This window comes from Choloepus didactylus, chromosome 9 (genome assembly GCF_015220235.1).
Source record: "Choloepus didactylus isolate mChoDid1 chromosome 9, mChoDid1.pri, whole genome shotgun sequence".
NCBI lineage: Eukaryota > Metazoa > Chordata > Mammalia > Pilosa > Megalonychidae > Choloepus > Choloepus didactylus.
This window is the reverse complement of record NC_051315.1, coordinates 79,911,738-79,972,685: the sequence shown is the minus strand read 5'-3', so window position 1 is coordinate 79,972,685 and position 60,948 is coordinate 79,911,738. Positions and strand designations below refer to the sequence as shown.

General features: G+C 37.3%; 1 pseudogene; it reads left to right on the top strand.

Annotated features, from left to right (window-relative positions):
* The first annotated feature begins 9,278 nt into the window (after positions 1 to 9,278).
* Positions 9,279 to 35,277, top strand: LOC119543778 (annotated as a pseudogene).
* Positions 35,278 to 60,948: the final 25,671 nt, after the last annotated feature.

Genomic DNA, 60,948 nt, shown 5'->3' with positions numbered 1-60,948 from the left:
GTCAATCCTGTTGAACATTCTGTAGTCTTTCAGCATCAAATGCTTGATCTTCATCCTGTTTCTATCTCCTGATAACCTGTGTACTCAACTCTAACTCTCAAAGTTCACTCATTAATGTTAGTTCATGTTAGTGAGACTATACAATGTTTTCCCTTTTGTTTCTAACTAATTTCACTCAACACAATGTGTGCTGTGTACCATTTTGTCTTTGGATTTTATATGTCATATTTTTATTTTTTTCTCTCTCTTTTTACCCTTACTGATAGTTTTCATTTGTATACTCATCTCCAAACCTCTCTCTCCTGTCTTTTCCTATCTGCCTGTAGTGCTCCCTTTAATATTTCTTGTAGAGCAGGTCTCTTGTTCACAAACTCTCTCAATGTCTGTTTGTCTGAAAATATTTTAAGCCATCCCTCATTTTTGAAGGACAGTTTTGCCAAATATAGAATTCTTGGTTGGCAGTTTTTCTCTTTCATTATCTTAAATGTATCATACCACTACCTTCTTACCTCCATGGTTTCTACTTAGAAATCCATATATAGTCTTATCGAGCTTCCCTTGTATGTGATGGTTTGCTTTTCTCTTGCTGCTTTCAGAATTCTCTCTTTGTCTTTGACATTTGGTAATCTGATGATTAAGTGTCTTGGAGTAGGTCTATTCAGATCTATTCTGTTTCAGGTATGCTGCATTTCTTGAATCTGTAATTTTTTGTCTTTCTTACAAGATGGGAAATTATCATTGATTATTTCCTCCATTATTCTTTCTGCCCTTTTTCCCTTCTCTTCCTCTTCTGGGACACCCATGACACATATATTAATGTGCTTCATGTTGTCATTCAGTTCCCTGAGATGCTGCTCATATTTTTCCATTCTTTGTCCTCTTTTGTGTGTGTGTGTGTGTGTGTGTGTGTGTGTGTGTCTGTAGGATTTCAGATGTTTTGTCCTCTAGTTTGGTAATCCTTTCTTCTGCCTCTTCAAATCTGCTATTGTATGTCTCCATTGTGTTTTTCATGTCTTCTATTGTGCCTTTCACTCCCATAAATTCTGTCAATTGTTTTTTTCAAACTTTTGAGTTCTTCCTCATGTTGGCCCAGTGTTTTCTTTATATCCTTCATCTCTTTTGCCATATCTTCCATTACTCATTGATTTGATTTTTGAATTGATTTACCATATTCGTTTGAGCATATTTAATTAGTTGTTTATGTTCCTGTATTCCATTTGAAGTTTAAGTTTGTTTCTGTGACTGGGCCATGTCTTTGTTTTTCTTAGTGTGGCTTGTAATTTTTTGTTGTCTAGGTATCTGGTTTCCTTGATTACTCCAATCAGATTTTCCCAGACCAGATGGGCCCAGGATTCAGGAGGAGGGTGTGATCACTGTCAAGTTTCCTAAGGATAAAACCTAGAAGATTCTGAGACTTTCCTGTGAGACCTCTAGACTCTGTGCTTTTCCTATGCTACCCAGCATATTGTGCTTGTCAGCCTGCAGTTCCCTACTGGCATAAAGAGGTGCCTTTAATTCTCAGGAGACCTTGTCCCTGCTAGGGACCAAGAGTGAGTCAGAAGCCAAACTTAAGCTGTTTCTATGACCCTGGGCCCTGGGGTTTGAATTTGCTGAGGGAGGGCCACCACTTGAGCTTGGCCCCACCCCTCACCCCCTTTTCATAGGTATGATATGTCCTTTGGGAATTATCTCCTTCACTTCTAACTTTTTCTCTCTGACTATCCTAACTCCACCCTTGCCTGGGTCAATGCTGGCAATTGAAAATGCCTGAGGCTTTCTCTACTGAGCTACTTAGAATGAGAGAAAAAAAAAAAAAGAAAAATTGTTTCAGAGCCAGTCCCTAGCCTCCCAGTTTTGCCAGTCAAGAACTGGGATTGGTGCCTGGTCTATGTGCCCCTTTTCTGGTACTCAGCCCTTTTCCAGTATTCTGAGTTCAGCCAATTCCAAAAGCCTCTGTTTTTATTTATTATTTTTCTTTTTTCCATCAGCTCTGTCTCCTCCTTCCCAGGAGAGACCTCAAGGTTCCCTTTCTGCTTGCTCTGGGTTTATCTGTGCTCATAGCTTATATTCAGTAGCCCAAATTTGTTAATTAAAACCACAGTTGGAGCTTGGTTGAGCTACCTTCTCTTGCTTGTAGTAAAGACTGCTTCTTTTACCTAAAGGGAAGTGTTCCAACTCAGCCTGCTGTGTCAGTGGGTGAGGGTCGCCAGCCATATAGGGGTTTTACTTAAAGTTCTTATGCTAAGATCTCAGCCATTCCACCCATTCCAGACTTGTGTACGATGTGTGTCTGGTCAGGATGTCCCCCAAACAGTTGTTCCAGACTCTTTATTAGTTCTTCCTGGCTATTTATTAGTTGTTCTAAAGGAACTCATTTTAACTTTTAATATAAGAATTATCTTTGTTCAAAGGATCATGAAGGTATGAAAAAATCTACAATGATGTTAGAAAGTTTGTGAGAAAGTGTGACAATTTGTCAGAATCATGTACATTTTTAAAAAAATAGTCTTTCATTCTTTATTTAAATTAAATTATTTTGTAGCATCATCTGTAAATAATTTATTGAATGAATTTTTTAGATAATTATGCTTACAGTAACTTAGACATTTTTCTGATATCTTTCTATCTAAAAAGTTTTGTGGGAGCTTTGATAATGAGCTTTGTATTTTAAGGAAATAACATAAATTCTGAAGTTGCTATAAACTATCTCATGAAAAGATAAATCTAAAATAAATGACTAAAATAAAGGGTATAGTTCAAGACTAGTTTTTGCTCAATCTAGTTTAGAGACTTTTTGTTGACAGATACTAGATGAACAAAATGTGACTATCAGGGACAAGACGGATTTTTAATTGGTGAGCTTTATCTCCATTTATTGCACATGGTGTTCCTATTCTGTCTTGCCTCTCAAACTTTGTGTCTTTATCAGCCTTTAGAGGAGAAATAGATTCTACAAGTCCCTGACTTTGTCATGTGATTAATTTGCTGAGTTAACCCTTCCAAGAGTATTCATGTTTTAAAAGGGAATTGTTTTATTAGACTCTTCCTGATATTCTCTATTCATATCGTGTGATTTTGTCTCATGGCACATTACCTACTCCAACCAATTAACAATCAACCTTATCCAGGAACAACTTAACTTTTCTGCTAGAGGGGTAGACCTCTGAAAAGAGCTTACAATAATGACTAGTAAGGAATTGAGCAATTGTACAGGATTGGCTGTTATGGAAACTTCCGATTAGGAGGCGTGTCCAAGGTGAAGTCTGATTGAGTTTCTGATTAGTAAAGTTGAATGGAGGGAAATAGCCCAGAAATGATGGACAGCATAAAAAAATTGTGGCTGAGCGGAATAAAAATTAAGTGGGCAGAGAGTCTTTTAAGATAGGAAGTACAGGCAGGCAGTTGAGTGCTAGTATTGTGGTGAAAGTCCTGCATTAGGACTTCTTGTCATTATAATTGGGAAATATTGAGGGAATTTTGGCAAAAAGTAAAGGCACTTACTAGTTCCTTTTTTTTTTTTTTTTTCATTCTGGGAATAGCAGACCAAAGAGAAGCTACAAGAATGAGGGCTAAGAATCAGGTATTGAAAGATCCAGTTTTCACTTTATGACAGATCTTTCTTTGTAAATTAGGAAAGAGTTTGTGTCACTGTTGTCCAGGGGACTCAAATGTAAATCTTCCTGTTGTAACAGCATTCCTCAAATCATGAACCCATCCCATCAACTGTCAGACATTTTACAGATACTACTTTAAAAGGAACTCACCTGCTCTTGGTAGAAATGGAGTCTCATACAATTTTGAAGTAGAGATGTTAGTTAGACTGTAGAAAGACAAATCTCTATTTCTAGCTAGTATTTGAGCTGATAAAATATTAGAAAATAAATTAATGGGAATGTGTAAAAGCTATTGAAGTATGAAGTTTTCCAGCTATCACAAAATGGTACATAGTCCAATCCCATTTAGTAATTAGTTTTCTTTCATGTTACAGTTTTTTTTGAAAGTGTTGGTCTAAAGGATAAACATAAATGTTGCCAGACCAAAGACTGGAAAATCACAGTACTTTTAGACATATGGAATAAAGACACAGCCGGAATCAACTACCTTTTGTGTTTTTCTGTAAAAAGGATTTGAAGATTTCAAAAAAACTGGGAGACTGAGTTTCGGGGACACACATATGATGCTAAATTAGCATTGCTAATTAGGAGCAAGTTGGCAAAGAATGCATTTTATTTTATTTGTTCCTAAGGCAAAGTTTTTATTACTGGCTAGAGTTCTGTGAGAAAGCAAGAGTAATGAGACATGAATGTAAGGGCAACTTAGATATAACTAGCACTGAAGGCTTTTTCTCTTACAGATAGACGAGGCATCTCTTAAATTGATTCCCCTTGCCTGTTGACAATTCCCTCAGGGTAGATCCTTAAACGGCCCGTTTCATTGGATAATTCATCACTAGGCTAAATCCAAAGAGAGGATGCTTAATAAGACAACTTCCAGGCAGTGTTAGAAAATAGATGGTCCTTCAAATGATTGCCTATACCTTGGGCCACGTGATGAGTGTGATTTACTGTACCTATCATTCCTATTATACCACTGCAGTGAATTCTTACCCCATCTTTATTCTCCATCCCCCTCCACCCACTTCAAGGCTGGGTTTGATCTGTAAATGTAAATTCTGGGAGTGACAGAGGAGAGTAGGAATGGGGATAAGTAGAATGATGTGCTTCTTTAGCTCAGGGAATGTGGATGCACATTTATGCTATAAAGTGGGAGGAAGAAGTAAGGGACACTCTTTTATTCCTAAAGGTAGGGAAATATAAACTCTGATTTTGTTTTAAGAGTTAAGGAAAACAGACAGATAATCATTTAATATAAGTCTGAAAGATTGGGCAATCAGGAACCCAGGAGGACTTAACTGCCCCTGTAGAGGATGAGGTCAAAGTCAGTATGACATTTTTGAGAGAGCATTTCCTGGGTGTTGTACACATATTTCCATTTCTGGTTGAATCCAAGATCTATTAACAAACCTGTAAAGATAACTGTTCTTAGGACTTCACTGGCAGTTTTTCATATCTCCAAAGTGTTCTTTTGGGGTTTATGTGGAGCTGTAAGTGGTGGAGTCAAGCCCAACAGTTCAAGCTTTTCAGATATTTTATAACTTGATTCATAAAGATAAAAATATTTATGTATCTTCCAATATTAGAATTATTCAAATTATTTTATTTTTATTAATAGTGGGAATAAAGAAATATACCCAAAAAGTGAAATCGGAGTCACAAACAGCTACTTGTACACTAATGTTCATAACAGCATTATTCACAATAGCTAAAAGCTGAAAACAACCCAAATGTCCATCAACAAAGGAATGGGTAAACAAAATGTGGTGCATACACATGATGGAATATTATTTGTCCATAAGAAAAACAAAGTTATGAGACATGCTGCAACATGGAAGAACCAAAACATTATCCTCAGTGAAATAAGCAAGACACATAAGGGCAAAAATTGTATATCACTTAGATGACTAGAAATAGCAAATTTGTAGAGATAGCGGAGTAGAGGTTATGGGGGACAGAGCTGGGGGAAAGAGAAGGGAGAAGTGTTTGCTTGTTTAAAAGAAATCCTATTGGCATACCTTCACAGGTTCTTACATAAGGAAATAAATAATGTAATATCCCTTCCCCCTGCCCTGCCCAAATAAGATATTGGGAAGCATCTGTGGCTAGGAGGATAGAGAGCCAAGTCATATGCCCAGCTGGAGATGAGGGGTTCTATCACTAGTAAAGAAGGGGGAAAGTGAGGTTTTGGGACTTAATGACAATCATTAAGCATTAAAGAAAAAAATAAATATTATCATGTTTTAACATGGCAAAGAAATGTTTTAATAAAAGAATTAATATTTCAGCAGAGCATTAATAACTTGTATAGACTATTAATAGAAACACCATTTCAATATGATGTCAAATATTATTGAGATGTGCAATTAATATAATGAAACGTATTCATTTAAAGAGTAATTAACAACTATTGGCAGTTAATATCAACAACAAAAATTAAATAGCTTTAGTATGTAGAGGGGGCTAAGTGTGGCCTACATATTTTTTTTACAAGTTTTAATATTCCTCTTTTTTATATTCCCAAAACAAGAAAGAAGACAGTTTAAAAGTGGACCTAAAAAGACCTTAAGAATTCATGTTTACAGAATGAATGACCCTGTTTCTTATACTAGTGGGAGAAATCAGGTGGATATCTGCTGAGAACAGTATATTTAACATATCAGATAGTTTCTATTCCTGAAAGGGAATCCAGGGTAAATTACAGGTAGCACATCACTAGTTGCTCTTTTGTTCATAAATCACCTCATATAGATCCACACCCCTGGTTCTCCTCTTCGGGGGACCCAAATAATCAGCTCCTTGTCAAAGGAGCTAGTAAATTAATTTCTTTTATTTAATGGAAACAATAGGTTCTCATTTTAAGTTTGTCAGCATTAGTAGAAAGATAGCCACCGATCATAGATGTTTTTGTAATTCCTGCTACAGTATAGTCTAGGAGCCTAGGAAGTCCAAATATTAAACTGAGGTCCCAATGTAGCATGTCTGTCAGATGCTGCACATGGAACACAGAGGTGGGAGACATCCTACCATCCTATCTTCATTTCACATCTGAACCTCAAATGCCCTTTTAAAGGATCCAGCCAAATTTGGATCTTAGAGTATGTGTTTCTTTCAAAGTAGTTATTTCTTTGTATACATTTCAAAATAAGTATTAAAAAATCTTTGAAAACAGAAATCACCAACTTCTGTAATGACTTACCTTTTAAGCCAACTTTAATAAATCTACATTTAATCTAAACAAACCTTGATGACTAAATGTAAGATATTATTATTTTAAGAAATTAGCTTCTGTTATTATAGTTAGCATCTCACCCCAAGGTGACAGTTTCAGAGTATGAAAATAGTTCAATGCACTATTTAGATTTTTTTTTATATTTTATTTTGAAATAAATTCAAAGTTATAGGAACAGTTGCAAAAACAATACAAACCCCATACACAGAACTCCAGCATACCCTGACCCCCCTCCCCCAATACCCCCATCCACCAACTTTAACATGCTGTCACACTGCTATTTCTTTCCCTCCCTATCTATCATCCATCATCTATTGCTCTGTCTTCTGAACATATGAGAGCTAGCTGCACACATCCTTGAACAAACACTATAATTCACATATACAATTCCCATGAACAAGAACATTCTTTTATGCAATCCCATTAAATGCATTCAATGCACTATTAAATGAACTATTAATGAATTCTAAAATAAACTACTGGTGCCTTACTATTTTGTTATAAACTGCTCAATATGCTAAATAAACCAGGAAAATGGCTGTTAAGTACTGACTACCTATCCTTACTTTCAGCCTTTTATCTTCTTGTGTTCAGTGATACTGTAACATGAAGTCTGCAGATGGGAACTGATTAGTAATGTCATTAAACAACATTGGGACATAGGGAGCCTACTCATCCCACATGTTCTTGTGACCTTCAAGGACAGGGTAGCCTTTGTGTTTGGATATCCTCTTATCCCAACTTTTCTGCTCAGTTTTTCTCTATCTGTAGTTCTTACCTTATAACCTCATTTCTCTCCTCCTATCATCCCAATTCTAATGAACCGTTTTTGCTAGGCAGCAGCAGCAGCCATGTTTGCCTTGATTCTGATTAATTCTAACTTGGCTTCTGTTCCATTCTTTTGGAGCCTTTCTCTCCATTGGGAAGTGTGAGCAGTAAAGTTTACCTTTGCTCTTTGTTTCTGAAGAAATCTTGCTAAAGTTTGGGGTTTCAATCATCATGGCAGATTTATTAGACCTTTTTGGCTTCATAAATGTTTTGGGTAGCTCTAAAATCATAACACATAGGTATGTTCTTCTGCGACTGCATATCTTGGCTTGACGGACCAAACCATCTGGGTGTATGCTGTTGTGGTTTGTGCTGGTGAGCTCCTGGAGCCTGGGGTTGCTCAGATGATGGGTCTGTAGTTAGACACACAATCATCCTCTAGGGCCTCATTTTACAGCATTCCGCCCTATTTTGGCAGTCTTTTAGGCTAGGCCTGCCAGATTTGGGGCAGTCTCCAGAGATCCAAAATGTCCACAGGAATTTGTGTCTGTTCCAGGGCTCAGTCATCTTATTCATTAGAATGATATACCAATGTGTCTCCACTGACTAATGTGTTTTCACAATTCCAAATGCTTCACAGTCTTTCCAGATTTTATGAAATTTAGCGAGAGACAAAATGTGTTGATGGAGTCTAGCCTCTTCATGCAATAATATCTTCCTTCGAGTCTTCAGATATGTTTAGATTTACTACCAATTCATTGATTCTCATAGGTCATTAAGCACTGACATTCTCCATTGTAGTGAATTCATTTTAGATTGAAATAGTATTTGTTTTCCCATAATTAAAGTAATGCTCATGATATGTTATGTGGTTGAGGTGTGGGGATTAGGAACTCTAACTATAGTTGATCATATTTTCTTCTATTGAGAACACAATGGGAATAAACAATATCACAGCCTCTTTACAAATTTCAGATTATTCCTATGGTTGTAAAGCCAACTTGTTTTTTTCCAACATCAAATTTATGTAGTGACTTTATAGTATGGATTGACTGGTCTGGTTTGCTAATGCTTCCATTATGCAAAATACCAGAAATGGATTGGCTTTTATAAAGGGGGTTTATTAAGTTACAAGATTACAGTCCTAAGGTCATAAAAATGTCTAAGCTAAGGCATCAACAATAGGATACCTTTACTGAAGAATGGCCGATGGCATCTGGAACACCTCTGTTAGCTGGGAAAGCACGTGGCTGGTGTGTCTCCCAGGTTGTGTTTCAGCTCCTGTGTGTCCTTAGCTTAGCATCTGCAAACATCTCCAAGCATCTGCTTTCAATGGCCATCTCCAAAATGTCTCTCTCAGTTCCTCTTGGGGCATTCTGTCCTCTCTTAGCTTCTCTGGAGCAAACTCTGGGCCAGCATTTCTTAGCTGAGCATTTGGGTTTTGGCTTAGCATATACCGGAGCATTTTTCATCTCTCTGCTCTCTGTGCAAGCTCCCTTTAAAGGACTCCAGTAAACTAACCACGACCTACACTGAATGGAAACATCCAGTCAAGAGGTCACACCCTATTCAAAAAGATTAATCAATCTGTCTCCACAAGATTGCATTAAAGAATATGGCTTTTTCTGGGGGACATAATATATACAACCCGGCACACTGACAGCATGGATTTGGGCATCCTCAAGACACTAGGTCAGGTAAGTTCTCCAAAGAAGAAGGTAAAAAAGAAAGTCCTTGGAAAAAATTTCTAGTGTCTTTGCCCTTTGTCCATGATTTTATTAAAATGTTTTTTAAGCATAGTGAATGAAATGTGCCCACATATTTGTGTCTCCATATTTCTCTTTGAACATTATTTCCTAAAGTAATTTCTTAAGAATTCCTAAATTTAAAAAAAAAACATAGAGCCATCATGGAATCATAGATTATTAGAACCAGAAAGTATCTGATTTATAATATTTGATTACAACTAATCTATATGGCTGAGATATGTTAGAAACCCATCAGTGGTTCTTCCATTAGCATTTCCTCAGACCAAGAGAACTGCCTGAAGTCCTGGGATAATCTTATGCTCTGCTTATTAATATCGGTGTCTAGAACATAAAAGGTGCTTAATAAATATTTCCAGAATGAATGAGAGAATGAATGGATGGAAGAGAAGAAACATATAGGATGGACTGAAGTGCTACTCTCTGATCAGCATTACTATTACTTAATGTTATGAAAACGAAGGAGCATAATGCCCTTTTAGTTTGTGAATGCAATAGGCCTCTAGTTTATAACTTTATTTCTCTTCCCCTTTTAACTCTGTATGCCTGCTATCTATATTTTACACAGCAATGATCTTTATTTTCTTGTTTTAATGCAATTTTATTGAGATATATTCACACACCATATAATCTATCCAAAATATACAATCAGTGGCCCACAGTATCATCATATAGTTGTGCAATCATTGCTACAATTTTAGAACATTTTCATTACTCCAAAAAAAAGACAAAAATAAGAATAAAAACACCCCAAACATCCCATTCCCATTATTTCCCCAATTATTTATTATTATTTTTTTGTCTGTATTTATTTACTCATCTGCCCATACACTGGATGAAAGGAGTGCCAGTCACAAGGTTTTCACAATCACACAGTCACATGGTAAAAGCTTTATAGTTACAGGATCATTATCAAGAATCAAGTCTACTGGATTACAGTTCAACAGTTTCAGGTATTTCCTTCTGTCTGTTCTACAACACTTGAAACTAAAAAGAATATCTGTATAATGCATAAGAATCATCTCCAGAATGACCTCTCAACTCTGTTTGAAGTATCTTAGCAACTGAAACATTATTATTATTATTTTTTTAATCTTCATTTTATTGAGATATATTCACATACCACGCAGTCTTACAAAACAAATCGTACTTTCGATTGTTTACAGTACCATTACATAGTGGTACATTCATCACCCAAATCAATCCCTGACACCTTCATTAGCACACACACAAAAATAACAAGAATAATAATTAGAGTGAAAAAGAGCAATTGAAGTAAAAAAGAACACTGGGTACCTTTGTCTGTTTGTTTCCTTCCCCTATTTTTCTACTCATCCATCCCTAAACTAGACAAAGTGGAGTGTGGTCCTTATGGCTTTCCCAATCCCATTGTCACCCCTCATAAGCTACATTTTTATACAACTGTCTTCGAGATTTATGGGTTCTGGGTTGTAGTTTGATAGTTTCAGGTATCCACCACCAGCTACCCCAATTCTTTAGAACCTAAAAAGGGTTGTCTAAAGTGTGCATAAGAGTGCCCACCAGAGTGACCTCTCGGCTCCTTTTGGAATCTCTCTGCCACTGAAGCTTATTTCATTTCCTTTCACATCCCCCTTTTGGTCAAGAAGATGTTCTCCGTCCCACGATGCCAGGTCTACATTCCTCCCCGGGAGTCATATTCCATGTTGCCAGGGAGATTCACTCCCCTGGGTGTCTGATCCCACGTAGGGGGGAGGGCAGTGATTTCACCTTTCAAGTTGGCTTAGCTAGAGAGACAGGGCCACATCTGAGCAACAAAGAGGCATTCGGGAGGAGGCTCTTAGGCACAACCATAGGGAGGCCTAGCCTTTCCTTTGCAGCAATCGTCTTCCCAAGGGTAAAACCTGTGGTAGAGGGCTCAACCCATCAAACCACCAGTCCCCTATGTCTGTGGTCATGTTAGCAACCATGGAGGTGGGGTAGGCGAATACCCCTGCATTCTCCACAGGCTCCTCAAGGGGGCACTACATCTTTTTTTTTTCCTTGTTTCTCTTTTTTTTTTTTTTTTTTTTTAAATTTACCTTCTTTTTTAAATCAACTGTATGAAAAAAAGTTAAAAAGAAAACAAACATACAATAAAAGAACATTTCAAAGAGACCATAACAAGGGAGTAAGAAAAAGACAACTAACCTAAGATAACTGCTTAACTTCCAACATGTTCCTACTTTACCCCAAGAAAGTTACCTAATTTATCAACATTTCTGTGAACTTGCTCCTACTATATCCATCAGAAATTAACAGACCATAGTCATTCCTGGGCATCCCCAGAACGTTAAATAGCTTATCTGTTCTTCTTGGATTATTGTTCCCCCTTCCTTAATTGCTCTCTATTGCTAGTTCCCCTACATTCTACATTATAAACCATTTGTTTTACATTTTTCAAAGTTCACATTAGTGGTAGCATATAATATTTCTCCTTTTGTGCCTGGCTTATTTCGCTCAGCATTATGTCTTCAAGGTTCATCCATGTTGTCATATGTTTCACGAGATCGTTCCTTCTTACTGCCGCGTAGTATTCCATCGTGTGTATATACCACATTTTATTTATCCACTCATCTGTTGAAGGACATTTGGGTTGTTTCCATCTCTTGGCAATTGTGAATAATGCTGCTATGAACATTGGCGTGCAGATATCTGTTCGTGTCACTGCTTTCCAACCTTCCGGATATATACCGAGAAGTGCAATCGCTGGATCGAATGGTAACTCTATATCTAGTTTTCTAAGGATCTGCCAGACTGACTTCCAGAGTGGCTGAACCATTATACAGTCCCACCAACAATGAATAAGAGTTCCAATTTCTCCACATCCCCTCCAGCATTTGTAGTTTCCTGTTTGTTTAATGGCAGCCATTCTAACCGGTGTTAGATGGTATCTCATTGTGGTCTTAATTTGCATCTCTCTAATAGCTAGTGAAGCTGAACATTTTTTCATGTGTTTCTTGGCCATTTGTATTTCCTCTTCAGAGAACTGTCTTTTCATATCTTTTGCCCATTTTATAATTGGGCCGACTGTACTATTGTCATTGAGTTGTAGGATTTCTTTATATATGCAAGATATCAGTCTTTTGTCAGATACATGGTTTCCAAAAATTTTTTCCCATTGAGTTGGCTGCCTCTTTACCTTTTTGAGAAATTCCTTTGAGGTGCAAAAACTTCTAAGCTTGAGGAGTTCCCATTTATCTATTTTCTCTTTTGTTGCTTGTGCTTTGGGTGTAAAGTCTAGGAAGTGGCCGCCTAATACAAGGTCTTGAAGATGTTTTCCTACATTATCTTCTAGGAGTTTTATGGTACTTTCTTTTATATTGAGATCTTTGGTCCATTTTGAGTTAATTTTTGTGTAGGGGGGTGAGGTAGGGGTCCTCTTTCATTCTTTTGGATATGGATATCCAACTCTCCCAGCCCCATTTGTTGAAAAGACCATTATGACTCAGTTCAGTGACTTTGGGGGCCTTATCAAAGATCAGTCGGCCATAGATCTGAGGGTCTATCTCCGAATTCTCAATTCGATTCCATTGATCTATATGTCTATCTTTGTGCCAGTACCATGCTGTTTTGGCAACTGTGGCTTTATAATAAGCTTCAAAGTCAGGGAGTGTAAGTCCTCCCACTTCGTTTTTCTTTTTTAGAGTGTCTTTAGCAATTCGAGGCATCTTCCCTTTCCAAATAAATTTGATAACTAGCTTTTCCAAGTCTGCAAAGTAGGTTGTTGGAATTTTGATTGGGATTGCATTGAATCTGTAGATGAGTTTGGGTAGAATTGACATCTTAATGACATTTAGCCTTCCTATCCATGAACATGGAATATTTTTCCATCTTTTAAGGTCCCCTTCTATTTCTTTTAGTAGAGTTATGTAGTTTTCTTTGTATAGGTCTTTTACATCTTTGGTTAAGTTTATTCCTAGGTACTTGATTTTTTTAGTTGCTATTGAAAATGGTATCTTTTTCTTGAGTGTCTCTTCAGTTTGTTCATTTCTAGCATATAGAAACATTACTGACTTGTGTGCATTAACCTTGTATCCCGCTACTTTGCTAAATTTGTTTATTAGCTCTAGTGGCTGTATCGTCGATTTCTCAGGGTTTTCTAGATATAAGATCATATCATCTGCAAACAATGACAGTTTTACTTCTTCTTTTCCAATTTGGATGCCTTTTATTTCTTTGTCTTGCCGGATTGCCCTGGCTAGCACTTCCAGCACAATGTTGAATAACAGTGGTGACAGCGGGCATCCTTGTCTTGTTCCTGATCTTAGAGGGAAGGCTTTCAGTCTCTCACCATTGAGTACTATGCTGGCTGTGGGTTTTTCATATATGCTCTTTATCATGTTGAGGAAGTTTCCTTCAATTCCTACCTTTTGAAGTGTTTTTATCAAAAAGGGATGTTGGATTTTGTCAAATGCTTTTTCAGCATCTATTGAGATGATCAATTGATTTTTCCCTTTTGACTTGTTAATGTGTTGTAATACACTGATTGATTTTCTTATGTTGAACCATCCTTGCATGCCTGGAATGAACCCCACTTGGTCATGGTGTATGATTTTTTTAATGTGTCTTTGGATTCGATTTGCAAGTATTTTGTTGAGGATTTTTGCATCTATATTCATTAGGGAGCTGGTCGGTAGTTTTCCTTTTTTGTAGCATCTTTGCCTGGTTTTGGTATTAGATTGATGTTAGCTTCATAAAATGAGTTAGGTAGTGTTCCATTTTCTTCAATGTTTTGAAAGAGTTTGAGCAAGATTGGTGTCAGTTCTTTCTGGAAAGTTTGGTAGAATTCCCCTGTGAAGCCATCTGGCCCTGGGCATTTATTTGTGGGAAGATTTTTGATGACTGATTGGATCTCTTTGCTTGTGATGGGTTGGTTGAGGTCTTCTATTTCTTCTCTGGTCAGTCTAGGTTGTTCATATGTTTCCAGGAAATTGTCCATTTCCTCTACATTATCCAGTTTGTTGCCATACAGTTGTTCATAGTATCCTCTTATAATTTTTTTAATTTCTTCAGGATCTGCAGTTATGTCACCTTTTTCATTCATTATTTTGTTTATATGTGTCTTCTCTCTTTTTGATTTTGTCAGTCTAGCTAGGGGCTTGTCAATCTTATTGATCTTCTCAAAGAACCAACTTTTGGTGATATTTATCCTCGCTATTGTTTTTTTGTTCTCTATGTCATTTATTTCTGCTTTAATCCTTGTTATTTCTTTCCTTCTACTTGGTTTAGGATTGGTTTGCTGTTCATTTTCTAGCTTCTTCAGTTGATCCATTAGTTGTTTGATTTTGGCTCTTTCTTCCTTTTTAATATATGCGTTTAGTGCTATAAATTTCCCCCTTAGCACTGCTTTTGCTGCATCCCATAGGTTTTGGTATGTTGTGTTCTCATTTTCATTCGTCTCTATATATTTAGCAATTTCTCTTGCTATTTCTTCTTTAACCCACTGATTGTTTAGGACTGTGTTGTTTAACCTCCAGGTATTTGTGAATTTTCTAAGTCTCTGTTGGTTATTGACTTCTAATTGTATTCCATTGTGGTCAGAGAATGTGCTTTGAATAATTTCAACCTTTTAAATTTATTGAGGCTTGTTTTATGTCCCAGCATATGATCTATTCTGGAGAAAGTTCTATGAGCACTAGAAAAGTATGTGTATCCTGGTGATTTGGGATGTAATGTCCTGTATATGTCTGTTAAATCTAATTCATTTATCAGATTGTTTAGGTTTTCAATTTCCTTATTGGTCTTCTGTCTGGTTGATCTATCTATAGGAGTGAGTGATGTGTTGAAGTCTCCCACAATTATCGTGGAAACATCAATTGCTTCCTTTAGTTTTGCCAGTGTTTCTCTCATGTATTTTGTGGCACCTTGATTGGGTGCATAGACATTTACGATTGTTATTTCTTCTTGCTGAATTGCCCCTTTTATTAGTATGTATTGGCTTTCTTTGTCTCTCAAAACATCCCTGCATTTGAAGTCTATTTTATCTGAGATTAATATTGCTACACCTGCTTTCTTTTGGCTGTAGCTTGCATGAAATATTTTTTTCCATCCTTTCACTTTCAGTTTCTTTGTGTCCCTGTGTCTAAGATGAGTCTCTTGTATGCAACATATTGATGGTTCATTTTTTTTTGATCCATTCTGCGAATCTGTATCTTTTAATTGGGGAGTTTAATCCATTTACATTCAACGTTATAACCGTGAAGGCATTTCTTGAATCAGCCATCTTATCCTTTGGTTTATGTTTGTCATATTTTTCCCCTCTGTCTATTAATATCCTTTATTGTACCCATACCGAATCTCTTTAGTACTGAACCTTTCTCCAAGTCTCTCTGTCCTTTCTTTGTTTCTCTGTCTGTAGGGCGCCCTTTAGTATCTCTAGTAGGGCAGGTCTCTTGTTAGCATATTCTCTCAGCATTTGTTTGTCTGTGAAAAATTTAAGCTCTCCCTCAAATTTGAAGGAGAGCTTTGCTGGATAAAGTATTCTTGGCTGGAAATTTTTCTCACTCAGAATTTTAAATATATCGTGCCACTGCCTTCTTGCCTCCATGGTGGCTGCTGAGTAGTCACTACTTAGTCTTATGCTGTTTCCTTTGTATGTGGTGAATTGCTTTTCTCTTGCTGCTTTCAGAACTTGCTCCTTCTCTTCTGTGTTTGACAGTGTGATCAGTATATGTCTCAGAGTGGGTTTATTTGGATTTATTCTATTTGGGGTTCACCGAGCATTTATGATTTGTGTATTTATGTTGTTTAGAAGATTTGGGAAGTTTTCCCCAACAATTTCTTTGAATACTCTTCCTAGACCTTCACCCTTTTCTTCCCCTTCTGGGACACCAATGAGTCTTATATTCGGACGTTTCATATTATCTATCATATCCCTGAGGTCCATTTCGATTTTTTCAATTTTTTTCCCCATTGTTTCTTTTATGCTTTCATTTTCCATTCTGTCATCTTCCAGGTCACTGATTCATTGTTCAACTTCCTCTAGTCTTGTACTATGAGTGTCCAGAATCTTTTTAATTTGGTCAACAGTTTCTTTAATTTCCATAAGATCATCCATTTTTTTATTTAGTCTTGCAATGTCTTCTTTATGCTCTTCTAGGGTCCTCTTGATTTCCTTTGTCTCCTGTACTATGGTCTCATTGTTCATCTTTAGTTCTTTGAGTAGCTGCTCTAGGTGCTGTGTCTCTTCTGATCTTTTGATTTGGGTGCGTGGGCTTGGGTTATCCATATCATCTGGTTTTTTCATATGCTTTATAATTTTCTGTTGTTTTTGGCCTCGTGGCATTTGCTGAACTTGATAGGGTTCTTTTAGGATTTGTAGACCAATTGAAGTCCTTATCTCTAATTTATCAGATCTCCAGCTTCGTGGAGTACACTTTCTCTAACTAACCAGCAGGTGGCGTCCACGAGCCACCTGTTCTCCACAAGCCACTTCTCCCCTGCTTAGCCTTTTTTGGTGAGTGGGGGAGTGAGTCTTGTGGGGTCCAATTGGTGTACCAAGCTTGCGTGTGTAGTTGGTGTTGCCTGCCCTGTATATGGGGCGTGTTTCTGGGCAGTCAGGGAGTGGGGGGTGGCTCTAACCATCAAATCTCCCTGGTGATCCTAGAGTTTTAAGGCTGCTGCAATAGTCTAATCCTTCAGTTCAGTCCTGCCACAGTTTGTCTCTGCCACTGACCCACAAGTCGTTGGTATTGGCATATGGCTCCTGAGACTTGCAAGTGGGCCCCTCTTCCAGGCCGTGCACCCTGGGTCCTCTGTTGAGAGATGACTGTGCTATGTCACAGGTGAGTGCCATCCCCCCAGGGCAGTTCTGGGCTGCTGGGTGTGTAGGGAGGCTCCCAGTCTGCTGAAATGATGGCTGAATGGGGCTTTGTTAATTCACACTGCTCTACCTTCCCAAGTCTGGGACAATCAGGTGTGGTTGCAGGGAAGGCTAATGTCCATGCCCAGTTTTGTGGTGTGTGCCTGTTATTTGAAGCACTTCCGTCACGCTGGGTTGTCTGGGGCAGTTCTGGGCTATGGGGCTGGCAATGGGCAGGAGTGTTTCCTGTCCACCAGGATGATGGCTGTGAGCGGACACCCCCCTTTTCTTGGGAAGTTGTGGTGTTTAGTGAATTTTCTCAGCCACTGGATTATTGCGTTTTGTCTCAGAGCTCTCCTAGTTCTGCTCTTGACTTGACCTGCCCAAATTGCAGGTCTTTGAAGCTTTCTGTATTGGGCTTCTTAGAGTAATTGTTTTAGAAAAAGAAAAAAGGATTAAAAAAAAAAACAAAAAAACGGGCCCTCCTCAGAGATCTAATGGGTTATTGAAATGCTAAGAGACAAAGCAACGAGGGCCATTAAGGAAAAGTCCACAGGGCAGAGAGATCAGCTTTTCTTCGGGATTTGCATATGCGCCTCAGGGCCCGAGCTCAGGCCTGAGCTCTGCCCTTCCCCCTTCCACGCTCACCAGAACTCCAAAAATCCTCCGCTTTTATTTTGGAGTTTTTCGTGTTGTTTTTTTTCTATACCTGTCTCCTCTCTGCTGGGCTGGCTGCTCTCAGATTCTCTGGTGTCTGGTCTCAGTCTATCTATGGTTGGAGTTTGGATCAGCAGAATGAGTTTCCGATAAGGGCTGCCACTGCAGTTCTCCCTTCTCCTTCCTGGATCTGACAGCCCCTCCTCCCACGGGACTGAGCCTGGCAGGGAGGGGCGCGGGTCCCCTGGCCGCAAAAACTTACAGATTTCGCTGATCTTAGCAGTTCCACGTTTTCATGAGTGTTGTATGAAGTATGCCCAAAGTCAGATTGCTCTGTGGTGTCCAGTCCACGCAGTTCCTGGCTTTCTACCTCCTTTCCTGGAGGAGTAACTAAAACATACACCTCACCAGTCTGCCATCTTGCCCCGCCTCCTGAAACATTATTTTGTTTAATTTCTTTTCCCCCTTTTGGTCAAGAAGTCATTCTCAATCCAACTATGTGAAGGCCAGGCTCATCCTTGGGAGTCATGTCCCTCATTGCCAGGGAGACTTACACCCTTGGGAGTCATATCCCACATAAGAAGGAGGGTAGTGAGTTTATTTACAGAGTTGGCTTAGAGAGAGTGGCCACATCTGAGTAATAAAAGAGGTTCTCTGGAGGTGACTCTTAGGCATAATTTAAAGTATATTTAGCTGCTTCTTTTCAGGAATAAGTTTCATAAGGGCAAGCCCCAGTGGGCTTGACTTATTAAATTGTGAGTACCTAATGCTTGAGAGACTGTCATGAGTTCCCCAGGTGGGGAAATCTAATACTTCCATATTTTCCCCCAGTCCCTCAAGGGGACCTTGCAAATACTTTTTTATTTTCTGCCCAAATACTCTGGGATGTATTGGGGTATTACATTAACACGTAAAGAATAACAAGATCTCATTCCCTATTCTAGGTTCTGTGCACTTATGTGGTTTAAATAAAGTGACCATGCAGATTAAATTAGATCGTGTGCTACAAAAAATTTAAATTTTCTAACAAAAAAACATATCTTACATAACAGTTAAAACTTAGGAATGAATGTGACTGCTGTTAGAGCTAACAATCTAGGAACGTTTACAATGAGTCTTATTGAACATTCTGTACTCATTCATCATGAATTTCCCCATCTCTGCCCATGTTCTATTCTCTGATAACCTATGCTCTCAAATTCAGTTCTCAGTGTTTACTCATTATAGTTTATATTAGTGTGGCCTTACAATATTTGTCCTTTCATTTCTGGCTTATTTCACTCAACATAATCTCCTTAAGGTTCATTTACCTAGTGTATGCCTCACCCTCACAGCTTCATGCCTTCTTTCAGCTACTCAATATTCTGTTGTATGTATACACCACAGTTCACCCTTACCCATCGATGTACCCTTAGGCCATCTCCATCTATTATAAATCATGAATACTGCTGCCATAAACACCACTGTGCAAATGCCTATTCACGTCCCTGCTTTCAGTTCTTCCAAGTGTATACCAAATAATGTGGTTGCTGGATCATATGGCAACCCTATACTTATCCTACTGTAGAACCAACACACTGCCCTCCAGAGTGGCTGCACCATTCTACCTCCCTACCAACAGTGAGTAGGTATCTCTCCACATCTTTTCCAGCACCGGTGTCTTTCTGTTTATTTTTAAACAGTTTAATCACACATCATACAATCCATACTAATTGAACAATCAATAGCTCCTGGGATAATCATATAGATTATGCTTTTACTACCACAATCTGCAAAAGAATATTTCCATTTTTTTTTCTGCAAAGAAAGAAGAGGAAAAAGTGAAAAAAAAAAAAGAATTAAAAAAAAGGAAAAATAACAACAATAAGATATCCCTGTTTTATATCCTCCTCTTATTTACATTTAGGTTTGGTATATTGCCTTTGTTACAATTAATGAAAGAGTATTACAGTATTACTGTTAAGTATTGTGCCAGTTTGAGACTGTTGTGTACCCCAGGAAACCTGTGTTCTTTTGATCCACTCTAGGGTGCAAATTTATTGTGGATGGGACCTTTTGATTAGGTTGTCTCCTTAGAAATGTGAGCCACCCAATTGAGGGTGGGACCCTTTTGATTAGATTATTTCCATGGAAATAATGACCCTGCCCATTCAAGGTGGGTCATAATTAGTTTACAGGAATCCTTAAGAGAGCTGACACAAAGGGAGACCTGGAGATGGAGACAGAAAGATGTTTGGAGATGCTAAACTAAGAGATGAAGCCCAGAGTAAGTGAGAACCCACAGACACTTAAAGAGAAATCCACTGGAATTAGAGGCTGAAAGCAATGCAACCTGGGAGCAAAGGACCAGCAGATGCCAGCCACATGCCTTTCCATTTGACAGAGGTATTCAAATCACCATTAGCTTTCCTTCAGTGAAGGTATCCTCTTGTTGATGGCTTAGTGTGATGGTTAGGTTCATGTGTCAACTTGGCCAGGTGATGGTACCCAGGTGTCTGGTCAAGCAAGCACTGGCCTAATCATTACTGCAAGGATATTTGTGGCTGGTTAATAAACCAGAAGGCTGGTTTATTAAATCATCAATCAATTGGCTGCAGATGTGACTGATGACATCAACAAAGGTTGTGTCTTCTACAATGAGAGAATGCAATCAGCTGGATTTAATCCAATTAGTTGAAGACTTTTAAGCAAGACAGAGGACCGTCACTTCTTCTTCGGCTAACCAGTGAAGCATTTCCTGAGGAGTTCATTGAAGTTCCAGTTCATTTCCTGAGGAGTTCATTGAAGTTGCCAGTTAGATGCCTGAGGAGTTCATTGAACATCTTCATTGCAGTTGCCAGTTTGCTGCCTGCCCTACAGAATTTGAACTTGTTCATCCCCACAGTTGCCTGAGACAGTTTTATAATCTTATATTTATAGATATCTCTTGTTGATTCTGTTTTCCTAGAGAACCCTAAATAATACACTCAGTTTGGACTCTTTTATGGCCTTAGAACTGTAAATTTGTAACCTAATAAATCCCCTTTATTAAAGTCAATCTATTTCTGATATATTGCATTTCTGATAGCTTTAGCAAACCAGAACCATAGTCCTTAGTTTCCATTTTCAATATCTTGCAATGCTGACATTCATTTGTTCTCCTTCATGTAAAAACTTTCTTAGATTTGTACATTTATTCACCATCATTCACCACTCTAGGTTTTGCTAAGATTTGCAGTCCAGTTTTTATCCTCTTTCCTTCTGGTGTCATTCATGCCCCTAGCCGCCTTCTTTAACCATACTCACACTCAACATTGTTCATTATGCTTACATTATTTTGCTATGATCACCTAATATTGTGCTATCCATTTCTGGATCTACACAATCAATCCTGTTGAACATTCTGTATGCCTTCAGATCAAATGCCCAATCTCTACCCTCTTTCTACCTCCTGATAACCTGTGTTCTTAACTTTAACTCTCGGAGTTTGCTCATTATATTTAGTTCCTATTTGTGAGACCATATAGTATTTGTCCTTTTGTTTCTGGCTAATTTCACTCAACATAGTGTCCTCAAGTTTCATCCATGTTGTTGCAAGTGTTATGACTATTCTGTCTTACAGCTGCATAATATTACATCATATATATATAAATATACATATATATATGTATATCTATCTATCTATCTATCTATCTAATCACCATTTGTTTATCCACTCGTCTTTTGAGGATCTCTTGGCAATCATGAATAATGCTGCTATAAACATCAGTGTACAAATGTCCATTCATGTCCCTCCTTTCAGTTCCTCCAAGTGCATAGCTAGTAATGGGATTGTTGGACCATACAAAAATTCTATAATAAGCTTCCTGAGGAACTGCCAAACTGCCTTCCAGAGTGGTTGCATAATTCTACATTTCCACCAACAATGAATAAGTGTACCTCTTTCTCCACATCCTCTCCAACACTTGTAGTTTTCTGTTCTTTTAATAATGGCCATTCTAATAGGTGTGAGATATCTCATTGTGGTTTTGATTTGCATTTACCTAAGAGTTAGTGAAGTTAAGTATCTTTTCGTATGTTTTTGAGCCATTTGTATTTCCTCTTTGGAAAAGTATCTGTCCATGTCTTTTGTCCTTTTTTTAAACTGGGTTGCTTGTCTTTATGTGGTTGAGTTTTAGGATCTCTTTATATATTCTGGATATTTAACCCTTATCTGATATGTGGTTTCCAAATATTGTCTCCTATTACATAGGCTGTCTTTTTTACTTTACTGACAAAGTCCTTTGATGCACAAAAGCATTCAGTTTTGAGGAGATCCCATTTATCTATTTCTTCTTTCATTGCTCATGCTTTGGGTGTAAGGTCTGGGAAACCACCTCCTATCACCAGATCTTTAAGATATTTCCCTACATTTTCTTCTAAAAGCTTTATTGTCTAAGCACTAATGTTTAGGTCTTTGATCCATTTTGAGTTAATTTTTGTATAAGGTGTGTGATGGGGTCCTCTTTCATTCTTTTGGATATCCAGTTCTTCAAGCACCATTTATTGATGAGGCTACTGTGTCCCAGTTGAGTTGACTTGACTGCCTTATCAAAGATCAATTGTCTGTAGATGAGAGGGTCTATTTCTGAACACTCAATTCAGTTCCTTTGCTCACAAATCTATCTATGTGCAAGTTCCATGCTCTTTTGACCACTGTAGTTTTGTAATATGCTTTAAAGTCAGGTAGTGTGGGATCGCCCACTTCATTTTTCATTCTCAAGATATTTTTAGCTATTCAGGGCATCCTGCCCTTCCAAATAAATTTGATTATTGTTTTTTCTATTTCTGAAAAGTAAGTTGTTGGATTTTAATTGGTATTGCATTGAATCTATAAATCATTTTGGGTAGAATTGATATCTTACCTATATTTAATCTTCAAATCCATGAACATGGTATGTCCTTCCATTTAATTAGGTCTTCCTTGATTTAGCAATTTTTTTTGTAGTTTTCTGTGTATAGGTCTTTTATGTCTTTGTTAAATTTATTTTTTTGGTTGCTCTTGTAAATGGAATTTTTTTCTTGATTTCCTCCACAGATTACTCCTTTCTAGTATATAGAAGCACTGCTGATTTTTGCGTGTCGATCTTGTATCCTGCCACTTTGCTGTATGCATTTATTAGCTGTAGTAACTTTGCTGTAAATTTTTTTTTGGATTTTCTAGACAGAGTGTCATGTCATCTGCAAACAGTGAAAGTTTTACTTCTTCCTTTCCAGTTTGAGTGCCTTTTATTTCTTTTTCTTGCCTAATTGCTCTAGCTGTAATTTCCAGCACAATGTTGAATAACAATGGTGACAGTGGGCATCCTTGTTTTGTTCCTGATCTTAGATGGAAAGCTTTCCATCTTTCACATTGAGTATGATGTTAACTGTGGATTTTTCATATATTTCCTTTACCATGTTGAGGAAATTTCCTTCTATTCCTTTCCTTTGAAGTGTTTTCATCAAGAAATGATGTTGAATTTTGTTGAATGAGTTTTCTCCATCAATTGAGATGATTATGTGTTTTTTCCCCTTGATTTATTGATGTGGTGTATTACATTAACTGATTATCTTGTGTTGAGCCACTCTTGCAAACCTGGAATAAAATCTACTTGGTCGTGATGTATAATTCTTTTAATGTGCTGCTGGATTTGATTTCCAATATTATGTTGAGGATTTCTGCATCTGTCATTAATAAGGACATTGTTCTGTAATTTTCTTTTTTTGTAGTATCTTTGTCTTGCTTTGGTATTAGGGTTATGTTGGCTTCATAGAATAATTTAGATAGCTGTGCTGGTTTGAATCTATTATGTACCCAGAAAGGCCATATTCTTTTAATTCAACCTTGTGGGTGCAGACTTATGTGGGTGAGACCTTTTGATTAGATTATTTCCATGGTGATGTGAGCCCACCCATTCATGATTTTTACTAGTGTCCTCTATGAGAGGATAAAAGGCAGAGCCATTTTTTGGCTTTTTAAATGCAATTTTATTGAGATATATTCACACACCATACAATCATAAAGTGTGTAATCAGCCATTCACAGCATCATCACAGTTGTGAATTCATCACAACAATCAATTTTGAACAGTTTCAATACTCCAAAAAATAAAAATAAGAATATATATAAAAACTAAAGTAAAAAAGAATACCCAAAACATAACGTCCCCCCATCCCTTCCTACTAGTTACTTACTTTTTGTCCCCATTTTTTTTCACTCAACTTTCTGTACATTGGATAAAGGGAGTGTGAACCACAGAGTTTTCACAATCACATGGTCACACTGTATAAGCTTCATAGTCATAAAGTCATCTTCAAGAATCAAGGCTACTGGATTGCCATTTAACAGTTTCAGGTATTTCCTTCTAGCTGTTGTAATATACCAAAACTAAAAAGAGATATTTATAAAATGTTTACGAATAACCTCCAGAATGACCTCTCAACTCCATTTGAAATCTCTCAGCCACTGAGGCTTTATTTTGTTTTATTTCTCTTCCCCCTTTTGGTCAATCCCATGATGCTGGGCTCAGACTCATCCCTGGGAGCCATGTCCCATGTCCCCAGGGAGATTTACAAACCTAGGTGTCATGTCCCACATTGGGGGGAGGGCAGTGAATCCACCTGCCAAGCTGGTTTAGAGAGAGAGAGACAGAGAGAGGCCACATCTGAGAAACAAAAGAGGTTCTCTGTGGGTGACATTTAGGCCAATTATAAGTAGACTTAGCCTCTCCTTTGCAGTAACAGGATTTATGAGGGCAAGCCCCAAGATTGAGGGCCCAGACTTCCAATTGGTAGTCCCCAATGCTTGCAAGAATATAAGGAATTCAAAGTTTAATATTTCTACATTTTTCTCCAGTCCCTCAAGGGGGGCTTTTCAAATACTTTTTTTATTCTCTTTCCAAATTTCTATGGGATATATCAGGGCTTTACACTAACCTGTACAATCTAGCCAGATCTCACTCCTTATTCAAGTTTCCATGTAATTCTGATGTTTGGTTAAACTGACCATACAAGTTAAATCATATAGTATGCTACAGAAAATACAGATTTTGCACCAAATAAACTTCTCTTCCTTTGGTCTCACACAGAAGCTGAAGTTTTAAAACATAGTCAAAATTATCCTTTACCCTCTAGTCTGATTTACCTTAGTCCTAACCAAGTCCATTTTGTTAATATCTCTAATTGAAATCTGATCTGTTTTCAGCTTCTTTAACAGTTTATGAATGGGATAATCCTGACATTCATAGCTGCTGAACTCTGGCTTTGAGTCTCAAGTGTCAAAAATATACCTGAAGTTCCAGGGACCAACCAGGTTATACACAAAGAGCTCATCATTTCAGAATTTAGTTATAACCACTACAAATCAGGAAGTTGTCCATTTTGCCAGTTTTCTAGTTGTCTAGTTTTCTAAATTGTATAGTTTGTTAGCATATAGTTGCTCATAGTATCCTTTCATTATCTCCTTTATTTCTTTGGGGTCAGTAGTTATATTCCCCATCCCATTTCTAATTTTATTTATTTACACCCTCTCTCCTGTTTTCTTTGTCAGCCAAGCTAAGGGTCCATTGATTTTATTGATTTGTTCTCAAAGAACCCACTTCTGATTGTGTTCTCTCTATTGTTTTCACTTTCTCAATTTCATTAATTTCTATTCTAATCTGTGTTACTTCTTTCCTTCTTTTTGCTTTTGAGTTAGTTTGCTGTTCTTTCTCTAGTTCCTCCAGGTGCACAGTTAATTACTTGATTTTTCTCTTTATTCTTTTTTAATACAGGCATTTAGAGCAATAAATTCCCCTCTCAGCACAGCCTTTGCTGCATCCCGTAAGTTTTGATATGTTGTATTCTCATTTTCATTTGCCTTGAGATATTTACTGATTTCTCTTGTAATTTCCTCCTTGACACACTGGTTGAATATGTTGTTTAGCATCTAAATGTTTGGAATTTTCCAGCCTTACACCTATTGTTAATTTCCAACTTTATTCTCTTTTGATCTGAGAATGCATTTTGTAAAATTTCAATCTTTTTAATTTATAGAGACTTGCTTTGTGATCCAACTTGTGGTCTCTCCTGGAGAATAACCCAGGAGAACTTGAGAAAAATGTGTATCCTGCTGTTGTGGGGTGCAATATTCCATAAATGTCTGTTAAACCTAGTTTCTTGATCATACTATTAAAAATCTCTGTTCACTTTTTCTGTCTCAATGTTCTATCCATTGATGAGAATGCTGTATGAAATCTACCGCTATTATTGTAGAGGTGTCTACTTCTCCCTTCAGTGTTGTCAGTATTTTCCTCATCTATATAGGGGCACTGTAGCTCAGTGCATAAATATTTTATGATTGTTATGTTTTCTTGATGAATTTTCCTTTTTATTAGTACATAGTGTCCTTCTGTTTCTTTTTATTGTTTTACATTTGAAGTCCAATTTGTCTGATAGCTACCCCTGCTCTTTTCTGCTTGTTGTTTGGTGAAATATCTTTTTGCAGCCTTTCATTTTCAACCTATTTTTGTTCTTGGGTCTAAAGTGAGTGTCTTATAGACAGCAATAGATGGGTCCTGGTTTTTAATCCATTCTGCCAGTTGTTTTTTGATTGGGGAGTTTAATCCATTAACATTTAATGTTATGATTGTGAAGGCAATACTTTCTTTAACCATTTTTTCTTTTGGATTTTATATGTCATCTGTTATTTTTTTCTCTCTTTTTACCCTGTTAGTTACCCTTACAGATAATCTTCATCTCTACATTCTTCTCCAAACCTCTCTCTCCTGTCTTTTCCTATCTGTCTGTAGTGCTCCCTTTAGTATTTCTTGTAGAGCAGTTCTCTTTTTCACAAACTCTCTCAATGTCTGTTTGTCTGAAAATATTTTAAACTCTCCCTCATTTTTGAAGGACAGTTTTCCTAGATATAGAATTCTTGGTTGGTAGTTTTTCTCTTTCATTATCTTAAATACATCATACCACTGCCTGCTTGTCTCCATGATTTCTGCTGAGAAATTTGCATAGTCTTATTGAGCTTCCCTTGTTTGTGATAGATCACTTTGCTGATTTCAGAATTCTCTCTTTGTCTTTGCCATTTGACAGTCTGATTAGTGAGTGATGGAGTAGGTCTACTCAGATCTGTTCTATTTTGGGCACTCCATGCTTCTTGGACCTGTAGTTTTTTGTCTTTCTTAAGATTTGGGAAATTTTCAGTGAATATTTTCTCTATTCTTTCTTCCTCTTTTACCTTCTCTTCTCCTTCTGGGACACCCATAACGTATATTTTTGTGCTTCATGTTGTCATTCAGTTCATTGAGAAGCTGCTCTTATTTTTTTTTCTTTTCCCTATCTGTCCTTTTGTGTGTAGGATTTCATTTGTCCTGTCCTTTAGTTCAGTAATCCTTTCTTCTGCCTCTTCAAATCTGCTGTTGTATGTCTCCATTGTGTTTTTCATCTCTTCTATTGTGCCTTTCATACCCATAAGTTCTGCCATTTGTTTTTTCAAGCTTTTGAGTTCCTCTGTATTGTCACCCAGTGTCTTCTTTATATTCTTCATCTCTCTTTCCATATTTTTCTTCAGATTGTTGACTTGATTTAGAAGATTTGTTTGATCATCTTTAATTGTTTCAACTTCTGTATTTCATTTATAGTGTGTGTTTGTTCCCTTGACTGAGCCATATCTTTGTTCTTCCTAGTATGACTTGTGATTCTTTTGCTGGTGTCTATATATCTGATTTCCTTAATTATTTTATTCTGGAAGTCATATACATCTGATCTCCTTAATTAGTTTATTCTGGAAGTCTTTTTTTTTTTTTTCTCTTTTACCTAGGATTTTCTTGTTGGTTGGCATTGTTCTCTGTCTATTCTTTGACATTCATTTCAACTTATTCTAGACCTCTAGCATAGCTTCTGTTTAACTGATCAGAATTTTTCAGCTCTTATTTATCTGACTCTTGCTCTGCCTATATGGAAATGTTTTTGAGGAGGGTCTCCTCAGATAGAATTGACCCCCATCAGATTTTTCCAGACAAGACAGGCCCAAGTCTCAGGAAGAGGGTATAATCTGGTGATGAGACCCAGCAGGTTGCCTGTCTTTCCTGTGAAGCTGCTTGATTCTTTGCTTTTCCTATCCTGCCCAGCAGGTGGTACTTAGCCTGCAGTGCCCCACTGGCATAAAGTGGTGCAGTGCCTTTAATTATCAGCAGACCCTGTCCATGCCAAGGGTGTGGTTGAGACAGAGGCTGAAGCAGAAGGCATGCTTAAACTGTTTCTGCTTTCCAGCCCCTGGGGTCTGAATTCTCTGAATGAGGGCTGCCACTTGTGCTGGGCCCTGCCCTCCTGCCTCCCCTTCTTGGGAAGATATACCCTTCAGGAAATTATCTTCTTCACCTGACTAGTTACTTTGTCTGTCAGACATACCATAATTCTGCCCTTGCCTGGGACAGTACTGACAACTGAAAAAGCCCACTACTTTCTTTAATGGGATGCTACAAAGTACAAAACAAACAAACAAACAGAAAAACCTTGTCAGACCCAGTCCCAAGCCTGCTGGTTTCACCAGTCAAGAGCTAGAGTTGCTCCTTTTCTTGGGAGTCAACTGCAACAACTGCAAAAGCCTCTTTTTTTTTTTTTTTTTTTTTTTAATCAGACCCACCTCCTTTCTTCCAGGGAGAGACCTCCAGATTCCTTTCATGCTTTCTCTGGTTTTATCTGTGCTTGAAGCTTGTATTCAACAGTCTGAATTTGTTAATTAAATCCTGAATTTGAACTCGGTTGTGCTACCTTCTCTTGCTCCTATTCGAGACTGCTTCTTTTTCCCATGGGGAAGTGACTCCAAAACAGCCTGCCATGCTAATGTGGGAGGGGCACCAGCTCCTACAGCTTGGGAGACTTTGCTTACGGTTCTTCTCTGTGATCTCGACTCTTCCTACCCATTCCAGACTGGTGTACGATGTGTGTCTGGTCACTGAAATCCACCAATTTTTCCAGACAGTTCCTGGATATTTACTAGCTTCCCTAGAAGATGAACTAAATTCCATACCTCCCCATGCCACCATCGTGTCCTGCTTCTCCAACCTTTTAATAATAGAAATCATATACCATCACACTTCTGGTTAAAAATCTTCCTGTGCCTTTTCATTGAGGCATATATCATAGTATACACATATATGCACAGTTTGGTCTTTGCCCACTTATCCAGTCTCATCTCTATAGCTCTCTTCCTCTCTCAGTGAACTTGAATCACAGTGACCTTCTTTCTGTTCATAACTAATTTCTACCTCAGGACCATTTGCACTAGCTGTTCCCTCTGCCTTGAGGGCTGATTTTTACTTATCTAGCTCCTTCTCATCATTCAGTTCTCAGTCCCTAGGTCACTTCTTTAAAGAAGCCTTCCCTGCCACCCCACCTTATTTCATCATGCTCCGTCCAGCACTCCCTGCCTGGTCATTCTCTATTTTTATATAGCAGTAATTACCTTATGATATCATCTTCTAGGAGAGTCATTTTTACTGCTGTGTCCTCAGTATCTAGAACAGAACCTGGAAAAGATTTAATGAGCAAATGCTGATCTTTTGACTACATATTTTAAATGCTCTATCAAAAAGAGTCAGGAGTCAACTTTGAAGTCTGACCTCATCCCTTGTCTAAGCCCTCTCAGTGTTCTGTGCATACATGGGGAATTTCAGTTGCCATCCTGCATTGCAGTTGCCACTTTATGAGCCCATCTTATTTACCAGATTGTAATCTCCTTGAGGGAAGGGATCTATAGTATCTAATGAAACTGGATACATAAGGAGATGGCAATGAATTCTTTTGGGGAACCAAGCTTCAAATTTATTAAACAGCTATATGTAACATAGAATGAAAGCAGATATAATTTTTGGGTCAGTTTTATGTAAGGATAACACAGACTCAGAAAAACTCATGTAACCTTGGAGGATATTTAATGTGGCAGGGAATGCTGATTGCCTATCTCCAAAATCCCTTCTCCCTTTCTACTTTTACTAACAGAACCATTCTATTGTTTAAGCCAGCCATGGGCTGGACAGAAAGTTCATATTTCCTGGTCCCCCTTATAGCTAGGGGTGGACAATGATATGGAGTTAGGTGGTGCTGGGTGGGGTTTTGAGAAGACTCTTTAAAGGGATTGATTCATCTCTTGTTCCAGAAGAGATAGCAAGAGAGAGAATATGAAGCCAATTAAATATGTGTCTTGATTTTCCCTCCCTGCTTTAGTCAGGATTGAATGAGTGTTAGGGAACTTGATGGGATATTAATGACAGGTGGCTCTTCCTTGCTCCCCTGAGACTCTGGGAGGATACTTAGGGCAAGAGGTCCTGAACCAAGATGGGGAGGGAATTAGTGGAGTGACACTAAGATGAAAGGCTGTCAGAGCAGTGTCCTCAGAGCAGGGGTTGAGAAAAGGCAATCAGGCCAGGGGACTGAATGGAGGCAGTTGGAAGAACCAGTGATCTTAAGCCAACAAGAACTAAGGTGAAGTTGAGTCAGCCAGAGGAAGAGGCCAGTTTCTTTTGGGAACAAAGTCTAAGCCAAAAGAATGGACCATAAGTTTACTGGGGCATTGGAAGCCCGTGGGGCAAACCAGAACCCTGGAGGATGAGGGATCTCATTTCAGACACCAGTAGATGCCAGTGCAAGCACTCGCATGAGGTTGGGAGCCCTTTACCACGACACATGTTGCCACTTTACTGGCAGTGGTGTTAGGGTGGTAGGAAAAGGCTCTGAGTGCTTTTATCCAAATGAGAGACTGAGCATTACTTGAAGGGACTCTTTAAATAATCAGATCAGACCAGAGAGCTCTCTGTGTATCTAGATCTAGATCTCTAGAAACAGGAAACAGGCCAATAAGTTTTAGACAAAACAAAGAATTTAAGTTTTTGTTGCACATCTATATTTTAATGTCAATTACATTTTATGATCCTGTTTTGCTTGCTTGGCTGCAAGAGGAGAATATTGACCTAGAGACTCTCCAAGATTCCTTTAACTTTAAATGTTAAGGTTTCAGCACATTCCTCATTATTTGTCAAACTCCTGCAACAACCTCCTTAGAGGTCTCTTCACTTCCCAAGAATCTTTCCTTCATTACCATATCTCCTGTGTTGAAGCAAGAGCAAAGTTTCTCAAATGCCTCTTTATTCATGTGATTTCTCTTCTCTGAAGCATACTCTCTTGAAACAGATTAAAACTCCAGTGCCTGCTCTATTTGAGGTCCTTTGCAGGATCCCATGTATTTTACCATATGTTAAAAACACTTGATTCTCCTGCTCTTTATTTGCTTTACAAAAGACATATCTGCTCTCCTTTTAACTTTTTGAGCTTGAAAATAAACTCAAAACTTTTCTTTTCAGTGCTAATCTAAGTTGGATTTTATTAGCCCTTCATTATCATTTCCAACCCATGTACACATTACATCAACAATTTTAGTCATACACTTTTATTTGGTGCAAATAACTCCAAAGAGGATGGTGTAATATAGTTTATTTATCTGCAGCTTGTCTTGAAATACCTCACACATGTAATTTGAAAGATAAGTTTTGTAATCCACTCTCCCTTTCCATCTGTTTTATATAGCTAGTTCATCCCCTATCCTTGTAAGAAAATTCAGGCAGTTCCCATAACTTTTCTGGTCACTCCTAATGGCAACTTGGTAACTGGTCTCTAATTACTTTATGTCAAATAAGACAGATGTAGTTTAGTAATTAAAATGTTCAGTCTCCTGTGCTAATTAAAATTTCAATCTTGTTTTTATATTTGCCCCTTTCATTTTCCTCCAGCATCAGCAGTATACAGGCAAGAAGCCTGCATTTGGGGAAAGGATGGAAGTTATGGTTGGCTCTTTGCTTTTTCCTTTTTCTCCTCCTTCCTATCTCACAAATTACAGTTCCTGATCACTCCAGGATGGCAGCATTGTAAGGAGAATATGCAAGGATATCAGAAAAGTTCTTACCAATCTGCCCATGCTATAGGTAACCTCGTATTGCTGCTCTCTGAGTTTGGAGATATTTGAAGAAGACTGTTTCATGGAAATTCTTTTTTCTTTTTTGGTTTTCCAGTTTCTCACAATACTGGAGATTTCTTGCCCATAGTTTCCTTGATGAAGGCAGTGTATTACTATTCCAACTGATAGTCTAGCCCTTCCTCAGCCTCTAGACATCCTACACAACCTCTAGCCTTTTTCTGACAAAGTCTCCTTGCTCCTCTAGTTGGCCCAAATGCATAGTACCTAGGAGACCCGACAGTGTCTGCTCTCTTTCTCTCTCTGTCTGGTGTGTGGCACATTGTTGCATGCTTTGTTCCCAATCGACTTGAGGATTTCAGGCTGCCCAACACAGTTGTATCTGCTTTCTCTTCTGTCCAAACACACAGATCCTCTTTCATCCTTCAGATTCTCAAGGAGGGAGGCACATAGCAGGCCATATTGTCCTCCAAACTGCAAGGGACGGATACCAATCTCTGCCTTCTCACTTGACTTGTAGTGAAGACAGAAACACTTGCCCCCTTTCCCATTCTTTGACTAATTCCTCCTTATTCTTTAATTCTTGATCTTTTTATACCCTTGATCTGGGTAAAGTGTCTAAGGATGGCTTTCTTCCTCTTCCTCTTCCTCTTCCTCTTCTTTTTCTTCTTTCTTCTTCTTCTTCTTCTTCTTCTTCTTCTTCTTCTTCTTCTTCTTCTTCTTCTTCTTCTTCTCTCTCTCTCTCTCTCTCTCTCTCTCTCTCTCTCTCTCAGTCTTAATGGTAGTCTGTCACATCAGGTAAGAATGTGGTTTTCCTTATCTCTGGGACATTGTAACACCCTGCTGTCCTTTCTTCCTTCCTCCCTCCTTCCCTCCCTTCCTCCCTTCCTCCCTCCTGTCTTTACCTTTCTACCCATCCACCCATCCACCCATCCACCCATCCATCCATCCTCTTTCTATGCCTTGGTTTCCTCATTTTAAAAATGGGGGTAGCCAGCCCATCAGGCATATGGGGCCTGGGAGGCCACGTTGGGGCGCCAGGCTGGCCGCGACCTTTGCATCCCCCACTGCCCACGGCCCACCGCCCACCACCCACCGCCCACTGCGCGACGCCAGCGCTCCCTCTAGCTGCCGCAGGCCCCAGGTGCCACTACGCTGTGGGGGAAGGTGAGTGCACAGGTGGGAGGCCGGGGCTGGGGGCCAGCGCTGGGCGCTTCAGGCTCCTGGCTCTCTAGGGGCCTCCTGCCCTCGCTGGGCCCCTGCCCATGGAGTTTTTGGGGGAACTGTGAGGTTCCAGGTAGACTGACGTCCCTTCATCCTCCGTTAGAAGACGTGGAGCAAGAGCCACAAAATGGAGAAGCCGCTGAAATTAAGATCATCAGAGAGGCATACAAGAAGGCTTTTTTATTTGTTAATAAAGGGTTGAAAACAGATGAATTGGGTCAGAAGGAAGATGTAAAAAACTACCATAAGCAAGGAATAGGACACCTGCTCAGAGGAATTAGCATTTCCACCTCGGAGCCTGAGCACCCAGGATCTGTGGGAGTCTGCTCGACACATGCAACAGAAAATGAAGGAAACACTGCAGAATGTGCGAGCCAGGTTGGAGATTCTAGAGAAAGGTCTTGCCACTTCTCTATGGAATGATCTTCAGGAGGTGCCCAATTATATCCAGAATTTCCCCCAATGAAATGTCAGAAAAGCCCTGGAACTTCAGTCTGTTAGTTCACCTTCCCAGCACACTACGGTAAATGGAAGCACTTGAATACAAGATAGGGTTGGTTCCTGGACCTGGGCTTCTCACCCCAGCATCTCAGAGCTATCCGGCAGAAGCATCTCCTGCTTACATGCCTCAGGCTGCCGAGGGTCACTACACCGTGTCCTACAGAACAGATTCTGGCAAATATTGATTAGTGAGGGAAGACTTTTACAGGCATCATTCCCAGCCACCACCTCTTCTTGAGACTCTGGGACTAGATGCTGATGAATTGATTTTGATACCAAATGGACTTCATATATATACATATATGTGTGTGTGTGTGTGTGTGTGTGTGTGTGTGTGTGTGTGTGTGTGTGTATTTTTTTTTTTTTTGTAAACCCTGCAGGGGAGGTTAGTGCATGGCATACCCTGGGTACCTTTGGATTGTGAGGTTCTTGGATAATTCTCTTGATACAGTTCTAAACCATCCTCCTGGATTCCTTCAGATTTGGGACTGGTTGTATCCTCTAGTTCCTGATAGGTCTCAGTCCTGAAGTGTACTGTGGGAGCCTACATGTTTCCTGATACAATGTGACAAGCATCGGGGTGCTTTGTGGGGGTCGTCTTGTCTTCTGAATTACCTGAAGATGATAGGGAACTCTTTGAGGATCTTTTAAGACAAATGTCTCACCTTCAACTCCAGGCCAACTGGAGTAGGGCAGAAGGAGAAGGTGAATTCCAAATCCCTGGAAGAGCAAGATGCTCCTCTGACCAGTTGCAGGAAGCCTCTGGCACGGATGTAAGACAGTGGGGTTCTTCGTTGGACCAAGGCAGTAAGGATGTGCCTCATAAAGAAAAACGTGGGGGGAAAGACTAAAATACTTCAAGTGAAAAAGTTAATCTAAGTTACATTGTGCCCTGTGAACCAGTATCAGAAGAAAAAGCAAAGTAATTATCTGAATGGAGTGAGGAAGTGGCACAAAACATTTTGTCAGGGTTTAGTTAAAGGTGCTGAATTTACTTGCAAAGCAATCCAGAAAGGCTCTTGTAAACTCGAGAGCTTATTCAACCAGAAGAGAAACCGTGGAGGTCAGTCTGGCTGTGACCATGGGACTTCGTCTAGCAAAGCAGGCTTCAGGAGAGCAGCGAAAGTCAGTCAGTTCCTGGTTGATGGAGTTTGCACTGTAGCAAATTGTGTTGGAAAAGAACTGGCTCCGCACCTCAAGAAGCATGGAAATAAACTTGTTCCAGAGTCTTGAAGAAAGACAGGGATGGGTGTCTCCACTGGATGGTGTGATGGTTGTAAGAGCAAGTAGTGTACAAGGGTTTTCCACTGTCTGGCAGGGATTGGAATGTGCAGCCAAATGTATTGTTAACAATGTTTCCACAGAAACTGTACAAACTCAGATACAAATATGGGCATAATGTGGGAGAAGATACATCTGAATCAGTGGATTCTGCCATCAGTGTCGGCATGACGGCCTCTGATATCAACAACATCAGTGTCAAAGCGATGGTGAAGAAGACTGCAAAACAAACAGGACATGCACTTCTTGAGGACTATAAAATAGTTAACAATTTTCAGGGGAAAAATCAAGAGGAAGGGGCTAATGTGCACATGGCAGGGGAGAAGTATGAGCCAGGAAAGGATGGGCAGAAGGGGAACCAGAGAAGAAAGGCCTCCCTGCCTTTTGTGTGGGCATGCAGCTTTATTATATTGGCATACGTGGAATATTCCCCACAGATCAGCCAGTATTTTTGAAATGTTTTCATTCCTTCAAAGCAACTGTTTCTTAAATCTTAGGGCATGGATTCTACTTGCAAGGAAGAGAATGAATATTCTTATATCATGCCTTTAGAAAGATACAGTTGTATTCTAAGTATTTTTTTCTAAATGTATCTAAAATATTTTTGCAGTTAAAATAAGACTAATAACATGCTATAAAACTTATTACATCTAATGTTAAACTATTTTTGTATCCACTTTCAGAAAGCGAAGTAGGAAATTATATATTTATCTAAAATTTGGTATTTAATAACCTTAGTTCTATTTGTCATTCCTTAGGAGGAATGACTTAAAATACTGTCCCCTCTTTTTGCACTAATTGTTCATTTTGTTTCTAGGTGCTTACTTCTCAGAATTTTCAGTGTCTAAGCTAAACAAAAACTGTGATCATACACTAAAGAAATTCTCAAACAACATTTTAAAAGACTGTCCAAACAAAAAATAGACTGATCATGAAAAATAAGATGAGGTTCATAAAATTATTTGCTAGCTTACCTCTTTGTTAGGAAAAGCGGGATGGTCTTTTCTGTTTAAAATGAATTCAAATGGATTTTTAGGACTTTTGGATTTGAACTGGTATTAATTTATTAGGAGTCTAGAAAATTTTGGGATATGATTGGTATTGTATACAACTTTGAAGTGGTTATTATTAGCTTATTTGGGCAAAAAAAGTGCTTTATCAAATCTACTTCAGTAGGTTTTTCCAAAAGGCTAAAACTTTATAAAGACTAAAATATAAGCAAATTAAATTCACTGATGGTAAATTTATTTTTATTTTGGGATTTTGTCATTGGACTTTTATATGTTAAAAAGCCAAGAAATTAAATTTATTATAAAAGAACACTTCTAATCATAGTCAACGCAAAGAATATAAAAGAGCTTAGTCCTGATCCATGGTGTGTGGATCAGCAGCAGAAGACAGGATGTTCACAGACCTATATACTACAATGAGGTAAGAAAATACCTAATGGTGTTTTTGTTTTGTTTGCTGATTTTAAAAGATGGGTATTGTTTTTCACAGCTATATTTCATTCTAATCATTTCTGAGCCTCTAGTGACTACTTAGTTTATTAGACTTTATTTGAAGCTATCTAAAGAATGCACTTTGTGAATAAAAACTGTCTCTGAATTTCTTGGCCTTAAATGTATTCACAGGCTTATATGTTGGGAAGGCACAGAATTGGTGGAACCTTTTCCTAAGGCCAAGGAGAATGTGTTGATTGTTAAAGTGGAAATAAAACTGAACTGATAAATTAAAAAAAATGGGGTAAAATACTACCTACTTCATAGAGATGTTACCAGAACTTACCTTTAATAAAAATAAAGCTCTTAGTGATATACACATATACATACATATATATGCACATATGTGATATACACATACACATACATACTTAAATATAAGCTTTTCTTAGTAGCAATATTATTATTGAATACGATTGACATATATTTAGATATAGTTCAACCAAATAATATTGAGTACCCTTAATCTACCCCAGGGATGGTGCTAGCGCTTCAAAAATTAGTGAGATATGATCTGTCCCTTTAGTGGCTCAATGTAAGCCTCTGTTTTTCTTATTATATATTTACTTATTAAAAATAATAACTGAGCACCTACTATATCCAATGTATTGGTGAACAATATAGTTCTAGTCCCTACTTTCCTATAAAATTTAATCTGTTCTCTACAGAATACAGTAGACTTCATACACTGGGAGTTCAATAAATGTCACTTGTGTGTGTGTGTATTTATATATACACACACACACATATGTATGTGTATATATATATACACATACATATACACAAATAGTATGTGTATATGCATGTATATGTACATACAGTAATACATGTTTATATATATATACATAGATCATATGTATGTATATCTCTATATATAGATGTGTGTACATATGTATATGTATGTTTTCTTTTGCATAAACAGATCCTGCCATGGCTAGGTGATGCTTTTCTTTTGGTGATAAACTAATGTCCTATATTCAGTAGTTCTTTCAAAATATACAGACCATATAAATAACTTAAATTCCAGACATTTGCATCATATCATAGCTTAAATGAATAATAGCACTTGTTTCTGCCCATTTAATTTTAGATCATATTTTTAAGATAGAAAAAAAATGATGAACTAAATAGGAAGGAACTTTGCCTCTATCTCTAATAAGCCAGGGAGTTGAATACAATATTCAGTTGTAGAGACAACTATTTTTTTCCATCAATTTTAGCTTTCATAATGTAAGGTGCTCTTAGATAGCAGGTATGGTAAACTCAGTAAGTTGTGACAAGAGGCATGCCTGCTCTGTAATTGATGAGAAAGTGATTGGCTTAAAGGGGAATTCTTTAGTTTCAATACAAAAACCACCTTTTTATTGCTGCTCTGATAATAATTAAGCATATAGGGAACTATTTATTTAGCTTATTCAAAGGAAAATTTTAAATTATTGGAAATATTAAGTGTTGAGTAATTATTTATTCAAATCAAAAGTTTGCCAAATGTATACAAAATATTAAACATCAGCAGGAACATATTGCATAAGTGCGGTCGCAGTTAAATCTTTTGGGGGAATGTCGGCTGGTTGCTGAACCCTCAGCTCTCGGCGCTGCTCTGAGGGTACCAGCGGCGGGGGCTCTTTCCCGGAGGCGAGGGCGAGGCGGGGGACTTGGCCAGGTCCCCGGCGGTGGCGTGCAAGGTGTGGAGGGCGGCGAAAAGGGAAAGGCAAGACACTCTTCCTCCAGTGGGGGTAGAACAAAAAGGACTTTATTCAGGGGTGAGCACAGGTTATATAGGCTGGCAAGAAGGGCGGGGTTGGAGTAGGGGTGAAAGGGCCTTAAATGGTAATGCTGAGGGGAGAAAGGCTAGGATTGGTTCTGAGAGAACGCGGAAGCTGTTGCAGCGGGCGGGAGTTGCTCTGGCAACGGTGCATGCGCACTGGCGGTGGTGGGAGTTGCACTGGCAACGGGGAGTGTGCGGGCAAGATAAGGGGGTGGGGAAAAGGCGGTTCCCTCCGGCAAGCCTCCCCTAACAGTTGTATTTTGGGTGAGGAAATGGGGCCTGCCTCCGGCCTCACTTTCCCAGGCCTGGGGGGCTGTGGAGGGCGCTGTCGCCCGTGCCCACCACCCTCCCCAGGGGCTGATCAGGTCCCCCAGCCCAGGCCCGCCAAGTCGAAGCACGTAATCAGTATCCCGCACATAAGCCTTTTCTCAATTCACTAAATGTTAGCAGATATGCTGTGGCAGACTGAATTACATACCCCAATTTAGACATGTTTTCAATGTTAATCCACATTCCTGTGGGTGTGACTCATTGTTAATAGGATCTCTTGAAAATGTTATTTTAAATTAAGGTGTGGCCCAACTGAATCTTAATCTGGATTACTGGAGGCTTTATAAAGCAAAAGAAACTGAAAGCCAGAGTCAGAGAAAGTGGAGGGAAGGAGCTAGAAGCTAGAAGTCAATGGAACCCAGAAGAGAAAGGAGAGGACATGATCATGTGACAGGAAAGTGAAGGAGCCCTAAGATTGCCAGTAACCAGCACCAGAATGTTACATACTTTGGGGGGAAACATTGCCTGCTGATGCCTCAATTTTGGGCTTTTTCTAGCCTCAAAACCACAAGCCAATAAATTTCCATTGTTTAAGTCAATGCTTGTCATAGCTGCTTGTCATGGCAGCTAAGGCAGAACTAAATGCTTTCTAAAGAAACAATCTGAAAGAAAATAATTTATCTTATGGTTTAATTACGTAATGATGTATACTCATAATAGCAGTCCATTTTAAATCAGTTTTATTAAAAATAAATTTCAAATTATAGCAATGTTTTCAATCTCATTTTCTAAATTCTATTTGAGGGCTCTTTGAAGTAGGAAAGATAAGTCTGAGATGTCTTTTACAACCCTATTCAAGTGATAGAAAGAATATAATTTTATTTCAAGATTCTCATTCAGTCTTCTCTACTGAACATTTTTGCACATTTTTTCAATATATAGAGAATACATAAGGTACCTCAGGTATTTATTATTTCCAAAATTATCTTTCTATTTCTCTATTTTTATGGTGGTGCTTCTACAATTTTAAGTAACATGTTATAGAATTATGACTTGATTTTTCATAGAAATGATAATGTTGTTTGTAAACTTTTAAACAATCTAGAAAAATTCAAGAAAGCAGAATACATTCCATATCCCATCACCCATAAATATACATCAATATACAGAGAAGGTTTTCCTAGACATTTCTCTTTGCATACATACAGATAGGTATATAGCTATAAATGATTAGAAATGTATATACATGGATCCAATTATACATCATATTTTAAATTAAAAGTAATAAATTTTGGTTTACTTGAATTTAACAGAAGTAAAAGAAACTAGTTTGAAGCGGAAAGAATTTTTAAACTCTGATAGATGTTTCATCATCAGAGATACTTACTGCTAAAAGGAGTCTTCTCAGTTTAAGAGGAATGATGAGAAACATTAAGAAGTTAAAAGCTTCAGTTTTACATCATACTGACTGATCTCTTGCTGTGAAAGATGAGGAAATGAGTCCCCTCTTACTACCTTCCTCTTCCCATTTCTTTGTTTCTGGTTTTTATTCAGTATATTATAATGTTTGTTTTTCAAGTTTTATAACATGGGCATTCAGTCCAGTAGCTATAATTCTCAGAGTTGTTTCATCTTGGCTCTACATTTAAGTACAGTAGGTTGAATTTTCTTTGCTCATCTTTTTAACACAGCTTGCCATTCCCCAGTTCCCTGTTTTTATTCACATTTTTGATGGCTGAATTTCGGTTTTGCAAAGTATTAGAGATTTTTTTGTGTGTGCATATCTGTTACAAATTATAAAATGTTATAAAACACTTGGGTCTTATTTTCCCCCCAAGAACTTTGCAGATACTGCTCTATTATTTTCTGGTACTAAAGATTGCTGGTGAAATGTCTGAGGCTAGCTTACTTTCTTTCCTCCTTTGATTGACTAATCTCCCTGGAAGAGTTGATTCCTTTAGTCTATCACTGTTTAAAGGAAAAAAAGTCCTACGTTTAATTCATAAAAATGTTGATTATTGGATAGGAAGAAGATGTTTAAATTATAACTAGATCTCTAATTATTTATTTGTGCTTTTACTATGATTTTAAATCAACTCCAGGTTTTAAAATAGAATACATCTCCATTATGCTTTTCATTTAAAAATTAGGGACAAAAAGCACGAATCCCCCTTTCTCTTTTATATTTAATTTTTCTAGTATTTTTGATCATTTTACACTTTTTTTAAATTAGAGAAGTTGTAGGTTTACAGAAAAATCATGCATAAAATACAGAGTTCCCATATACCACTATTACTAACAGCTTTCCTTAGTGTGGTACATTTGTTATAAAATGCTGTTATGTTTTAATTCTGATTTTAGCTGTCAATTTTTATTACTTTTGATTTTTTCTATTATGTAGCTTAAAATATTGCACTGTTTTTATTCTTTTAGCTAATTTAAAGTAAGTAAGAAAAGTTATGTGTAGCGATTATGAACTTAAGCATAATTCTCACCCCAAATAAGTGAGATTAGTTGCTTAATTTTCCTCTATATGTTCTGTAACTGCTCTTCTACCTTCCTTAGCTGGATCCTGTTGTCTCATTCCATTTATCATGACATTCCTAAAATGTTTATTTGAATGACTCTGAAAACCCATGGGCCAAATTCCTCCCTACAATGATGTTAACAGTTTTTAAACTGCTAACATTTCTTTCACTGTTTGTTACTTGTCTTGAAGAGGAGCCACATATTCAAAAATCTGTGAACAACCAGTGCATATTGGACAAAGCTGTTTAAATAAATGCCTTCATAACTGCAGGAGAGGTATCTGGGAAATTCAATTAAGGGAAAACCCTTAACGTAATACCTATGATTTAATTTCTAAAAGGAACCAGACAGTTCCTTTGAATAATAGAAGAGATGATCATTGTGATTAATAATTTTCTTTTATCAGCTAAATCCATTATTTTAATGCAATTTTATTAAGATATGTTCACACACCATATAATCCATCAAAAGAATACAATCATTAGCTCACAGTATCATCATATAGTTGTGCATTCAGTACACAATCAGTTTTAGAATATTTTCGTTACTCCAAAAAGAAATAAATAAATAAATAAGAACACCCAAAGCATCCCATACCCCCTATTCTCCCTGTTATTCATTTGTTACTATTGTCTTTATTTTGTTACTCTTCTGCTCATATTCAAGGTTTTCACGAAAATCAAGCAATCACCCCATAAAAGCTATACTGTTATATACAATCATGACCAAGAATCAAGTCTACTGGATTACAGTTCAACAGTTTCAGGTATTTCCTTCTATCTATTATAGTACACTCAAAACTAAAAAGGAATATCTGTATAATGCATAAGAATAACCTCCAGAATGACCTCTTAACTCTATCTGAAAACACTTAACCACTGAAACTTTATTATGTTTCATTTCTTTTCCCCCTTTTGGTCAAGGAGGCATTCTCAATCCCATGAAGTGAGGGCCTGTTGTATGTCTCCATTGTATTTTTCATCTCTTCTATTGTGCCTTTCATTCCCATAAGTTCTGCCAGTTGTTTGTTCAAACTTTCGAGTTCTTCCTTCTGTTTCCCCAATGTCTTATTTATATCCTTCATCTCTTTTGCCATATTTTCCCTCAACACATTGATTTGATTTTTGAATCGATTTAGCATATTTGTTTGAAGGTTTTTAATTAGTTGTTTCAACTCCTGTATCTCATTTGAAGTGTAAGTTTGTTCATTTGACTTGGTCATATCTTCATTTTCTCTAGTGTTATTCATAATTTTTTGTTGTCTAGGCCTCTGGTTTCCTTGATTACCCCAGTAATATTTTCCCAGACCAAATGGGCCCTGGTCTCAGGAGGGTGTAATCTGTATCAGGTTTCCCTGTGGATGAGACCCAGAAGGTTGTCAGACTTTCCTGTGAGGCCTCTAGACTCTGTGCTTTTCCTGTCCTGCCCAGCAGATGGCACTTGTCAGCCTGCCACTCCCCACCAGTGTAAAGAAGTGCAGTGCCTTTAATTCTCAGTGGACCCTTTCCTGGCCAGGGGCTGTGTGTCAGAAGCCAAGCTTCTTTCTGTTTGTTTGGTTTTTTTTTTCAGGGTCCTGGGGTCTGAGTTCTCTGAGGAAGGGCTGTCTCTTGAGCTGGGCCTCACCCCCCTTTTCTTAGGGAAAATAATCCCTTTAGGAAATTATCTTCTATACTTGAGTTTTTCTTTTGACTCTCTAGCTTAACTCCACCCTTGCCTGGGTCAGTGCTAACAATTGAAAATGTCTGAGGCTTTCTCTAATGAGCAACTTAGAATGAGAGAGAAAAAAAAAAAAAAGGAAAAAAAGAAAGAAGTCCTCTTTTCAGAGCCAGTCCTCAGCCCTGCAGTTCACCAGGCAAGAAGTGGTGTTAGTGCCCGATTCTGTGTGCCCCTTTTCTTGGGACACAGCCTTTTTCCAGTATTCTGAGCTCAGCTGACTCCAAAAGCCTCTGTTTTTCTTAATTTGTATATGTATTTTTTCCATCAGCCCCACTTCCCCTCTGCTGGGAGAAACCTCTGGGTTTCTTTCCTGATTCCTTTGGGTTTATCTGTGCTCATAGGTTATATTCAGTAGCCCAGATTTGTTAATTAAAGCCACAGTTGGAGCTTGATTGAGCTACATTCCTGTGCTCTCAGCAGAGACTGCTTCTTTTTCCCACATGTTCCAAATCAGCCTGTGTGCTGGTCAGGGAAGGGTGCCAACTCTGCAGTTTGGGGAACTTTCCTTACAGTTCTATACTGCTGTCTCAGCCATCCCACCCATTCTGTACTGGGGTATCATGTTGTCTGGTCACAGAAGTCCCCCTAATATTTGTTCTAGATTCTTTACTAGTTTTTCCTGCTATTTGCTAGTTGTTCTAGGGGAGTAACTAAATTACACACCTCTCTATGCTGCCATCTTGCCCCACCTCTCCAACAGAATTGTCCTTTTTTTTTTTTGCTGAATCTCTGGGAAGTTTTCAGTAGCTGTTTACTTCTCCATTTTGATAGTGTCACCTCCTAAATCCATTATTAATATCATGTACCATCTTTCTGGCAGAATTATGGAAGAGGTCTCTTAGAATGTAGGACTTTTCAACTCCCTTCCATTTTTAGTTGACAAAGCAAGGGCTAAGAAGAAGAGTCTACATTCTGTGCTGAAAGACCATGATTGAATTTTGGCTTTACTACTAACTATGAGAACTTGGACAAATTATATAATATCTCTGAGATTTGTTTTCTTCATATGTATAATATGATAGTACCTCATTTATTGTAAGGATTAAATGAAATAATGTACATTGTTCTAGTTTGCTAATGCTGCTGGGATGCAAAACACCAGAGATGGATTGGCTTTTATAAAAGGCGGTTTATTTGGTTACACAGTTACAGTCTTAAGGCCATAAAGTGTCCAAGGGTACCTTCACTGGAGTATGGCCAATGGCATCTGGAAAACCTCTGTTAGCTGGGAAGGCATGTGGCTTGCGTCTGCTCCAAGTTCTGGTTTCCAAATGGCTTTCTCCCAGGACGCTCCTCTCTAGGCTTCAGCTTCTCTCCAAAATGTCACTTTTAGTTGTTCTTGGGGCATTTGTCCTCTCTTAGCTTCTCTGGAGCAAGAGTCTGCTTTATATGGCCGTCTCCAAAAGTCTCTATAAGCTGCAGCTCCTCTCTCAGCTCTGTGCGTTCTTCAAAGTGTCCCTCTTGGCTGTAGCTCCTCTTTAAAACGTCACTCACAGCTGCACTGCACTGAGTTCCCTCTGCCCATCAGCTCATTTGTATTTCACCACTGATCAAGACACACCCTGAATGGGTGGGGCCATGCCTCCATGGAAATATCTCATCAGAGTTATCATCTACAGTTGGGTGGGGCACACTTCCATGCAAATCTAATCAGCACCAAAACGTCTGCCCCACAAGACTGCATCAAAGAATATGGCTTTTTCTGGGGGACATAATACATTCAAACTGGCACATACATAAACTCCCAAAGACATAAAAATCATTAAATATCAACTGTTATTTCTTGAGTTGATGTGAATTTCAAATACCTCCTTGAAGAAAATTTTGTTTTGCTTTAGGTACCTCTGTACCCTGACTCTCCATAGCCTTTCATAGTGCGGTGTCAACTTTATAGCCTGACAGTTTCTTTCCCGAAGCCTAAGGACTCTATTTTATCCAGTCATTAAAAAAAAAAAGACACCCTGCAGAAAGTGAAAGTGACATTACCTTAGTTAAAAATATTATTAGCACAAGGAAAGTTATCATTGTAAGAGGAAATTTTGGCCTGCAGCTCTAGAATCATTCAGATTAAATATTTTAGGAATTTGAATGAATTGTAGCTTGAATCATTTACCTCATCTTTAATCAAAAGTATAAATGTGATAATTGATTTGTATGAGAAATTATTTAAAGGCTGTGTAATCCACCTACACTCTGTTCCTTGGGAATTGTGGATGGTTTCAGTGGGTACATGAACTGTTTATGCAGATACACATTTTTGTGCATGTACATTTTGTGCTGAGACATTTATAGTTTTCCAAAGATTTTTAAAAGGGTTAATTCAAATAGAATTAAGAACTACTTTCTTACATACTGTGACAGCTGTCTTCAGAAGAATATAGATCTTGAGAACACTACTTTCTTGGACCATATTGACTTAGCCTGATGTATAATCATGTTCACAGCATTTTGTTTAAAAATATGCCTATATAATAAACAAACAAATAAATAAATAAAATAAGTAATAGCAATATATTTTTTTCTGGCAAATACAGTAAACATAATTCTTGAGGGTAAATTTTGCTATATTACTCAATGTCTCAAAATTTCATATGTAAAACTTCAATGATAATTTTCTTTTAGAATCTAGTGCTGGGAAAATCTTTGTTTCATCTTAGTATCTGTGATACCAGCTTCTTTTTCCTTTTAAATAAGGAGAATTAGATAACTCATTCTTTCTTTCATTTTATCTTGTCTTTTAGGCACCTGATACCCAGAATTTAAATTAACTTTTAGCACCTAATTTGTGCTTACATATTTCAATATTTACTTCGTCTATTCCATGATAACTATTTTTCTATTTCTAATGATTTTTATTTTCATTCTTGTTTTAAACTGTTTCACATTCTTTGTATAAAGAGAAGGATATACATTGATGTGTATTAAAAAAGAAATCACTTTTGGTAATGGCCATGTGGGAGCAAAGGAGTGGAAGATTTTCCTTGTCATAATGATCAGAAAAAAATATATTCTTCGGGGAAGACAGAGAATGACACACACAGAAAAGGAAAAGTACTTATTTTATAAGAAGTTATAAACAGATAATTGTCCCTCAAGTTTAAGTCAGGTAACTCTTGAAAGGGATTTGCTTGGCTATTGGGTACGATTTATACCCTGAAAAAGTGAGTCTGCTGTGACCCATAAGTGCACTTCAAGCCTCTCAGAATAATCCAGTTCATTTACTCAATAAAAATTACTGAATAAGTGATTCACAAAAAGGAAACACATTCTTGTCTGTTCTGTAATAATGTAAATAATAATGCTAATAATTTTAATATAATAATAGTAATAATTACTACTATTTTACCTCTTTTATGGATGGGAAGGAGAAGAGAGTGGAGAGGGTTAGGATGGGTAAATACAGAAGCTGCAGTGTTGTCAGTTTTGAGTTAGATTTGCAAAAATGGTTAAGAATTTCGTGAGGAAGGAGAAAAATTAGTGTGGACCTAGAAAAGGGTCTTGGTTAAAACCTGAATTTACTTTAGGTTAGTGAATGATTTGTTCAAACATTTACTTACTCATCCAAAATATAATTGTTGACTTTCTACTTCGTGTATATACTGTTCAATAAACTGGGGGCATAAACTTGAAAGCAACATTGCTTCCTATCTTTGAGGATCATGGAATTTATGGGAGATTGATTATGGTATCTACAGTCTTGACTCAGTTTGAGCAACAGAAGACTGTAGAAAGAACTCTAAGAATACAGAAGTGAAAATGATTGATGTTGCTTATGTTTAGAGAAGGCTTCAGAATAACTGACTTTGATAAATATGCAGAATTTTAAAGCAGACCATGAAAGGGCATTGCAGGCAAAGAGAATGACTTTCAAATGTCTGGTGATGTGAATGACCATATGATGCTTGAGTACAGTTAAGCATGGCTGGAATTTGGTATGTTCTGGTGGCCATTTGGTAGAAAGTAGTAGAACGTGAGGCTCAAAAGTTGGGGCCAGATTGCAAAGGGTTTTAATCATTTTAAGGTGTTTGGACTTTCTATTATAAAATAAGGTGAATCTTGATCACTTAGTCACTCTCATACTTAATTTAATTCTAATACCCAAGTAGCAATAATAACTACTGTTTATTTTAATAATTCAGCATTTTTTCCTGCCTATTCCTTAGTTATTGGGGCTGGCACTTTGCATAATTTGTAAAGTGAGACATAATGCCTTTTGCTTGGTTAGTGATTACCAAAGGAAAAGTGGAATTTTATTCCAATATTTAGTCCATTTAAACTGAAAACCACTAAACTTAATATTTTCACAATACATTCAAAATTGTACCCCGATTTGGGCATGTTCTTGGTCTTGATCCACATTCCTGTGGGTATGAACCCATTGTAAATAGGACCTTTTGAAGATGTTGCTTTTAGTTAAGGTGTGGCTAACTGAGTACGGATGGGTCTTAATCCTATTACTGGAAGCCTTATAAAGAGAAAGACACAGGGAGGACCCAGAAGCTGGAAGTCTGTGGGAACCTGGAAGAGAAAGGAGACAACATCACCAAGTGATCGGAAAGCCAAGGAATCCAAGGATTGCTGGCCAGCCAGAACACTACCTACCCCAGGAGAAAGCATACCTTTCAACTGGTGAAATTGTGAGACAATTAAATTCCTATTGTTTAAGCCAACCCATTATGTGGTATTTGTCATAGCAGCTGGGAAATTAAGATACTAGAGAATGCAAATAAGCTTTTATAGAGTAGTAGTGGTTACCTGGAGCACTGTTTTGAAAATGATTTTGATGCTGTACCTGGGTGCAGAGAGAAAGAGAGCTATAATTGTTTAGCAATATTTTCTGTTTGCCAGTAAAGGGGAGTTGCAGCATGCTTGCAACATTTTTGCTATCCTTGGTTATGCACTCTGAAATACAAGTCAAGTTTTATTATTTTTTGTCACAATTATATTCTGTCTTGTTTTTAAAACAGCAAGAAGGTGGTCACAAGTTAGCCTACCAAAGTAGCTTGGAGGACCCATCCTCTTAAAGCTTATGAAGGGTTAACTATGGAAGATAATAAAGTACTTAGAGGTGAAGAAATTATGTCAGTCCTTCATTGTTGATAGTGAAGTAATGAAAGGATAAACATATAAAGATAAACAAAATTCAAGATGCAAGATCTTAGAAGGTGATCAAATACCAACACTGTTAAAAATATAAATATTATAAACATAAAAAATCCAAGTGCACAAGTATTCAATAAAAGAGAGTCAAAGTATAAAATAGGGTGTAATATATTACTGAGGCTTCATAAAGGCAGCATTTGCTTACACACATTGTGGAAAAGCTAGATTCATAAACTTACACAGCTGGTACCTCGTGTGCCAGAAAAACATAACAGAGAAAAGAGGTTTCACTCTCCCTGTGGACAAGAAGAATGACAGCCAAGTACAATGTTGGGCTGAGTTGAAAGCTTCCTAAGTAAGGATTGGAGATTTGTTTCCACTGTTGTGACTTCTGCTAATTTGGAACTTAGTTAACATTCTAGTAGAAAGGGTCATCCAAAATAAAGCTTATTTTTCCCTTAACTCACTTTCTCCTGAATTCCAGATTTCTAACTAATTATTTTCAAATATCATAATTTTTGTTAAGTTGTGTCATTTATTAACCACTTTGGACCTATCTTGAGGCAAGATCTTTGACCAATAACCATGAGATCTCTTCCAGGCCATAAGTCTACTGTACAAATAGATAATAATGTACTTGGCAAACTCCCCTTTCATTGTCATGAAAGCCAAACTAATTTGAGAAATTAACATTCTTTTTACAGGCATTTAGATATCAATGAATAGTATACAATTTATTCTACAAACAAAGCCCAGAAATCATATTTATTGACAGAAGAAATTATTGTCCCCATTTTACAGATGAGGAGACAGAATCTTAAAATCAATACATGATGTATAATCTATAAACATATTGCTCAGTAAATCAGAGTTGGAAACCCCAAGCTATCTGACAAAATATAATTATTTGGTAAAGAATTATTTATTATTAATGGGTAAATTAGATTGGTGTAGAAATCTAAAATAGGTGGTTTTTTCAATAACTCACTTTTATATTCATTTAAATTCTCAGTAATTAAACTTTATACTTTAATTTACTTGTGTGGAACCGGTATTAACTAAATACAGGCCTTTTGAATGCTAGTTTCCCCCTTTCATTGATCTGAAATTCAAATTGCCTCCAAATTGTATGCTTATATATGTGAATATGCATGTGTATCTTGGTATCTAATATTTTCTCTATGTTTGTTTAGATTTGCATTATGGGAATATATTTGACAACCAAATCTCCAAAGTAGTTATTTTTCCTAATAACTTTATTGAAAATTAAGTTTCTTCATTTTCCTTTGCTTAAAAAGTAACATATCCTGGTAATTTATATCTGTTTATATTTATTTATTCATTTACAGCTTCTTTAGTGCACGTCTTCCTAACACTTGACCAGAAATTTTCAACTGGAGAATAATGACATAGTAAGATGTTTCTGTATATTCATTTTAGAAAATTTTTAAATGGAGATGCTCTTACTTTTGAGTCACAGCTCTAATTTTTTTTTTTTTTTTTTGTAAAAATTCTTTGGGGATTCCAGTTGTGCTTTCATTTTATGCCCTCCATATAATGCTGCAGACAAAGTAGATCCTTGATAACTTTTTGAAACAATGTACCCATGGACCATACACATTGTATAAATGTGGCTTTCCAGTTACTCCATGAAATTGGCTAACAGTAATTTTTTTTTTACATATAATGAGTAAATTTAATGAGGTAAGGGTTGATTTCTGAGTCATCTTAAAACTAAAAAGGGTAAAATTGGATCATGGGAACTTCAGGAACCATAGGAATCTGAATATTTCCTCCTCAAAAAAGATCTAAACTTTGAGGTTGCCCTTAGAAAAGAAAAAGGTGTGAAAATAATTTAGTTAATTTAATATTTATAGAAATCTGTGCCCTGCTTCATGCCTTGTCATGCACACACTTTGCAGATGTCTTTTGATTTTTCTTATTACAATTTCTTCGTTGTGAAATTTATTTTTTCCTATTCACAACTGTCTTTGACCTGCTACCTCCTTTATGGCTGCTTGCCCAGAGAGAGGTCATACAGGCTCCTTCCTATTCCTCCGCAGGACATTTTCTTCTACAAAAGTGAAGTCCATTTTGAAGATAAGTTCTCTTCACTTACATGTTTTCACAGCACAAATCAACATATTGTCTCATTGCTTAACAAAATAAGATGTTCAAAACAGGTATCTGGAAGCAATGCCATCACTTTAGTCATTTGGGTCATTAAAGGCATTTTCTGGGTTGCAGATTTTTTTGCTTACAGGATAGAATTATGGTTCTGATAAGTATTCTCTCAGTTTTCATACTCTTTCCCTCCTACTTCTTTCTATCAGTTGCTTTTTCTGTGCTTTCTTAGGATTTAAGCTTCTTATACAAAACTCAGTTTCACATGATTCTAAAACTTTTTAAGTACATGTTCCTGCCATATTTTGTCTTGGGCACTTCTCACTGTCATTCACAAGGAATAGTATTTAGAGCCTGATTATTCACTACATTCTAGAAAGCCTGGCACCAAGAAGGGTAAAAAGGTATTTTTAACTAGTAGGAACTTAAAAGACAGAAATTTCAGTGTGAATGGAAGAATATGTGCTTATTCTGAAAAGCAGAAACCACTGTTCCCGACCATTGTATGTCCTTAGCCCTCAGTGCTCTTAATGAAATTTTCTCTTTTCATCTTTCTCCTTTAATTGGTGAATATATGGACAGAAGAGGAGATATAGTTTTCTTTACAACTCCCGAGCCTAACCCAGTTTGATGGGTTTGAGCCCAACCTAGATGATCAATAAATGTTTGTTGAACTGAGTTGAACTAAATGGAACCTTTGTAGTCTTTGAACAGTAACTGAAACCAATACTGTAATGTTTGGAACTGAAAAGGCTATTATAAAAATTAAGAGTCATATTTTCCCTACTGAGATATTAATGTTTGCTTAACTTGAACAGAAAAAGGCATCCATTGGGAGAGAAAATGAGGTAATACAGTAATTAATTTTGCCATGAAATGATCCTGAACAATCTGAAATATTCTGCGGTTAATGCCAAGTGTAGCATATGAAAAACTGTTTTCTAAAGTATGTCATCTTTCTCAAAAATGAAGTCATCATATTTGGTACTAACTGATTGGCTTAAAAATTCACCTTCTGGAATACTCTAAATTAAATGTTAAATGTTTTACTGAATTGAAAGTATATGCTTTCAGTTTTGGGGTGAGTGGGTGGGATGGGTTAAATTTTATTAAACTAAGCTTTTAATTTATATATCTACCATCCATCAATCCATAAACAAATATAATACACATGTAAGTAAAAGGCTAGTAAGTTCGAACAAGTGGCAAACCTAAAATACTCAAGTAAAATTAGCACTATACTGACCATCCAGTATTACTAGTCTCAGAAAACTCTAAAATTTTAGTAAGTTTCTATGAATATATATTGAGGACTTAGCTCTGTTCTGGGTGTTTTCCCATGTTTCCTATCAATTGATTTAATTCTCACACCATCTCTGTGGAGTAGGATTAGTTTTCTCTATTTTATAGGTCAAGGAATTGAGGCCCAGAGGCTAAGTAACTTGTCCAGTGTCTTAATAGTAACAATAGCTGAGCCACTATTCACTCTTAAAGGTAAAATGAACTTCATTCAGTGTTGAAGTTTAAGTAAGTCAAGAGTGAATATATAAGTTAACTTTTAAAAAACATAATAGTACAGCCTATTATCAGAAATAGTGCCAGAAACTTTTCCTGCCTCCCCGTCTCCAATCAGTTTTTAGGTGCAAAGTAAATGTTTGCTTTTTTGTCTTTTTTAAATGAAACATACATCATTCTATCAGGCTTAGTCTTTTTCCAGCACCTACAGCTAGGCTGCTTTCTTAGGGGAGGACACAGGTAATGGACAAATAAGGTAATCAGAGAATTCCACTTATTAAATAAATCCTGTGAAGAAAATAATGTATGGTTAGGTATACAGAGTGATGTATATTTGTATCTGTGTGTCTGTGTAAGTATGGTGTGTCTATGTGTAGGCCATATGTTGTATGCATGTGTTGTGTGTGTGTTATAGTTGTGTGTAGAGTGTGAGTGTGTGTAAGTTGTGTGTTATGGGTACATTTTGAGTGTATGTTGTAAGCATTTCATGTATTGAGTATTGTGTGTGATGCTGTGTGGCTGTGTGTGTGTATGTGTATGTTGTGTCTGCGTGTGTTTTATTTTAGATAGGGTGGTGGTCAGGGAAGACATCTTAGAAAAGTCCTTGTTGCAATTTCAGAGTAAGATCAAAGCATATGTCATTGCTGTTGTTGTTTGAATAAGGTATATGCAATTCTGTTGACTCCAAACTCTAAATGTGATGGAAAGGAGATGGCTAATACATGTTGAACACTTTCTGCTGTTATACATTATCTCATTTAATTCTCACAATGACCCTATGAAGTAGGTATTTTAAGTCTACAGATGAAAACACAGAGTGGGAACTTGTTCAAGGTCACCAAGCCACCTAGGTTGAAGTGGTATTCAAACCATGTCTCCCTGACTTCAGACTCCATTGCTCTTTCGACTTGACCACAGCTGCCTTCAACTAAAACTGGAAATAAGGCAATGGAGAAAGAGAGAGGTAGACATACTATTAGAGGGAGAAAATGGAGAATTCATAATTTCTGAGATGGTGGAAAAAATTGAAGTCAACTAAGAATCATATGGTGTCCATTATGTCAAGGTAACTGACTTGCTATGGGTATTAAATCAGTCAAAATATTTGAAGCACACACAAAAACACAAAAATGTCTGGCACATAAAATATGCTATATGTGTTAACTTTTATTATTATTACTTCTCTGGTAACTATTTATAGGTGAAACTAATACAGAATATTGATACAAAGTTTATGGTCTTTAATCAACACATGAGGAAGAATTGAGCGTATACTGTAGTTCAACTGTGTATTGTTATGCTAGTCCTTACCATTTAAGCCAAACACAGTGGAAAAGTAACACAAATCAATGAAATGTTGCTGGATAACAGTCACAATAATCCTTGTATTTTTCCCATATTTTGCAAAGTTATTTGGAATATTTGTTTTGAAATTATGCAGTTTCCTCAGAAATTACCAAGAGTTCACTTAGTCACATTATCACAGTGTTAACTTTATCAGAGCCCTCCTGTGAGGACATTGAACATTATAGGTAATACACGCAAGTGAACGTCATAGGTAATATATAATTTAACCTAACCATTGATATAAAAATCAGGACACATACATATTTAAAAAGCTTTTAGGAAGAAGTTCAAATAATCATAATCAAAACAAATGTACCAAATTTACCCTAAGAAAAAGATTTCCAGATTATAAAATAAATAAAATGAAACTAAAATCAGCTATATTCAGTGCATATGTTATACTTCTAACACAAAACATTTGAAAGTAAAAAGATGTGAAAATAACAAGAAAATTCAAACTAAAAGAAAGTTGTTATAGCTGTAGTAATGTCAGACAAATATGCTGTAAGACTGTTAGAAGCTATTGATGTTATTCAAAAGAACCTCACAGTTTTCAAAGAGCCAAGTTGGCTTAGGCCAGTTCAAAACATTATGTCCATCATATTATTTTTGAGCATTAGTGACACATGTTCCTAACTTAAATCTTTCGTAAATCACAGTATCTCTCTTCTTCCACTTAGTTACAAATGTTTATGCATTTTATGCTTTATTTAATTTGACCCTTTGTTTTAGATTCTGGACTTTAGTATGTTGTCGAGACAAAATAAATAGTGTTATTATTTTTTGTCAGCAACAACAGGTACACATTCCCGTGGTAAAAATGAAATCACTTCTGTTTAGGATATTGTACAGGATGGCTGACCTTTATTCATTTGTGAGAAGGTATATTTAACAGTATGGAACTCTTCAAGGAACAGTACCTTCCTTTTTTCTTTGTGATCACCTGAATAGACAAAGTTAATTATGGTCCATGAGAGAACTGATGTAATATGCCCCCCACACAATGGCTAGAGCATGGAAATCTGCATCATGTATTAGGGAAGATAAAGCCTGAGCTGTTGAAAAAAAAATTAATGATTTTCCTTTGGGTTTAAACTCTTCCAGTTGCTTTAAACGTTTATGTTGTTTTATAATGAATATTATTTTGTATCAACTTTTGGCATGATTCCAAATTAATACCACAACATTGATTTTGTTTGGTGGGCATATTGTACTGGTAATTTAATGTAGTGGACTGTTAAAATTCTCTTCCATTACAGATAATGCCTTCAATGTTATGTAACATCCATGGGAAAGTATATCAGCAGGAATTTAATAGCTAAATGATTTTGGCATTTGCTTAAATACACATTGGTCTTTTTTGGTGATGAATTTTGGTATGCTTCTGGGTTTTTTCCTTCAGAAACTTATTTTTCTTAACATATACTGTATGTTGTATTTTGGGCTGTGTGATATATATAAGCACTTGAAGTTGTCACTCAGCAAATGGTTGTTGACATTGATGAATATTGTTTATAACGATGTTATAGTAAATGAAACACCGGAAGAACTCAGAGTGATTGAATAAAACATTGCATTTAAGGTGAATTTTTAGAATGCAAATACAAGAATAACATAGTTATACATGCTCAGAGGGAACTTACTGATCCTGCTTTTTTTGATCTCAAATAAGTTTGCTCATCTATAAAAATAATATAATAACTAAGCTACCTAATTCACAGGGTTGCTGTGAAACAAGAGAAAACAAACATAAATATTTGTTATTTGTTTATGTGAACTGGAGAGGGGATGAGTGAAAAGGGTACTGTAGTAGATATTTGAAGACAGAAGAGTTGGGAAATGAATTGTGCCCTTAGAAAATGAAGGTGTTTTAGTTAATAGCTAAAATCCAAATTGCTCTAAGTGGGACCTAAGTAAACACCATCATAAAAACTGGTGGCTGCTTATTTTCAGTAATTTGAAGGGCCTTGATGGGCAGTATGAATTCTTTCTTCTGCCACATGAAAATGATTTACACATCTCTGAAAGCCTTTCTACTGGAAGTATAAATCAGACTGATAGGTTGGATTACTAGCAGCTGTGAAAGCTTTGAAGCTAGAGAGTCAATTACAGCTAGAGTTTTTCAATTGCTTTTTCTCTTGAATAAGATGATTGTCTTAGGACTAAGTTCTGGGGAAGAAGCTGTCTGTATCCCGGAAGGAGCTGCAGAGTCTGTCCTGTTTTGCAATAGTGTCACTCCTGTGGAGGAGTGACAGTATCAGCAATATGAAGACATCAAGAGTGAAGTAGGTCTGGAAGAATGTCCCGGAGTAACACTTCTCCAATGTAATAATTAAATTTAATATAACGAAGATCTCAATATGTGGAATTTTGCTTTATTTTAAAGTTTATTGAAATGTAGTTATATATACTGATGAGAATTTGAATAAGAGTTGAGTAACCAACCAACTGTCCTGGTTTGCCTGGAACTGAGGGGTTTCTCAGAATATGGGATTTTTAGTGCTAAAACTGGTACAGTCCTGGGCAAACTGGGATGGTTGATCTCAGATGTGCTCCTGGGCTCTGATGTGTACAAATTGTTCTGAGCTGACACTAAAGAAAAATAAAAATGACTGCAGTAATGTCCTTGGCATATTGTTTTGCCTCGTTTTCTCTGAGAATCAATAATGAGGGAAGATTTCTGTCTACATTGAGTATATGGTTGTGAGTCCCAGTAGTTTTCTCATATACTACATTCACTCTGTTGGTGTTGAATGGGAATAAAATGGAGTCATTCGCTAAAACTTAACTCTCCTTGGGAGAGTCTGGTGGAGGATGCATAATCTCATTCTGGGGATGCAAGAAGGACCAGGGAGAAGACAAGCATGACTTACCTGATTTGAGAAAATCTGTAACAGTGACATAATCAGGAAAGTGGACAAGCCTCTAGAAGAGTTTGTATAACAACACAAAATGCCATTTCTTGATTGGCTGCATGGAACCAACACTTGCAGATGGGCAACAGGAGAAAAAGGAAGAGGCCCCTCTTCTGTCAGCTTATCACATAAAGAGACATTGTAGATAGAGGGGGCTCTTTGTTTAGGCAAAAGGAATTTCCAGGCTATCTTATAGATTCTACGTTTATTGAACACAAACAAGTATATGTAGGGGTCTGTGCTTTGTGTTTAGAGAATGGGAATGTAATTAAGACAAGCCATGAGAGAGCTATAGACTAAGGTTCTCAATCTGCATTATGGACTCTTTGGGTTGGATAATTCTTTGTTGTGAGGGGCTTCCCTATGTCTGTAGCATCTAATCCCAAGTATCACACCTTCCCAAGTTGTGACAATCAAAAATGTCTTGAGACATCCCTGAATGTCTTTTGGGGGCAAAAATCACCCTTGGCTGAGAACTGCTACTGTATACAGTGATAGTCTGGAGATATTATAGAAGCAAAAGACAATTGGGACTTTTCCTAGTTATTGGAGGGCAGTGCTTCAAACCTTCTTGTTGGAGAAAGAGACAGTATTAATAATCATGGCTGTCATCCACTGGACATTTATTATGCATAAGGCAATGTACTAAGTGCTTTCCATTTATTATCTCAGTTCATCCTTCTAGGAGCATTATGAGGTTGGTACTACCCAGGGTCAAGTAAATGAAAAGTCTCATAAGACTCCACAGAATAAACTTATGTAAGGCTGAATAATGTTAAAGGAAATGGCACAAAAGGAAAAAGTGCAGACAACTATAGAGAAGTCTGAAAAGATTTTCATCTTTGGGTTATGAACTGACAAGATATGTGTGGAGTGTTTCTAAGTTTCAGGGTAGTTCAAGACAAGTTTCCTGAAAGTCTTACATACCTCACTGGTCATGTAGCGATAGCCAGGCTGTACAACAGGTTAAACCAGATGCAAGCCATCAATTCATGCATCCCTAGACAAGGTAGACAAACTAGTATAGAATGCCTCCAAAGGAGTTTTGAACTTTAAACAGCACATTATAAATCATTAGCCACCACATCTTTTTCTTATCTTGACCAGGAGTCAGTACCAGACTTCCAGGCGTCCTTGGAGATAAGCATGGACCTGCCCCAGTCCAGCTGTAAGATAACCCTACTCTTGCATGGAATTATTGCCCTCATTTTTTCAGATGAGGGAAATTGAAGCTTTAAGAGATTAAGTTACTAGATAGCAAAGATCATAGATCTGGTGAGTGGCAGAACTGGGATTCCTTATGTGAAGGAGTTAAATGGCTTCTTAAAGTTGGTGCTACTTAACCAAAAAGGACTTGAACTAGGAGGAAAATCCAGATTTCATAACCAGTGCAGTGATTTTTGGTTACATTGTGTCTGTTATTTGAAATGGACTTTCCTTGAAGGTTAGAGAAAATTGCAATAGGCAGAAATGTAGAGTTGGGAGTGTTCAAGGGGTGAAATGAAACTGTCTTTCCTATCCATTTATTATCTCAGTTCATCCTCCTAGGAGCATTATGGTGCCATGATGGATCCTGAAGCACAAACAATTTTGGGTGCCCTGTTTGACAAAAGAATATGACATTACTTATACAAAATTTCATTCAAGAGTTAATATTTATTTAAAATGAGAAAAGAAATAGCAGCAAATTACAATGTATAAAGCTGAAAAAATACTAAAAACATCACATAATCCAGAAAAATGATATTTTAATTAAATACCTGACAATCTCTATATTTTTAAGTGTATTTTTTGCTATGTAGTTTTAAAATATGCTTTATCTTTTAGAACAATTTTAGACTACAGAAAAATTGAGAAGATAATACAGAGTTCCCATATACTCCTGCACCCAATTTCCCCTATTGCCATTAACATCTTACGACAGTATGGTACATTTGTCACACTTAATGAACCAACATTGATACATTATTATTTAGTCCACAGTTTATATTCAATGTCTTTTTCTATTCCAGGATTCCAACCAGTATACAACATTACATTTAGTTTTGATGTCTCCTTGGGCTTCTTGGCTGTGACAGTTTCTCAGACTTTCCTTGTTTTTGTTGACCTTGACAGTTTTGATGAGTACTGGTCAGATATTTCATAGGATGCCTTTCTTTAGAATTTTCCCAATATTTTTATCATTACTAGACTGAACTGTCTAGTCATGCAAGGGATTTCTCTCTTTCCCCCCATTTTTTTTATTTATTCAATCATTTATTTATATGAGTATGGACTCATGGATATTTATTGTATACCTTGGGTTATAAACCAATACTACTTTATTTATTCTGTTGCTCATATAGTTCCTGTTTTGACCATTGACAGCTCTTTCATTTGGCTCTTGTGACCCTTTGACATATGCTTCCACACCATTGTGTGTGTGTGTGTGTGTGTGTGTGTTTGTTTAAGCATTTCTTTACTTTCTGGCACTATAAGATGCTCTTGACTCATCTGATATATTTCCTGCCCCAATATGAGAATCAGCCATTTCTCCAAGGAGCCCTGGTTCCTTTTGTTGGAGACTCGTGTTAGAAACCAAGATCTGGGTGCTAGGTGTGCTTGTTGCGACTGGGGTGTCATTGCTTCTAGGTCCCCTCAGCCAACAGAGCAAGGGAATATATGTGTATATACTAACCTGTGTATATATACATATTTATAAATATTTATATATGTAACCATCTGTATCTATGTTATAAATATGAATTATATTAATGTCTCCAACTCTAATCCACAAGTATCGCTCTAGTTTCTTCTCCTTACTTGACTGTAAATTCTCACTCCAATGATGAGAAACTTGACTCTCACCGTCTGCCATCCATTTACTTAATTGTTCAATTCCTGAATACATGTACCAGAATTGTTAACCTGCACCCCTGTGGGAAACAACTTTATCAACAGGAGTACAATGCCTCTATGCAGTCCTTTTGCCTTTAGTTTTTGGACTCTAGTCATTTCCAAAGTTATCTAGATCAATGTCTCCTCTCCCTCCCCTGCCCATTTCACTGAGGTTGTTTCATACATTGGTAGTAGTTAATTCTCTTGTCACAGTTTTCATTCCTTCCTGAAATCCCTTGAGCTCCTAAGTGTTTTTTTTTTTTTTTTGATACATTGGACTTTGTTAAAATTAAAAAGTTCTGCCCTGTGAAAAACATACTAACAGAAAGTTAGACAAGCCGCAGATGGATAAAAAATATTTTTGAAACACATATTTGATAAAGCACTTGTATCCAAAATATGTAAACAACTATTAAAACTCAACAATAAGAAAATAAACAACCCAATTAAAAAACGAGAGAAAGATATGAAGGGATACCTCACCAAAAAAGAAGTCACGTGTCATTAGGGGTGTGCAGATTAAAACAATGAGATAGAACTACACACCTATTAGAGTGGGCAAAAAAACAAACAAACCTGATCATACCAAATGCTAATGAGGATGTAGAGCAACAGGAGCTCTCATTTGTTGCATGTGGTAATGAAGAATGGTACTACCACTTTGGAAGACAGTTTGGAAATTTCTCACAAAGCTAAATAAAAACTTACCATATAATCTAGCAATCTGGCTAATAAATATTTACCCAACTGACTTGAAAACGTGTGTCCACACAGAAACCTGAATATGAATACTTAGAGCAGCTTTCATTCATAATTGCTAGGTTGGTTAATTTTATGTGTCAAGTCGGTCAGGTTATGGTGTCCAGTTGTTTGGTCAAACACTGGGCTTGTTACTGTGGAAGTTATTTCATAGATGGGATTAGAATCTACAATCAGCTGATTTTTAGTAAAGAAGATTACTCTCAGCAATGTGGGTGGGCCTCATCTAATCCATTTTAAAATCTTAAAATGGAGAGCTGAGGGTTTTGAGAATCAGAGGGCATTCTGCCTTGAGACTACACCCTCCACTCCTCCCTGGCCTCCCCTACAAACTCAGACTAAAAGCTTCAACATCACCCTTACTAGAATTTCCAGGTTCCAACCTGCTGTATGGAATTTGGACTTGCCAGCTCTCACAATCATGTGAGCCAATCCCTTAAAATAAATCTCTTAATACATACATATATCCTGTTGGTTCTGTTTCTCTGGAGAATTCTGACTAATACAACCACCAAAAACTGGAGGCAATCTAGACAACCTTCAATAATTGAATTGTTAAACTGTGGTACATCCATACAATGAAATGCTATTGAGCAATAAATCAAAGAGCTATCAAGTCATGAAAAGACATGGAAGAACCATGAATGCATATTACAAGTGAAAGATGTGGCATAGCTGAATCTGAATCAATGCTTGCTTTGTGTCTTCAGGTTGTGTTGTTTTCTGGCCTTTATCATGCCTGGTAATTTTTTTGTGAAATCTGGGTATCATGTAATAGGTGCCGAGGCAAATAGTCCATTAGTGTGAGATCTTGTTTTAAACTGGCTAGATGTTGGTCTGTTTTTAATGTTTTCTATAGCTATAGGTGTCAGAGGCTTCAAATTTGTCTCATGTACTTTTTTTTTTTTTTTTTTTTTTTTGTCTCCCTATTGTCTTTGGGTTTCCCTAAGAACTTCTTAAATAGAATCGGTGCCTTGCTGGCTTTTTCAGCTTTAATCCACTCTTATTATACTGCATCCCTGTGGATGAGTGGCAAGGAGTATGGGAGAGGAAACCTTTTATGATCTTATGATTAAATCCCAGACTTTTAGTTGGCCTGAGTCCCTGGACTGTCAACTATACAAGAGTTTCTAAGATTATTTTCCCCTTCCTCCCATAGGTTTGATAGGAAGGCTAGATTGGGCTGGGGTTGGATCCTTTTCTGCTAAAGTGAAATAAATCTCTGGTAAAATCTGTTTCACTGGAGAGTAGGCCTTTCCTATGAAGAATGCACTAGGCAAATTTCAAATGGTTATTTTTCCCATCCACTGTGAAAGACACAAGGTGATTTTTCTTGGCTTTTCACTGTGAAAACCTGATGTGGAGGTAAAACCCACAAAATATGGGCATTTCTTAAGACTGCAGACCCCAGGAGTTTCTCAAATTATTCATACTTAGCCTCCAGCAATTTATTAAAATTACCGTTTAAAAGTTCCTAGTAGTTTATGGACTCTAGCACCTTCTCTGGAGCAAGAGTCTGCTTTCAACAGCCGTTTTCAAACTGTCTCTCATCTGCAGCTCCTGTGCTTTCTTCAAAGTGTCCCTCTTGGCTGTAGCAAGCTTGCTTCTTCTGTCTGATCTTATATAGTGCTCAGTAATTTAATTCAGACCTGCCCAATGGGAGGGCCAACACCTCCTTGGAAATTATCCAATCAGAGTCAT